Consider the following 72089-nt stretch of genomic DNA (forward strand, 5'->3'; position numbering starts at 1 on the left):
GGCTAAAAGAAACCTATCCAATTGGGCGTGAGTATTATGGGTTCTAGAGTGACAGGTAAACTCCTTACCCTCCGGATGTAACTCCCTCCAACTATCCCATAATACCAACTCACTCATCACATCCGTGAGTGATCTCACCATCTGGGGCTTGCTCCCTAGCTTCGGCGGGAGGCGATCCAACTCCCCATTTAATATACAGTTGTAACCCCCTACCCAAATAATAGGCTTGTCCACACTCTCCCCCAGGGTCTCCGGTATGTTGGTGTAAAAGGAGGGATCATCAATACTGGGTGCATAAGTGTTAAGAATCATGACGGGTGAGCCATCCAGCGTGCCCTCACTTAGAACATACCTCCCCTCAACATCAGCTTCCCTATACGTGTGGGCAAAAGGAACCCCTGGAGCCACCCACACTGTCACACCCCTCGCATAAGAGGAGAAGGAGAAAGAAAACATTTGACCCCCCCATTTCTTAGAGAGCTTTTGTGCCTCCTCCTCCGTCATGTGCGTCTCTTGGAGACAAGCGATGTGCACCTTCTGCCTCTTTAAAAAGGAGTGTACCCTGTATCTTTTGGTGAAGCTCTTCAGCCCCCTGACGTTCCACGTCAACATATTAATCTGGTGACCCGTATTGGTTCTGGATTACCAACTCTTCCACTCTCACACTTCCCTCTATCATTCATCCACCCAAGAAGAGGTGAGAAAGGTATCTCATGCCCGTCACGCCATAATACCTGCACTGTAAAACCAACAACAAAGATTGACAAACTATGCCAATTAAACCACAAAAACAGTCAGCCCCCACCCCGGACATACAGTATAACAACTGAAACAAACCACAATACTGGAGATTCAGTCCGTGTAATGCTGCCAGGACAACAGCCTAATCCCCGCTCCCCCATTCAAAGACCTACCACAAGTGTGGAGTGATCACCCCCCACCCCGGCATCAGTATAGCATTGCCCACCCATGAACCATCATTGCAACATGTTATTAGCGTTGCCCCGCCTATAAAATCCAGCCATACCTATATGACAACAGGGCCCCTCCAGGGCCCGGTACACCATCACACAGCATCACCATCTAGAAGCAGACTGCTCCCAAATGGGGCCAGCCCCCCCCCGGAAGAGGGATTGACAGGTAGAAAGTAAGTCCTGCACGAAGGCCAACAAGGAGTCCAATTCCTACCTTCCAGAGCCATCCACGGACCCGGCATGTACCGCAGCCATTGTCCCATTCTGTTGTATCTCGATCTGGAGGGCACGGTCTTCCACCGACCCTCGAGCCACAGTGTCCTCCACAAGGCCACCCTCACAGATCATCGAGTCAGGGCCGTCAGCCCTAGAAAACCGATGAGCCACTCCGCCATTCCCAGTTGGCCTGCCCGGTGCTGCCTTATCCCACATTTACAGCCATCTCCAAGCCTCCTCTGGTTGCTCGAAGAAATGAGACCTGCCTCCAGAGAGCACCTTTAAGCACGCTGGGTATAAAAGCATGTATCTGACATTCATGTTCCGGAGCTTCGCCTTCACTTCAAGGAAACTCTTCTGTACGTTCTGTAATCAGGATAGATGGAAATCTTCCCATTCTCATACACAGCCTTGTCCGATCACGAGCCACCTGTAGAACACAGTCCATATCCCTGTAATTTAGGAGACGGGCGATAATTGCCCTCGGGGCGCACCAGGTCTCGGGGGCGCCACAAGCGCCCATGTGAGCCCTCTCAACCACAAACATTCTGGAGAGGCCCACCTGCTGCAGCACATCCTTGATCCAATTTTCTGCAAAAGTTTCGGCCGCTGACCCCTCCGCACGTTTCGGGAATCCCAACAGTCTGATATTATTCCGCCGAGAACAGCCTTCAGCATCCTCCAGTTGCGCCTCCAGTCTGCCGACTGTGGAGCTAGCCCGCTCCATCTGCTTACGTAGAGCCCCTCCCTCTGTCTGGAGCTCCACAATAGAGCCCTCTGCCACCTTGACCTTGTCAGACACCTTTCTGAGGTCCGCCCTGAGGAGGTTCACCTCCACCACCACTGTTTCTATCTTGCCTACTAGTGCCACTCTCGAGCCCTGAATAGCGGCAAGAATCTTGGCTTGCGGTGGTTCTTCTGCAGGCGTCATTCCACTCTGGCCTTCATCAGTCCCTCCCAGCCGGGTAGCGTGCTGCATTAAGAGCACAACAGTGGTATATTGTTCCATGGTGTTGCTCTGCGACACATCGGTCCGCCAATGTCGCCCCATCCCAGGGCAGCCGCCGTACAATCCTTATCTTCATCAGCCTGCGCCTTCCTGCGCACAGCTGCAAGCACCTCCTTGGCTCGGATCGGGACGGTCTCAGTGGGCAGCGGCAGTCTGCGACCCCCAAGGTGTCTAGTAGACGCTGCTGGAGGGGTGTAAATGTCAAGGGCACCCCAGGATTATGAAAGGATTTTGCCAGGATGGCGGGAGCTCACTAGGAGCACGTCCCGCCGGCCATCTTGCCTGGCCACGCCCCCTTTAAATGCCAAGTTGATGTGGCAGTGAAACTGTATGCACAGGCCTTGGAATGGCACGCCTGAGACATGGTTAAGGGACTGCTTATGTGGGTGGCACAATCAGTGCTGCAGGCCCACTAAGTAGCATTTAATTTACAGGCCCTGGGCACATGTAGTGCATTTTACTAGGGACTTTCAGGTAACTTAAATATGCCAATTGGGTAGGAACTAATGTTCCCATGTTTAGGGGAGAGAGCATATGCACTTTAGCACTGGTCAGCAGTGGTAAAGTGCCCAAAGTCCTCAAACCAGCAAAAAAGGGTCAGAAAAATGGAGGGAGGCAGGCAAAAAGTTGGGGGATGACCACCCTAAAGCTGTCAGGTCTAACACCAAGACATCTAGATTTTACCAAAACAATTTATGTGTTTGATACTAAACACAAAACCACAAAAATAAAATAAAAAGTATACCGCAACTTGGTGAAACACACAAACAAATGTAGAAAAAGTTTTATCATTTTCAATTTTGCTTCTTTATTAGACTACTTTATTAATAGTTATTTATTAAGGGAAGTGTTAGAAATGGGGTCTTTGGTTGGCAGTCAGGTTACCCCCTGTCCAAGCAAGGACCCTCATTCTAGTCAGGATAAAAGAGAATTACCCTCAGCTCACCCCTGCTTACCCCCTTGGTAGCTTGGCACGAGCAGTAGGCTTAACTTCAGAGTTCTAGGTGTAAAGTATTTGTACCAACACACACAGTAACTTAGTGAAAACACTGCAAAATGACACAACACAGGTTTAGAAAAATAGAGAATATTTATCTAAACAAAAAAAGACCAAAATGACAAAAATCCACAATGCACAAGTCGTTATTACTAAAAATGCAAAAGGATTCTTCATGTAATTTTAAACACACACTAACACTGTTAGTGTGAAAATGTACCTTGCTCGCATCAAAAATGACCCCGCTCGGGCGAGTGTGTGTCAAAAAGGGCTTGCGATGCGTTGATTTCACTCACGAGCGAGACCTTGCGTTGTTTCTCCTTTCATCTGGTTCGCGTGTGTCATTTCTTCTCTCCGCAGGAGGGAGATGCGGCGATCCGGTCAGCACTCTCGGGTCCGGGCAGGCCTTGCATCATTTTTACACGCCCAGCGGTGTTTTGCGTCAGAAATCCAGCCGCACGATGATCCGAAAAACACACAGCGCGGGTTGCGATCTCACCAGCCTCTATCAGTGATGTTGTGCATCGTTTCTCCAGCCCCGGTCATCGATCTTCGGGACGCATTGCAGGTGAGCGTCGATTTTCAGGTGCGAAGCTGGCAATGCATCAATATTCCAGCTGCAGATCGGAGTTGCGTCGATCGTTTCCCCGCACAGCGATCAATGCGTGGATTTCTTCCTCTTAGACTGACAGCTTCTCCTTTCAGGGTCCCAGGAACTGGATGGGCACCACTTGGCAGAGTAGGAGTCTCTCCAGAGACTCCAGGTGCTGGCAGAGAGAAGTCTTTGCTGTCCCTGAGACTTCAACAACAGGAGGCAAGCTCTAAATCAAGCCCTTGGAGAATTCTTCACAAGATGGAAGGCACACAAAGCCCAGTCTTAGCCCTCTTACTCTGGCAGAAGCATCAACTGCAGCATAGCTCTCAAAGCACATTCACAGGCAGGGCAGCTCTTCTCCTCAGCTCTTCAGCTCTTCTCCAGGCAGAGGTTCCTCTTGGTTTCCAGAAGTGTTCTAAAGTCTTTGGTTTTGGGTGCCCTTCTTATACCCATTTTCTCCTTTGAAGTAGGCCTACTTCAAAGCAAAGTCTCTCTTGATTGTGAAATCCTGCCTTGCGCAGGCCAGGCCCCAGGCACTCACCAGAGGATTGGAGGCTGCATTGTGTGAGGGCAGGCACAGCCCTTTCAGGTGTGAGAGCCTACTCCTCCCCTCCCACCTAGCACAGATGGCTCATCAGGAAATGCAGACTACACCCCAGCTCCCTTTGTGTCACTGTCTAGTGTGAGGTGCAACCAGCCCAACTGTCAAACTGACCCAGACAGGAAATCCACAAACAGGCAGAGTCACAGAAATGGTTTAAGAAAGAAAATGCTCACTTTCTAAAAGTGCCATTTTCAAACACACAATCTTAAAATCACCTTTACTAAAAGATGTATTTCTAAATTGTGAGCTCAGAGACCCCAAACTCCACATGTCTATCCGCTCCCAAAGGGAATCTAAACTTTAGTCATATTTAAAGGTAGCCCACATGTTAACCTATGAGAGGGATAGGCCTTGCAACAGTGAAAAACAAATGTAGCAATATTTCACTGTTAGGACATGTAAAACACATTAGTATATGTCCTACCTTAACCATTCACTGCACCCTGTCCTTGGGGCTACCTCAGTCCTACCTTAGGGGTGCCTAACATGTAAGAAAAGGCAAGGTTTAGGCCTTGCAAGTGGGTACACTTGCCAAGCCGGATTTACAGTTGAAAACTGCACACACAGACACTGCAGTGGCAGGTCTGAGACATGATTTCAGAGCTACTTATGGGAGTGGCACAACCAGTGCTGCAGGCCCATTAGCTGTATTTGATTTACAGGCCCTGGGCACCTCTAGTGGGCTTTACTAGGGACTTACTAATAAATCAAATATGCCAATCATGGATAAACCAATTACATATTACAATTACATACACATTTTGTATAAGAGCACGTGCATTTTGGCACTGGTCAGAAGTGGTAAAGTGCCCAGAGTAACAAAAACAGCAAAAACAGATTCCAGCACACATCAACAACCCGGGAAACAGAGGCAAAACGTTAAGATAGACCACGCCAAGGATGAAAAGTCTAACAGGAAGTATTATCCAATTTTTGTAAAACAGTCACAGACCCCCTGAGTAGGCTTCCCGGAAAATAGGTTAAGATTCACTCGTGTATTATACTTACTTAAAGGGGCTCTCAGACAATTCTCATCATCCATTGGTCTGCTGTTGTGTCAATCACATTTTGCTTCAACCTACTATATCACACAGCATGGGGCAGGTTAATAGCATTCAATTTTCTAAGCCAGTCACGGCCCCCTGAGTAGGCCTCCTGGGTCCTTAAGGGTCCTTGAAAAATAAGTTAAGAATCTCTGGCATGCTTACTAAAAGCGGCTGTCGAACACTTCTCAACATCCATTGGCCTGCTGTTGCGTCAATCACATTTTGCTTCTGCCCACTACATAATTAAGTATGAAGCAGTGGGTCAGGTTACATTGATCACTGGCTATCTTCAGTTTGTATTTCAACCTCTTTTGCTCAGACACCAAATCTGCAGCTACCGCTGATGGCTCACCAGACTGAGGCATGATTGTTATCAAAACTCAAGAGTTGCAAAAACAGAAAGAGAAAAACATGATGCTGGTACATAATGTTCTGCGATATGGAAGTAGTGTACAGCAATCAATATATAAATACAAGTCCTTTCCCACCTTTGCCACCAGTGTTAGAAATCGGGGTCTCTAGTTGGCAGTGGATTGCACCTTGTCCAAGTAGGGACCCTCACTCTTGTCCGAGTAAGGGAGTCACAGAGCTAAGGTAACCCCTGCTCACTCCCTGCTCACCTCCTTGGCAGCTTGGCATGAGAGGTCAGGCTCATCTCAGAGGCAATGTCTAAAGTATTTGTATACATACACACACACACACACACACATCAGTCCTTTTTGTTAGGGCAGTCCACTGGCCTTTGAAATGTAAGAGAGAGACCCTCCACTCTTCCTGCCGAGGGAAACCAATTCAGTATGCAGATGCATGCAGATGTGACAGAGGCGCTCATTATGACACTGGCGGTAAATCCCGCTTACTGCCATACTGACGGCCGCCAACATACCGCCGCGGTAGCGGATATCCGTTAACCATATTATGACACACACACACCAATCCACCAGAATACTGCCACAAACACAAATCCGCCAGCCCAAAGGACAGTGCTAAAGTGGCGGTAACAACACCCATACCGTTACGCCAACAAAACAACATCCACCACATTATTACCCACGAATCACCACGGCGGACATTCAATGGCTGTAAACCACTGGTGGTACATACCGCCGTGCTCAGAATGGACACCCACATACAAAAAAACACTACATTGGCCAATACCAAAAACACACACCTGACACCCATACACACACCACACCCACACCACTATAAAACACACACCCACGGTACCCACAACCCTTTGCCAACACCAAAAGACTGCAAGACTAAGCCACCAACATCACAGAGACAACTACAAACATATCACTGAAACCCATATATCCCTCACGCACCCCACATCACACACCCAACACACTCTCACCAACACACAACATACAACACCCATGGCACCCCCGTTTCACTGAGGAGGAGTTAAGGGTCATGGTGGAGAAAATTGTCAGGGTAGAGCCACAGCTGTTTGGAGCACAGATGCAGCAGATTTCCATTGTCCGGAAGATGGAGCTTTGCTGGAGAATCATGGACAGGGTGAATGCCATGGGACAGCACCCAAGAACAAGGGACGACACAAGGAAGAGGTGGAATGACCTACGGGGGATGGTACATTCCATTGCAGCAAGGCACAAGCTCACCATACAGAGAACTGGTGGTGGACCCCCACCTCCTCCCCCACAGCTCACAGCATGGGAGGAGCAAGTAGTGGCATTACTGCATCCTGAGGGACTAACTGGAGTTGCCAGAGGACTGGACACTGGTGAGTCAATATTAACTACTTATCACCCCCCATACCTGCATGCCATCTCAACCCCTCACCCTCACCCTCACTCCCATCACTCCACTCCATCCCACACACTACACCTACACATATGACTAACTACAATGCCAAATCCTGCATGCGATACCAATGCATGGACACCCCTCTCAGCCCCGCATGGACACCCATCACCAAAGCATGCACAGCATAGGGAAACTAACAATCCCACAATACATCACCATACACAAGCAAAAGATGACAGGGCAACACCAACCATAGAGGGGAGGTTTTGTCATACACATGAAGCATAATGCATCACTTATACCTCCACAGGTACCCCAGCCAATGTCAGCGGAGAGGAGGTGCCACGACTATCCATTCCCCCAACAGAAGATGCCCCCAGTGATGACAGTAACTCAGGACTTCTGGATCTGGATGACCTACCTGGCCCATCAGAGTCCACTGGACAGCCGGTCACCCAAGCCCCCTCACAGATCACCACAGAGCCTCTCTCATCAGGATCCAACACCACAGCACCCACCCAGCGTACCCACACCCCTGTCCCCAGGACACATCAATCAGCACTGTGCCCACCTGTACAGAGATCCCAGGTCACACCTCATACCCAAGACAAACAGGGACCGGGGGTCAGTGGCAGTGGGCACACCATTCGGGGACAGGAACACAGGCCAACAGGGACACTGGGAGGACTGCTGTGCGCCAGGCAGAGGACAGGAGCAGGGAAACGACTCTCCAGGAGGCACTCTACGAGATCCTGGGAGCCTACCAACATTCCCAGGACACGATGGGCCAGATCCTAGACAACGTGCAGGAGAACAGGTGGCTGCAGGAGGGACAGTATCAGGGGCTCAGGGAGGACTTGCAGGTCATCAACACCACCCTGATCTCCATAGCAGGGGTGCTGGCAGACATGTCCAACATTATGAGGGAGGCAACAGCACACCAGCGGGCCCCTACCTCTAGCCAGTCCATTGACCAGGCCTCCTCTTCCGCTGTCGCTAGTGGGCAGGAGGCCCCGCCACAGGACCCACAGGCCATCAGCACCCCTCCCCCTGCAGAAGGTGAATCACCCCACAAACATTCCCTGCGACCCAGATAGAAGCCAGAGACATTTGCCAAGACCACCGGCAGGAAATGAAACTCTCCTGATTGTCCTCCTTGTGTCCCCATTGCTCCCCCTCCTATGGCCACTTGGACATTAGACCTGTGCTACAAACAGACTGGAACAATACCCTGGACCTTCCTCCATTATCACCCCATTCCATTGCAGTTCCCCTCATTTTTTAGCACTTCAATAAACACCCTTAGACACAACTCGACTACTTGTATGTCATGTTTTGAAAATGTGTATTCATGGAAACAGTTATATCCATTGCAAATGTACTGTACATTGTGGGAGCACAAAATAATGACCTGTAGCTGGGTGTAGTCAGCACATAAGTACACAGTTGTTATAACACCACCATCTGCAATATGACAAACCATAGGTGACAGTAAGTAAAGTTAAAAGGAAGTGAATGCCATCTTGCCACAGCCACACAGAATACACCAATAGTCATAGAGATGTTAATCTACACTGTCTCACCTGTGTGTCATTGGAAGTACTGATGGATTACTGATGTTCTGTTGTCCTCATCCTCAGCATCTTCATCTTCACTGTCCTCGGGGTCGACTGCTGTCATAGAGGCATCTCCAGTCTCCTCCTCTTGCAGAAAAGGTACATGGCGTCTTAGGGCCAGGCTGGGCAACATGCAGCATGCCACTACTATCTGGCAGACCTTCTCAGGTGAGTAGCACAGGGATCCACCTGTCAGATGGAGGCACCTGAACCTGGCCTTCAGGAGGCCGAAGGTTCTCTTGATGATCCACCTGGTCCTCCCATGTGCCTCATTATAACGTTCCTCACAGGGATCAGCAGCCAAGATAGGTTGGGGTAGCCAGAGTCACCTGCAAGTATTGAGGGACAACATTTAGCCACACACAATCCTGTGGGGTTGACACCAGAGGCATACACTGACATACAGTGGGTGGGGACCCTGGCTCACCTTTTAGCCACATCCTGTGCCTCTGTAGTTAGCCCATTACATTTGGGATGCTGCTATTCCACAGAAAAAGGCATCATGCGCAGACCTAGGATACTTAGCATTGACATGTGAGATGTACTGGTCCGCTAAGCACACCATTTGCACATTCATTGAGTGGAAACTTTTACGATTCCTGAGCACCTGTTCTTTCTGGTGGGGGGGGACAAACGCAACATGTGTACCGTCAATCGCACTGATAATATTGGGGATATGTCCTACTGCATAGAATCTGGCCTTCACTGTGGCCAAATCTTCCACCTGGGTGAAAGAAATGTAGCTGCACATGTGTTTCAGCAGGGCAAACAAAACTCTTGCCAGCGCGATTGAAAACATTGGTTGTGACATTCCTGCTGCCAAGCCCACTGTCACTTGGAAAAAAAACAGTTGCCAGGAAATGGAGCACTGATAGCACTTGCACAGGAGGGGGGACCCCAGTTGGATGACAGATAGGTGATGTCAGATCAGGCTCCAACTGGGCGCACAGCTCTGTGATTGTGGCCCTGTCCAGTCTATAAGTGAGTATTATGTGCCTGTCCTCCAGTGTAGCCAAGTCCACCAGAGGTCTGTACACGGGGTCCTGTCTCCACCTTCTATTCATCTGCAGCGGTAGGTATCTAAGGAACACAAGAGTGAGTAGGCTGTCACAATTGGAACAACAAAACCACAACTGCCATCCACATGGAGCACTTATGTATTGGGACAGTGTAAATGGCGAAGTATGTGCCAATTTAACCTGTGATGCTGTAATTGTAGATAGGCCTGTTTCTCCCCCACTGAAATGGTGACCACTAGTCCTGTATGGAGGGACAGGTGGAAGTGAGGTAATTCCGCCAACGTTGGGCGTTGTGGCGGAAGGCAGTCTTTCACCACCGTCCAATTCCTTATTGGATAATATAGGGCAACATGGGATACAGTGGCCAATGGGGATGTACACCGGCGGTGTCGATGTACACCACCGCGGACGTGACCGCCATTTTCTGCCTGATTCCTCACTTGTTTCCTGACCTTTAACAGGAGAAGACCTACACGGCGTGTGCTGCTGTGACCTGTTTCTGGAACCTACCATGGCCCATGTGTCCAGGGAAAGGGCACCAGCCTTCATTTAAGAGGAGTTGGAGCGACTGGTGAATGGGGTCCTACCCCAGTATGAACAGCTGTATGGGCCTCCAGACCAACAGATGAGTACACTTTGGCCACAATGCATGTGGCATGGATGCATGGAGTTGTGTGTGAAGGCATCGTGTAAGGGTGGGTGGAGGGATTGTATGTTGGCAGTGTACATGTTGTGCCCTGGCCTATGTGCGTGCCAATGGTGATGGCATCGGGTATGGTGGGCCATTTGTGTGACAGGCTGGACTGTTTGTTTAATGGAGTTCTCCTGTCTTTATTACCTATGCAGGTCAGCGGCCATCAAAAGAAGGGATTATGGTGTGCTATCGTCAAGGACGTGCGGACCCTAGGTGTCTATGGCAGACGGAGCACCCACTGTCGGAACGGTGGGAGGACCCTGACCCCCCTGATGGCCTGTATACTGGCGGTGGCCTACCCTGAGCTGGATGGGCACTTGAGGGAATCACAGTAGCCACAATGTGGTGAGTACAGTGGTTTTCATTACATATTTTGGCTGGTGGGGTGGTATGCAGGTGGTGGATGTGTGTTATTGGGTGCCCCTAAGGCCAGGCCAGACATTGCAGTGTGGGTCATATGAAGGGTAATGGTTGCATGGTAAATACAGGTAACCTAGTTTGTTAGCAGTCCATTTCAGCCAGGGCATTGTGGGTCCCAGGAGTGCTGCAGTTGGTGGTGTTTGGTCCTCATCTTGCCTTAGTGACTAGCCATATCACTGGTAGTGCAATGCATAGTGCTTAAGCCTGTTCCCTGTGTGTGACGATGATGTGCATGCCAATGGTGGTGTTGGTGCAGTCATTGACCAAGTGTATCGTTTGTCTCCACTCAACTGAAAAAGACAACATAAGTCCAGAAAACAAGGAATTCTGGTTTTGATATCAAAACACCTTACATATATATATATATATACATATACATATATGAAGTGAAGAAAACCACGGCACATCTTGAGGTCAAAGTCTAAGCCATTTATTCCTTGGTATTGTTACCAAAAAATAGGTGATCTAGGTCCAATGAAGTACACTAGGTAAGTGATTGGTAGGCCAATACAATTTCTTGTGGTTGAAAGAAAACAGCCGACACGTGTTTCGTCCAACTGGACTTTCTCAAGGCTTCAATTATATGGAGGTATTGTGACTCATATGGGATTCCTGTTATTACGGATGGGAGATGAGACTCGATTCTCGAACTAGAAGGCCGGGAGACCGACGGCAGACGTACCATGGTCTCTGGACTCCTGTGTGATTTATTTCAGATCTTGCTTACTTGTTCAACATCCGTAAGGAATAAATGGCTTAGACTTTGACCTCAAGATGTGCCGTGGTTTTCTTCACTTCATAAATGGACTGTGACCTACTTAGGAAACAACCCTCACACCCTGTGGCTGGGTGTCATACCACTGGAGCACTCTTCATCTTAAACTATGATTTTTTCAACATAAACTTTAATCACTGATTGTAGCAGACACTTTGGAAGTGCGCACCATTCGGACACAGCCACAATTGTTGCTTATATACATATACATATATGTTCAACTCCTAAAAAAATAAAGGAAGTTCAGATAACAAACTCAAATATACATAACAGCTCCAGGAGTGAGAAGCAACAAGCACTATATAAACTGAGAACCATTACTAGAAACATTTTCTACAATTCAATATATAACATTAACAGAGCAAGAGAGAGGCACATTGCTCAGAGAACTCAGGGTAAGAAAGTAAAAAAGGCAATAAAACTTTGTAAATATTAAAGAAGGTATTAGGTTTAAAGTGTGTCCTTAGTAATTATATTTGTGATTGTTGCAGATGCTGTCATCCACTTAAGACCAGAATTGAGTGGCAGACTGAAGATTCTCCATCTCAGAGGCAGTCTCTCTAAATCCCATTCCCCTTTCCCCCTCCAGGGTGCTCAAGATGGGAATTCAAATTCTTTGCGAGCAGTCTGGGTTAGGATTGAGGACTTACCTTCTGCTTCTGAGGGAATCGAATCTAGGTAATCTGACACTGGAGGGCATTCACAGTGGATTGGCTGCCCAACAGAGATGGATTCAGGCTCTGGCCTCTTCTTTGATGGCAGCCATTGTCCCTGTTTCTACCGTCCCCCCTCCAACTACCACCATTCTCCTCAAGAGCCATTCTCCTCAACCCATCCCACCCCAGGCACACATACAGACGAGCATGCACACAAGACAACACCCAAGAGTGTCACAGGCAAACACAGGCACCACACTTCTTTCCGCAAGCACTCACACAAACACCATACAGTTGCAGACACGACAACATCCATTGCCTCCACTGTCTCCCCCTCATCCTCCTCCACCACCTCCCCCCCAGTCATGTCCACAATCACTCCTGCATGCACTACACCAGCATCCACTCCCAGCATCACAACACCAAGAAAAACACACACCTCACTGACAGACACCTCCACAACAGCCATGCAGGCATCCCCTCTGTCCTCTCCCACCCTGTCTGCCCCCCTCCTAAGGGACACAAACTCAAGCACTCAGACACCCAACAGCCATTCACCTTACATAAGCACACTGTCCATGCAGCTGCACCCAGGTCCAGCAGACATACACCTCCAACAACCACTCCCTCATCCTCCACTCTCATTACTCCTCCCTCCTCCCACCCTACCATCCCTAAAAAGCTTCTCCTTTCCCAATTTGACCTCTTCCCTACGCCTCCCCACGTCCTGCCCATATGAGCAGGGTACCAAAGACACAGCCCAGCACTTCAGCCAAACAGTCCACTGGGACACTGGTAGCTCACCTAATCATGGTGGTAAGGATACCACACCTCCATCGAAGAAGGAAAAGGAGCCAACGCCACCAGGCAAGAAGGGGAGTGAGCTTGCACCACCAGGAATGAAGTGGAAGGAGCCAGAACCACCAGGAAAGAAGGGGAAGGAGCCTGCACCACCTGGTAAGAAGGGGAAAAAGCCAGCCGCACCAGGAAAGAAGGGGAAGGAGCCAGCACCACCAGGAAAGAAGGGGAAGGAGCCTGCATCACCTGGAAAGAAGAGGAAGGGGCCAGCAGCACCAGGAAAGAAGGGGAAGGAGCCAGCATCACCAGGAAAGAAGGGGAAGGAGCCTGCACCACCAGGTAGAAAGGGGAAGAGCCCATCCACAGCTGCCAGGAAGAGTAAGGGGTCCACGCACCATGTACTGGAAGAGACAAAGCCCTCTACTCAAGCAGAGGCTGTCAGGCTGTCATGGGCCCCCATAGCCAGCTGAGGCAATGCAGCCATCAGAATGGGCAGAGGCTGCCCAGGAGGCTCCTCTATCCACCACCACACTCCAGCCATCACCGCCAGAGGATGCTATGTAGGCCACACTCCAGTGGCTGATGTGCAGGTTTCCCCCTTTAGAACCAGTGGGGTAGTCACCCACTCAAGAGACTGTGGCTTTGCACTCCCCAGGACAGAGCAATGGGCATGGAGCCCCCTCCAGAACCAGTGGGCAAGTCACCCACTCGAGAGAATGTGGCCTTGCACTCCCCAGGACAGAGAGCTGGGCAAGTTGCCCCCTCCAGAACCAGTGGGGTAGTCACCCACCTGAGAGACTGTGGCCTTGCACTCCCCAGGACAGAGCAATGGGCATGGAACCCCCTCCAGAACCAGTGGGCAAGTCACCCACATGAGAGACTTTGGCCTGGCACTCCCCAGGACAAAGAACTGGGCATGGAGCCCCCTCCAGAACCAGTGTGGAAGTTCCTGTATTCGGCTGAGGTGCCCCGCAAACCCATCCCTCTGAGATGCCTTCCCACTTGCAAGATGATGCCCCTACAGTGTCCTCTCCGGATATGTCAGGATACAAGTTGGGCCTTGGACTGTGCCCTGTAGCCTTGTGTGCCCTTATGACTTTGGACTGGGCATTGGCCCTTTATGAACATTTGTATATATTTGCTTCGTGTGGTGGGTTTTGCTATGCTAATACATTGTCAGTACTTAGCAATCTGGTCCGTGTTTTATTATGCCGTGTGTCCTGTTCCATTGGTTTACGTCTGCAGCTGATTGTGTGTATGGTGTGTGTGTGTTGTGCGTGTGTGTGTCACTGACGTTTTCCTCTCTCCCTCCCTTGTGTGCTTGGCGGCTGTACTCACAGTTGTCATCTTTGTCAGCGTTGGTGTTCCAAGTGAAGCATAACATAGAAAATCATCGGGAAGCCTTACAGTTCGGTTTCCATGGCGGTGTAGTTCTTCCCTATATCTCCAGTGGTGAGTGCTTTCACTTCTGAGCCCTGGTTCCGCCAGCCTTTTGCCTTTTGTTGGCGTTGGTACCGCCCCGGAAAAAGGTGGTGGTTGTTTGCAGTGTCTTAATATGGTCGGCGGTACTTTGTCTTCTGCCTGGCTGTTGACGGCTACCCTGCCCTGGCATTTGGTATGGTATATTGGCTGTTTATGGGAGTTATCACCGCCATGGTCATAATTTAGCGGTACTTAACGCCAGCCTGTTGGCGGTATTACCACCACTTTATCACTCACTGCCAGGGTTGTAATGAGGGCCTGAGTGTCCTGTGTTTATGGCTGTCTCGGTGGAATGCACAAGTGGAGCTATCAACCAGCACAGACCAGATGTGGAGCAGGATTTTCTACCATTCTGGCCATACAAAACATGAGAGGGCCTCTCCTTCCAGATCAGAATCTACCACTCAGACGTATGTAAGGGCAGTTCCAATGCTAGTCAATGAGAGAAGCAGGACTCACAGTGGTGGAAAACAAATGTATGGGTTTTTTACTACCAGGACGTGTATAACACATAAATACATGCCCTGCTTTTACCTACATAGCACCCTTCCCTATGGGTTACCTAGGGCTTACCTTAGTGGTGACTCATATGTAGAAAAAGGGGCGTTTAAGGCTTTTTTTAAAGGCAAACAGTTTTAAATGCTAAGTTGATGTGGCAGTGAAACTGCATACACAGCCTTGCAATGGTAGGCCTGAGACATGGTTTAGTGGCTACTTATACGGGTGGCATAATAAGTGCTGCAGGCCACTAAGCAGCATTTACTTACAGGCCCTGGGCACATGTAGTGCATTTTACGAGGGACTTACAGGTAAATTAAATATGTCAATTGGGTAGGAACCAATGTTACCATGTTAGGGGATAGAGCATATGCACTTTGGCACTGGTCAGCAGAGGAAATGTGTAATGTGTTTGTGCACACACACACACACATTAACACAGTGAAAATACCACAAAATTACTCCACACTAGTTTAGAAAAATAGCCAATATTTAGCTGAGTAAAGCAAGCCCAAAACAATAAAAATCCAACATACATAAGCAAAAACACACATTTTTAAAGATTAAGGCGGTCATTACAACCCTGGCGGACGGTGTTAAAGCGGCGGTAAGACCGCCAACAGGCCGGCGGTAAAAAAATTGGAATTACGACCGTGGCGGAAACTGCCAACAAAGACAGCCACTAAAACACTCCGACCGCCACGGCGGTATAGACAAACAGCTTGGCGGTCACCGCCAACAGACAGACGGAAGACAAGGTACCGCCCACAGTATCACAACGTACCAATCCGCCACCTTTTCCGGGGCGGATTCACCACGGACAAAAACACGGCGGAAACCGGACTTCGAAGGGAAACCGCTCACCTCTACACACCCCATGAGGAATCCGGACGCCATGGAACCCGAGCTGAACATCCTGCCAGCCATCATCTTCTTGCTCCTCTACCAGGAGCACGAACGCCGGCGGCGAAGACAGCGGTGAGTACTGCACCTATGACACAGGGGAGGGGGGAGGGAAAAAACAGGTACATACACACGCGACACCCCCACCCCCACCCTCACCCACTACAACACACACACTAATACATATTTATACATTATAGTTACACCCCCCAAACCCCCCCCGGAAGAATGCAAAGACAAAAGGAAATTAGTGTAACCATTGTAATATATTAAAATCAAGTACACAAAAATATAAATATACACCAAACTTAGTAGTCCAGTTAGTGCTCCAATGAAGTCAGTGGAACACTGGGCCCACACAAGATCCCCGACCATGACGGAGAGAACACATCAGGGGCATCAGAGAGCAAGAAAACAGGCACCTCAGGGGCAGGAAAGGGGGGGCACCTCAGCCGGTTGAGTGCACAACGCAAAATCCATGAAGGGGCCACATGCCCACTGTTCAATCCTGGGGAGTGCAAAGCCACAGTCTCTCAAGCCTCTACAGTGGGTGGTTTGCCCACTGTTCAATCCTGGGGAGTGCAAAGCCACAGTCTCTCAAGTCTATACAGTGGGTGGTTTGCCCACTGTTCAATCCTGGGGAGTGCAAAGCCACAGTCTCTCAAGTCTTTACAGTGGGTGGTTTGCCCACTGTTCAATCCTGGGGAGTGCAAAGCCACAGTCTCTCAAGTCTCTACAGTGGGAGGGTTGCCCACTGTGTCATCCTGGGGAGGGCAAAGCCACAGTCTCTCAGGTGGATGACAGTCTCCACTGGTTCTGGAGGGGGCATGGTGCCCAGAGTGCTTCATCCTGCTAAGGACAGAGGTAGTGGATGACAGTTTCCACTGGTTCTGGAGGGGCATGGTGCCTAGAGTGCTTCATCCTGCTTGTGACGGACTCAGTAGCGTCAGTGCCCTTGGCGCTCATGGGCCAGCGGTGCTTGAGGCGGCGGTGCCCTGTTCAGCGGTGCATGAGGCGGCGGTGCCCTGTTCAGCAGTACTTGAGGCGGCGGTGCCTGTTCAGCAGTGCATGAGGCGGCAGTGCCCTGTTCAGCGGTGCTTGTAGCGGCGGTGCCCTGTTCAGCGGTGCTTGTAGCGGCGGTGCCCTGTTCAGCGGTGCTTGAGGCGGCGGGCTCCTTTGCAGTGACTCAGCTGCTGGCGGTCCTCTCTCTCCCAGCGGGGCTTGTGCTGGCGGTCCTCTCTGTCCCAGCGGGGCTTGTGCTGGCGGTCCTCTCTAGCCCAGCGCAGCTTGTGCTGGCGGTCCTCTCTGTCCCAGCGGGGCTTGTGCAGGCGGTGGCCTCCTGGGCAGCAGGACAGGTGCTGGCGGTGGCGTCCTGGGCAGCGGGGATGATGGCTGTGGCCTCCTGGGCAGCGGGGATGATGGTGGTGGCCTCCTGGGCAGCGGGCAGGATGGCGGTCTCCTCCGCCGTGCTGCTCTTCACAGACTTTCCGGGTTTCTTGTGGCCCTTCCCCACCTTGGAAGGTGTCGCAGCTGACTCCACACTCCACCGGGACCCCTGGGAGCGGCTTTGGTGGCCGGAGTCTTCCCCCTCTCCCGCCGGGCACTGGCCAACTTTTGATGCTTCACAGGTGGGGGACTGTCCATGCTGTGGCTCCGTGCCACACTGGCTGCCCTGGTGGCCGGTGCACTCCAGATTCCGGTGACTACAGGCACCACTGGTCCCGGAGATGTTGTGGCTGAGGTGCTAGGTTGTGACCTGGAGAGTCGGGCCCTAGGAGACGGACGGGGTGGGGAGGTGGGGAAAGAGGTCAAGGTTGGACAGGAAAAGTTTTTTGGAGACACTGGGACGGGGAGCTGGAGGGGGTTTGGGAGTGGAAGAAGAGGTTGTGGTTGTAGGAGGTGTTCGTTTGCTGACTTTGGGTGAAGGTGCATGCGCTGGAGGCTGTCGTGAGGTGGATGGCTGTTGGGTGGGTGTGTGCCTGCGTTTGTGTATCTTGGGAGGTGGCGTCACAGACACACTGGGAGAGGACACAGGGGACGTGTGAATGGTAGTGCGGGTGGTGACTGCACGTGAGCGGGGTGTGGTGGTGGGTATGCTGGTGATGGCAGTAGTGGCTGTAGATGTAGTGCATGCAGGTGTGAGTGTAGATGAGGGAGGAGGGGGAGGAGGGGGACACAGTGGAGGCACTGGATGTTGGTGTGTCTGCATGTGTGTGATGCTTGCGTGAGTGCCTGTGGGATGTGTGGTGGTTATGTTTGCCTGAGCTTCCCTTGTGTGTTGACATGTGTGCATGCTGGTCTGAAGGTGTGCTTGGGATAGGCTGGGGTACAGGGGATTGGGTCTGGGTGGAGGAAGTTGGAGGGTGGAGGCTAGAGACAGGGACAATGGCTGCCATCAGTGCTGAGGCCAGAGTCTGAAATGCTCGCTGAAGGGCCGCCTGACCAGAATGAATGCCCTGCAGGAATGCATTGGTTTGTTGCAACTGCCTTTCGACACCCTGGATGGCATTCAAAATGGTAGACTGCCCAACAGTGAGGGACCTGAGGAGGTCAATGGCCTCCTCACTGAGGGCAGCAGGGGTGACTGGGGCAGGGCCTGAGGTGCCTGGGGCGAAGGTGATGCCCACCCTCCTGGGTGAGCGGGCACGGGGCAAAGGCTGAGGGCCTGCTGGGAGGGTGAGCTGGTTGGGGGGTGGTGGCTGTACCTGTAGATGCGGGGGGCACAGATGTTGCCACCACCACTTGGGAGCTCCCATCAGAGGACGAGTCCGTGTCGCTGGTGCCAGCTCTTGTCCCCGCCGTGGAGCTCCCCTCGCCCTCCGTCCCACTGGTGAACTCTGAGTCTGTTGTCTCGCCCTCCAGGGCCATGTGGGATGCAGCTCCCTCGTGCTCCGGTGCCACTGCTCCTCCGCCTGATGATGCTAATGCACACAAGAACAGGGAGACCACAAAAAGGGGGGGGGGGACAGAAGAAAGACATGTTCAGTGCATGCATTACCGCTACCGTTGACGGACACAACAGACACAGAAGCCCCCTGCACTACTCCGCGCTCTTGGGCTCCACTGTTCAATCCCTGGGAAATGGCCTACTAGGCTATGGATGACATTTGCACACATGGATGACACAGGGGCATGACTATGTGTACTTGCCACTCTACAGAGGTGGGGTGGGGTGCCACATGGCCTGCCTTACGGAGGGACCTTGCCTACTAAACTCACCCTGGCCTAGGAAAACCAACAGCCCACCTCCCCCACCCAGACACCTCCACTGCACGCAAAATCAGCAGGATGAGAGTGTACTCACCCCCTTGTGGCTGCTGTGATGCCCTCAAACGCCCATCCAACTCCGGGTACGCCACCGCCAGGATCCTGAACATCAGGGGGGTTATGGTGCGACGGGCACCCCTCCCACGTTGGGAGGCCACCCCCAGCTGAGCCTCTGCCGTCTTCTTGCTCCAGCGGCGAATGTCCTCCCATCTTTTCCGGCAGTGGGTGCTCCGTCTGTGGTAGACCCCCAGGGTCCGGACGTCCTTGGCGATGGCACGCCAAATATCTTTCTTCTGGTGGGCGCTGACCTACATGAATTGTACAGGGAGAAGAGAAACTTATTACCAACTGAACCGTCACAGTCATTGGCCCCCATCCCTACCCTTGCCATTTGCCACATGCACTCACTGTCGTTTTATGCACGCCGCAATCTCACGCCCCCTCCTTACATTCACATCACTCCACACAGGCATAGCCCATACAGCATGCTCCCAGTGTACTTACCTGTTTGTCTGGAGGACCGTAGAGTAGCGTGTACTGGGGGAGGACCCTGTCCAAGAGTTTCTGCAACTCCTCTGATGTGAAGGCAGGGGCCCTTTCCCCATACACTTGTCTCTTCCAGACCGAGGTCACAGCAGCACTTGCAGTGTAGGTCCTCTCCTGTCGAAGATCAGGTATCGAGTGATTGAACAGATAGAAAATGGCGGTCACGTCCGTGGCGGTGCGTACCGTCACCGCCGGCGTACATCGTCATTGGCTCCTGGGACCCATAGGGTCCAATGTTAACCAATGCAGCATTGCACCGCGATCTTCGACCACCTACCGCGACGGTGTAAAACGCCAGCGCAGTCACCTCACATCCCATTGTCCCACTTTAGAGGTCAGGCAGCCGCCATTTCAGGGGCCCACATGGCTTCATTTTTAACTGCATCACACATACCTAGGCCTAGACTCAACACACATACAGGCCACTTTTCGGATTAGGATTCATGTTCTGTGTAAGCTGTGGGTACGTACCTCTGAGTTGTTTGACTCTGTGCTCGCTGTTGTCCTTCATAGGCACCGTCCGTTGGGACATGTGAGGAGATGGCGGCATACTCCGCTGTACAGACCGCTGGTGGACCTGTCGACAATGGAGGAAAGACATGTGATCATCACATACAGGCTTGACAGTGCCACAATCCAGGAACTGTGTACCCAGCTGGAGCCAGACCTGATGTCAGCTATCCGCCATCCCACAGGAATCCCCCCTCAAGAGCAGGTGCTGTCAGTGCTCCATTTCCTTGCAAGTGGGTCATTTCAAACAACAGTGGCCATAGCATCAGGGACTATGTTTTCCAACATCTTGTCCAGAGTGTTGTCTGCCCTGCTGAAACACATGCGGAGCTACATTGTTTTTCCTCAGGTGGAGGATTTGCCTACAGTGAAAGGTGATTTCTATGCCCTGGGACATATCCCCAACATTATAGGTGCCATTGATGGGAAACATGTGGCTTTGGTACCTCCACCCCCCCCCCCGCAGGAGTGAACAGGTGTACAGAAACCAGAAGAGTTATCATTCCATGAATGTGCATATGGTATGTTTGGCAGACCAGTACATCTCCCATGTGAATGCCACGGTCACTGGCTCAGTGCATGACACCTTCATCCTGCGGAATAGCATCATTTCTTATGTGATGGGTCAACTCCAGAGGCACGTTGTGTGGATATTAGGTGAGCACCTGGAAGCAAGTCAGTGGGAATAGTTGTGTGGGTCTGGGGATATCCCTACAGGTTAGTGTGTGTCTAACAGTTGTCCCTCGCCATTTGCAGGTGACTCTGGTTACCCCAACCGGTCATGGCTACTGACCCCAGTGAGGAATCCCAGAACAAGGGCAGAGGAACGCTACAATGAGGCCCATGGGCGAACACGGCGGATAATCGAGCGGACCTTCGGCCTCCTGAAGGCCAGGTTCAGGTGCCTCCATATGACAGGTGGATCCCTATTCTGCTCACCAAAGAAGGTGTGCCAGATCATCGTGGCCTGCTGAATGCTTCACAACTTAGCTTTGTGACGACAGGTGCCTTTTCTGCAGGAGGATGGTCCAGATGGCGGTGTTGTTGCAGCTGTGGAGCCTGTGGACAGTGAAGATGAGGAAGCAGAAGAAGAGGACATGGACAACAGGGACTAGGTGATCCTGCAATATTTCCAGTGAGACACAGGTAAGAAGACAAACCTGCCTACTACATGTACTTTAACACTACTACATCTCTACTGTCTGTCGTTTTCACCCAGTGTATGGTCACTGAGTTGTCACTTTCCCTTACGATTTCACAGATGTGGGTCCCACTGTGTGATCTCCACTTTGATTCCTCATGGACTAGAGCTGTGTGACATAGGTATGTTGACATTACAATTGAAAGTGCTTTTTGCCACAGTAATTGCTAATACACTATTCCGAAATCACAGACTGACTCCAGATTGTTTTGTGCTTCAAGGGTGTTTATTTAAGTGCTCAATATTGGAGGGGGTTACAAAATGTTGAGGGGTGATGGTGGACGAATGTCCATTGCAGAGTCCAGTCTATTAGTCTCACAGGTGCATTGCCCAAATGGGCATAGGAAGTGGAGCTGGGGCAGTTTAAGGATGGACAGGGTGACAAATTGGGACAGAAGGATGACATTCAGGGTGGTCTCATTTCTAGGCGGGGGTCTTGGCATTGTTCTCTGTCTTTGTCCTGGATCTCAGGGACTGTTTGCAGGGTGGTTCTCCCTCTGCAGGGGGTGGGGTGCTGGTGTGGTGGTCCTGTGGCGGTGCCTCCTGTCCACTAGCACCGGCGGAGGTGGTGGGCAGTTCATCGTCCATGCTAGTGTCAGGGGCCCCTGTTGTGCCACAGTGTCCCTCCTGGTGTTGAGTACTTCCTTCAGCACCCCTACGATGGTGCCCAGGGTAGAATTGATGGCTCTGAGTTCCTCCCTGAAGCCCAAATACTGTTCCTCCTGCAGGTGCTGGGTCTCCTGAAACTTGGCCAGTACCGTTGCCATCGTCTCCTGGGAGTGGTGGTAGGCTCCCATGATGTTGGAGAGGGCCTCATGGAGAGTGGGTTCCCTGGGCCTGTCCTCCCCCTGTCACACAGCAGCCCTCCCAGTTCCCCTGTGTTCCTGGGCCTCTGTCCCCTGACCCGTGTGCCCACTGCCACTGCCCCCAGGTCCCTGTTGTTGTTGGGGTGGTTAGCCTGGGTTCCCTGTAGTGGTGGACACACTGCTGATTGACGTGTCCTGGGGACAGAGGTATGGGCCCGCTGGGTGGGTGCTGTGCTGGTGTTTCCAGAGAGGGGAAGCTCCGTAGTGGCCTGTGACTGTGGGATGGGAACTGACTGTCCCGAGGTCCCCGATGGGCCGGGCTGGTCATCTAGATCCAGTTGGACAGCGCTGCTGTCATCACTGTGGGCCTCTTCTGTTGGTGGTGTGGACATGTGTGGACATGTGTGGACCCTCCTGTCCGGTGACGTTGGGTAGTGGTCCTGCAGGGGTATAAAAGGATGTTTATTACATCTGTGTGTGCCATGGTGTGCAATGGGTGGGTGACCATGTACCCCAGTGCTTGCAATCCTGTGTGGGACCTTGTGTGATGATGGTTTAGGGGGGTGTATGGGTTTGTGCAGTGGGTATGCTTTGGTGATGGGTGTCCATGCTTTGTTGTTGCATGCAGGGCTTGGTGTTGGGATGTGTGGTTTGTGATGTTGGGACATTTTTGAGGAGTTGGAGTGATGGTGAGGGTGGGGGTATGTGATGGCATGCAGGTAGGGTGGGGGATGTAATAGTTAAGATTTGACTTACCAGAGTCCATTCCGCCATCTACTCCTGCGAGGCCCTCAGGATGCAGAATCACCAAGACCTGCTCCTCCCATGTTGTTAATTGTGGGGGAGGAGGCGGGGGTCTGCCACCAGTCCGCTGAACCGCAAGGTGGTGTCTTGAGACCACGGAACGCACCTTCCCCTGTAGGTCGTTCCACCTCTTCCTGATGTCATCCTGATTTCTTGGGTGCTGTCCCACTGTGTTGACCCTGTCCACTATTCTTCACCATAGCACCATCTTCCTTGCAATGGAGGTGTGCTGCACCTGTGATCCAAATAGCTGTGGCTCTACCCAGACGATTTCCTCCACCATGACTCTAAGCTCCTCCTCTGAGAACCTGGGGTGTCTTTGCCGTGCCATGGGGTGGTGTGGGTGATGTGTGGGGTGGTGTGTGTGGTGATAAATGTGCTGATATGTAGTGGTGTGTTGTGTGAGGTGTGTGGAAGTTATGTGTGTGATGGTCTGGTGTGCCTGTGGATGCTAGTATTGTTGATGGTGGTGTCTCTCTCTGTGCTTCTTTCTCAATTGTGGTCGTAGGGGTTTGTGGGTGATGTGGGTCTGTGCTTTATATTGTATTGGGTGTGTGGGAGTGGTGTGTGTATGTGTATCAGGTGTGTTTATTTTGAATTGTCTAATGTGGCTGTGTTTTATATGTGTGTGTGTATTTTGAGCGCGGCCACGGTTGAAAGACCGCCGCGTAGATTAGTGTGTCGTGATAGTGTGGGCGTATGTCTGTTGGCGTGACGGTGGAGGTTTTGTTTTCGCCAGTTTATCACTGACCTTTGGTGTGGCACACTTGTGTGGGTGTCTGAATTTTGGCGGATTCCGTGCTGTGGGTCATAATAGCTGTGGCGGATTTCCACAGCCGCGGCGGTGTGTTGACGGTCTTCTGCATGGCGGTAAGCAGCTTTTACCGCCAATGTTGTAATGAGGGCCTAAATCTTAGCAGAGCCTAGAAACACATTAGCTCCAACCGAGGCTATCACGACGTCTTGACGGAGTTCTCTACAACAGTCCGACGCCACTTTCAAGGGAGTGCGGGCCCATCACAGAGTCGCGCGGACCCCAGGTACAGTACCATGGAAAACAATAAGGTAACAAAGACATTGCATGGAGCTGGGAGGTGAGGCTTTGCTGGACCAATGGGGCATCGGTTCCTTACTGCCACCTGGGAGGTTAGGCATCGGTTCCTTACTGCTAGGCAGGGGAGGTGAGGTGTTAGTTCCTTACGGTTGCAGGGGAGATGATGCTGCGCTGGTGGCGGGGTGGCGGTTCCTTATGACAAGGCAGAGTGGATGCATCCAACAGGTCAAGAAGTGAAGCATCGACCTTGTGGTGCCACACCACAGTGCCACAGGTGCTGCAGTGGAGTCAGTGTCAGGTGCCACGGACGTTGTTGGCACAGCCTTCCGGACTCGCACTGTGGTGGGACTTTGGAAGTGATGTGGCAGAGTCGGGCCTGCAGCGTCGGTCACGGTCTTTGCACTCAGTGAGGACCACAGCTCTGGTGCAGGCTGTGGTAGAAGAGCGGGGCCATTTCCAAAATTGTTCTGGAGGTCGATGCACTTGTTTCTTCCTTGATACACCAGAACTCACTCCCCAGGGCCCAGGAACTGGGTTTGGCAGCAATTGGCAAGTCTGGACTCTCAGCAAGAGAGCCCAGGAGCTGGTAGGTGAAGTCTTTGATGTCCCTGAGACTTCTTAACAGGAGGCAAGGTCAGTCCTTGGAGAACCTCTGAAAGCAAGATGTAGAAAACAAAGTCCAGTCCTCTCACTCCGAGGACAGAAGCAGCAAGCAGCAGGCCAGAACAGCAAAGAAACAGGCAGGGTAGCAGTCACTTCTACAGTATCCAGGTCTTCTTCCTGGCAGAGTGTCCTCAGTCCAGAAGGATTCTAACTATGTGGGGTCAGAGGTCCAGTACCTATACTGATTCCTGTTTTTGAAGTCGGCATACTTCAAAAATAAGTCTTTGTCATGCACAAGACCCTGCTTTTCCCTGCCCTGGCCCCGGACGCGCTCCATGGTGTTGGAGACTGCTTTGTGTGAGGACAGGCACAATCCTTTTCAGGTGCAAGTGTCAGCTCCTCCCACCACTCCAGCTCAGGCGGACCCATCAGTGTGGTGATGGGCCTTCAAGATATGCAGAGCACACCTCAGATCCCTTTGTGTGACTGTCTAGAGTGAATGCACAAAGAGACCAACAGACAATGTAGTCAGCAGACAGGCAGAGGCACAAAATGGTTAAGCAACAAAATGCCCACTTTCTAAAAGTGGCATTTTAAAACTTACAATTCAAGAAGCAACTTCACCAAAAGATGTATTTTTAAATGGGAAATTAAACTTTAAAATTATTTCAAGGCAATCCCCATGTTATCCTACGGGGGAGATTGGCCTTACAATAGTGAAAAACGAATTCAGCAGTATTTCACTATTAGGGCATGTGAAACACACCAGTGCATATCCTACTTTTTAAATACACTGCAGCCTGCCCAGTGGGATGCCTGGGTGTACTTTAATGGTGATTTACGTGTAGTAAAAGGGAAGGTTTGGGCCTGGCAAATGGGTGCACTTTTCAGGTCGAAATGACAGTGTAAAACTGCACACACAGACACTGCAGTGGCAGGTCTGAGCCATATGTACAGGGCTACTCATGTGGGTGGCACAATCAATGCCTCAGGTCCACTAGCCTAGTAGCATTTGATTTACAGGCCTTAGTCACACATAGTGCACTTTACTACGGACTTTCTAGTAAATCAAATATGCCAATCATGTATAAATCAAACACCATTACAATTTAAACAGAGAGCATATGCACTTACGCACTGGTTAGCAGTGGTAAAGTGCCCAGAGTCCTAAAGCTAAAAAACACAGGTCAGAAAAAATAGGTGGAAGAAGGCAAAAAGTTTGGGGTTAATCCCGCAAAAGGGCAAGGTCTATCTATCGATCTATCTATCTATCTATCTATCTATCTATCTATCTATCTATCTATCTATCTATCTATCTATCTATCTATCTATCTATCTATCTATCTATTAATTGCAAAAGGAGGAAAGAGCACACTGCTTGGCATAACGGCGCACAATTAGCCCAGATGCATTGTGCTAAATGCAGTGCATGATAACACTCCCTTCAGTTGAGTTCCTTTGGTATTCACCATTGTTGGTACTCCAGTGCTGTGTATCTGTAGACATGTGTTTCATGACTGTTATCCTTCTTGAGTAGAGAGCAACAAGTGAAATCTGGGGTTGCTGGCAATGCTAATCATAGTCTCCTCAGGTTTAGTACCACTGCAGAGCATGGGTGCATCCCCTGGTTCATCAGCCCAATAACTCAGCAAGGATCCAATCAAAAAAGGAGGAGGAAGCACACTGCCATTGAAGGAAATGTAATCATTCACTGCATGTACCTTAAGGTATTAGGGTGAACTGAATGCTGGGATGGGAGGCAGTGCTTTCTCCCTCCTTTGTTTTAAAAGACTACCTTGAGCTAATGAGCTAACAAGCTCTGTTTGATGAACCTGCTCTCAGTTAGTGGTACAGAGATGTGAGAAGACTTCGAGCAGCAGTTCCAGCACCCATTAAAACTTACTTGCTCCTCTCTACTGAAGAAGTACAATTATCCTGAAACACGTCTAGAGATACACAGCAATGGCTGCACCAAGAAGGATGAAAACTAAAGACTGTCACTGAACTAAGGGGCATATTTTATAGCCCCTACCATCACTAAAAGTGACACTCCGGTGGCACTATGCACTGCACAGTATTTACAAGACGGCGTTAAGGCATGTTTTCTGGCTTAACGCCACCTTGTAAATACACCCCCTTCACACAGAGGGAGTGCAATAAGTGTTGCTGTGGGGGTTCTTGTAAACCTGAGGCAGCGCCAAAATCTAACGCCAACCCAGGGGTGGTGTTAGAGTGGCACAACAAGGAGAAATGCTTTCTTTTCTAGTTTTTTACTATCTCTATGTGTGCTGCATTTTGCAGCACACATAGAAGGAGCAAATCACCATTTAAGATTGCTTTTGTGGAGTAAGGTGTCCCTTCCTGCACACAAACAATCTCCCCCCTCAATTCAGCCATCCTTGCACTATGGTGCAAGGGTGGTTGCATTGGCAGGCAGCAGCACATTTTGCACCAGCGCAGGGGGAAACACAGCGTTGCGCCGTATTATTGTAAATGCAGCGCATCCCTGCATTTTGAAAATTACGGTGCATGATGCTGCCAAATTTGACGCAGCAACACGCACCGTCATTTTCACTTAAATCTGGCACTAAGTGCACTGCATTTACCATATTGCATTGGGGCAAACCGAGTGCTGGGATTTGAGGCTGTGTGACACTTCCTGCTTTGTTTGAAAAGGCTCCCTTGAGCTAATGAGCTGCTGAGTTCTGGTTGATGCACCTGTGCTCAGTGAGTGGTGCAGAGACCCAAAAAGACATTGAGCAGCATTTCCAGCACCCACAAAATGACTTGTGTTACACCTGACAGCCTTAGAGCGGCCTTCCTCTCAACTTTTTGCCTACCTCTTTTACTTTTCAGACCTAATTTTACTGGCTTTATGATTATGTGCACTTTACCACTGCTAACTTGTGCTTGCTCCCCTAAACATGCCAATATTGGCATATCCCCAATTGGATTATTTATTTACTTATAAGTCCCTAGTAAAGTGTGCTACATGTGCCCAGTAAATTAAATGCGTCTTTTGGGCCTGCAGCACTGATTGTGCCACCCAGTTATGTAGCCCTTTAACCATGTCTCAGGTCTGCCATTGCAGAGCCTGTGTGTGCAGTTTTGCACTGCCACGTCAACCTGACAAAATAACCATTTTGTCAGACACAAACCTTCCCTTTTTATACATATAAATCACGCTTAAACTAGGCCCTGGACAATGCAGAGGGCAGGGTTCAACATATTTAAAAAGCAGGACATGTACTGTTAAGTCTTACGTCTGGTAGTGAAAAACGTCTAAGGTCGTTTTTTACTACTGCAAGGCCTATTTCTCCCATAGAATAACATTGAGATTACCTTATCACTGTAATTCACAATCTGGAAGAGATAAACCAGTCAAGTTAGGTGTCTCAGGAATAACAATATAAAATCACAATTTATGGTGAAGTTGAATTTTAATATGTAATTCTGAAAATGCCACTATTAGAAAGTTTTCTTACTTTAGCCATTTGGTGCCTACCGCCTGTCTTTGGTCACTCGTCTGGGGTGGGTGACAGCTGGGCTTTGTGTATTCCCCCTAGACAGTCACACATAATGGGAGCTTAGGTGTGACTTTATGGGAGGGAATGCACTTGCCCAGCCTCACACTTACATCTGAATAGGCTGTGTCCTGTCCCCACAGAAAGGGCGGCATAACCCTTATAATGAGTCTAGAGCCAGGGTAAGAAGGGCAGGACGTCTGTGCACTTCAAAGGCCTGTCCTTGAAGTCTCCCCTACTTCAATGGCCAAACTGGGTATATGTACTGGACCTCTAACACCACAAACTGTGCACTCCTGAACCTGTAACTAATATGCCTGGAAGAAGGACTGCTGTCCTGCTACAAGAACTGCCACTCTGTTGGACTACTACTCTGCTGGGGTCCTGGTTCGCTGTGCTGACCTGCTGCCCTCCTGCCTGGGAGTGAGAAGGACTGGACCTGCTTTTCTTCAACCCAGAAACCAGAGTGACTCCAATTGCCTGCTGACTGGTCTTCTGCTCTGAAATCTCAAGAACATAAAAGACTTCCAAGAACCTACATCTGCACCTGGATTATGCCATCTGTGAGTCTGCCCTGCCAAGTGGTCCCACTCTAGTCCTAAAACCTTGGAAGTGGGACCAAGATGGTTTTAACAGCTGAAACAATGCATTGCCACTGCTGCACGAATCAGAGCCAACACATATCCCCTGTTGCATGGATCGGAAACAGCGTATTGCCCCCATTATGTGGATCAGAGTCAATGCATCACCTCTACTATGCAGACCCACATCCATGCATCATCTTTGGAATCACTGCATCTTGTACGCGATACATTGCTGCTATTGTGTGGAGAAAACCAACTCATCTTTGCTACTATGTAGAAAGATTGATGGCTGGCCTCCGCTGCAAATGCATTGCTTCAGCCTGCTCCCAACATATTGGACAACCAGGATTAAGATTCATTTGTTCAGAGAGCATCACTGAGTCCCTGTATCTGGCCCACGCTACATTGTGTTCAGCCTGAAATTTTGACTTTGTCCCAGTCCAGCACGGCCGGATATTCCCAGATGGTGCTTATTGCTTCTAATTGGTATTTTACAGTTTATTTTTTTTAAATGCATATGTCAAGTTCTACGTATTGGATTTTTGTCATTTTGGTCATGTGTTATTTATTAAGTTGTGCTATAATTTTCTAACCTGGTGTGGAATCTTTTTGTGTGATATTTACACTGTGTAAATATTCGAAGTGTTGCACAAATACTTAACACACTGCCTCTAAGTTAAGATTGACAGCTCTGTAACAAGCTACCACAGGGTTAGCAAAGGTTAATTTAGGATTTGCCTGACACCTACTTTGACTATGATTGTGGTTGCTGCTTAACTAAGGTTTACACCTGAGTCATCCAACAACCCAATTCCTAACAACTTGTTACTTGTTACTCTGTACTGAAAAAGGACAATTCTCCTTAAACACATGCATAGAGATACACAGCAATGACTACACTAACAAGGGTGAAACTAAAGACTGTCATTGAAGTAAGTATCACCATGCGCTGCATTTACCATAATGAATTGGGGCAAACTAAGTGCTGGGATGTGACAATATGCGTCCCTTTCACACGTAGCACATCCACAATAAAAGTATTTACCTACTGTACCAAGAGATACTATGTGAATGTGTGCTTTTTAAGGTAAAAAAAAATACTGCTTTTAACCACTATTTCCCCAACAGTAAAGTTCCCCAGCAGTAACGTTTTGCAAAAACCATGGGAGATCAAAACAATAATTGCCAAAGTCAAAAGGCTGGCAGCCAGTGCTAGAACAATTGCCTTTGATAATGCTTGCCTTTTCTTGCGTTTTGACTCATAGAGTCCTTGCTAGGCTACTATTTGATTGAAAGATGCTAATATCATCTTTCAGGACTCTAATAAGTAGAGGTTATTTCGCAACATAGTTACTGGGAGAGGCTCTTGCTCTTTAAAGGGTACTGTTTCTCTTAACATTCCTTTAGAACAATAAAATTCTCATGCTCTATCTCATTCTACTTCTACACTGAAAAATCAGCATGGTGTCTCTCCAGATCTCACTAAAAGTTGACCAGGCCTAGTATCACAGGGAATACTTTAGTTTAGTATTTTATTTTTTTGGCATTTTGAATGTATTATTTGTTTAGTATTTTTTAAAGTCTATTTTAAAACTTTATGGCAGGTTAGATCAAAGCTATGTCTGACATTTCAGGGTTGAAACAGTTTTGTCACATACTGGTCATTTTTGTGCTACAGGTTGCCTAGCCAGTCATGTCCACATTCTAAATCTTACACAAATAGGGGTAGATTTACTGAACAAATAGTGCAAAGCACACGAGCAACCAATCAACGGAGTCTATAGCAGTAAATTTCAGGAGGCATGCATTGGGCCACAGATGAAACTGAAGGGACCACATCCCGGGTAGTTGCCAAGTTTTAGGCCGAGAGCATCTCCTTTATATGGAGCACTCTACAGCACCACTAACACACTAGAGAAGCTCACCTCAAGTGTCTATTTTTCTAGCAGAATATTTATGCTTTGAATAAGCCCAATGCCATCCATGCTGAGTTAGAAAAGTGACAAAGCCTTTTGTAATTTTTAGCAATGTTTTTTAAGCACAGAATCAGCAAATGCCAAATACGCTGATCCAAAATGACAAAGGCCTTTCATTATTCTAGGCAGAGTATTATATCTATGGATTGATAAAATACCATCCATCCAAGAATAAGTAAAAGCAGCTCCTGGTACTTGTGTTTCACACTTTTTAGAGCTCGTCAGAGAAGCATAACTTTATTACTTCAGAATCTTTAGATGTTAGCGTTCAAACACCCAAGCACCACCAATGGAGCTGCGCCTTGACTAAAAGTAGCAGAAAGCAGAGCAAAGTACTGTTTATGCTTCTTTATAGGCAGCTTTCTGTCACAATTATTTGTGAGCTGGAAAGTAAATACTTTATCAACACTTGGCATGACTTTGTGGCAGCCAAAAGTGTTGCTAAACCCCAACTTAAATGCATTGTCCATTTTGTAGAACTTTTTAAAGTTCTGAAAATTTTGTTAGGTTTCTGATTTTTACAGAGCGCCTATTTATTGTGTGCACACTGCCTTTTTCTGTCTCTCCCCCTGTAGGAAAATACCCTCTCTTTTGCATGTTACTCCCAATTTCTACCTGATGTCAGTGTGTTTGACTGTGTCACTGGGATCCTGCTAACCAGGACCCCAGTGCTTATGCTCTCTCTCCTCTAAATGTTGTCACTGCATATTGGTAACCCAGTATTTCATCCCAAATTGGTATACTGGTCACCCCTTATAAATTCCTAGTATATGGTACTTAGGTACCCAGAGCATTGGGGTTCCAGGGGATCTCTATGGGCTGCAGCATTACTTTTGCCACCCAATAGGAGCCCATGCAAGGGCTTCTACAGGACTGCCATTGCAGCCTGTGCGAAATGGTGCATGTACCCTTTCACTGCCATTTACACTACACCAGTCACTTATAAGTCACCCATATGTCAGGCCTTCCAACCCTGAAGGCTGGGTGCAAAGTATCTGTGTGTGAGGGCACCCCTGCATTAGCAGAGGTGCCCCCACGTCGTCAAGGACCATTTTCCCAGGCTTTGTGAGTGCGGGGACGCCATTTTATGTGTGCACTGTACATAGGTCACTACCTATGTACAGCTTCACAATGGTAACTTCAAATATGGCCACGTTTGATATCAAATATGTTGGAATCATACTCTAAGGCTTTTGCAAGCATTGGTTGTATGATTCCATGCACTATGGGGGCTCCTTAGAGGACCCCCAGTACTGCCATTACAGCCTTCTGAGGTTTCAGAGGCAGCCCCAGCTGCTGCCACCTCACAGACAGGTTCCTGCCCTCCTGTTGCTCAAGTAGCTCGAGCCCAGGAAGGCGGACCAAAGCATTTCCTTTGCGAGAGGGTTGTTACACCCTCTCCCTTTGGAAGTAGGTGGTAAAGGCATGGGAGGGATAGCCTCCCAGAGCCTCTGGAAATGCTTTGAAGGGCTCAGATGGTGCCCGCCTTGCATAATCCACTCTACACCGATTCAGGGACCCCCAGTCCCTGCTCTGGCACGAAATAGGACAAAGGAAAGGGGAGTGACCACTCCCCTGTCCATCACCACCCCAGGGGTGGTGCCCAGAGCTCCTCTAGAGTGTCCCTGGGTTTTGCCATCTTGGATTCCAAGATGGTAGGGCACTCTGGGAGTATCTGAGCGGCCAGTGCCAGCAGGTGAAATCAGAGCACTTCCCTGATAGGTGCTTACCTGTGTAGCTGACCAATCCCCCTTTCAAGGCTATTTAGGATCTCTCCTCTGGGTGTTTCCTCTGATTCAGATTGCAAGCCTCCAGCAGGAATCCTCTGCATTATTTGCTTCACCTTCTACCGAAGAAACTGAATCTGGACCCTCCATGAACTCTGCAAACTGCAACAAAGAAGTAAAGATGACTTCTGCAACATTGTATCTTCAGCTCCTGCCAGCTACTGCAACTATTTCCAGGTCGTGCACCCTCCGAGGACTGCCTGTCTTCAGCCTGCACCAGAAGAGCAGAGGAATCTCCCTTGAAGTGAAGGAGTCACTTCCCTGCTTCAGCAGGCACCCCTGTGCAGCGACAACCGGTGACTTGGGCCCCCTCTCCTGATGAAGCGTGTGGAACCAGCATCATGGGTGGTGGACTGAAGTGACGTCCTACTGTCCAACTTGGTGGAGGTAAGAGCTTGCTTCCCCACGCAAGACAGTACCCCCGTGCACTGTGTGTTTTGCAGTTGCCAAGGCTTGTTGGCATCCTTCCATGAAGTTCTTCATGCACAGTGCTGCTCCGACCCCCAGCACTCTATCCTACGATGCACGGCTTCCTGAGTGGTTCTCCTGCGGCGTGGGATCCCTTTGTGTAGTGCTGCGTGGGCCTCCTTTTGCACATTCTTTGTCCACTTTCTGTGGGATCCTGTGCATGCTGCCTGGTCTTCTGATGGCTCTCTGAGTTGCTGAGAGCCCCCTCTGTCTCTCCCTCCTGGGTAGAGGCTACCAGGTCCGCTTGGTCCTGGGAGCACCATTTCCCACTAACCGTGAGTTTTGCGTGTGCCAAGGCTTGTTGGCAGAATCCAGTGACGCAAACCAGATTGCAATCATTCATCCGGCGTGGGACATCATCTGCACCAACCAGGAGCCTGCATCTGTCTTCTTGGGTGCATTACTGACTGTTCGTCTTCACTGGTGGTTCTTCTTTTGCACCTTCATCCAGGTTAGCAGGGGCTCCTGTTCTCCCTGGACTCTTCAGTGCTTCTTGGACTTGGTCCCCTTCTTTCACAGGTCTTCAGGTCAAGGAATCCATCGTTGGTGTCTTGCAGTCGCTTCTGGTTCTTGCATAATCTTCTATCACATGTTCTTGTGTCTTCTAGGAAAGTTACTGTGATTTACTCCTGATTTTCTGGGCTCTGGGGTGGGTTCTATTACTTACCTTTGGTGTTTTCTAACACTCCCAACTTCCCTCTACACAGTACACTTGTCTAGGTGGGAAACCGACTTTCGCATTCCACTGTTTTAGTATATGGTTTGTGTTCCCCCTAAGCCCATTTCTAACTATTGTGATTTTCACTATTTGCACTGTTTTCTAACTGTTTTTACAGCTATTTCTGCAACCTAGTGTATATACTGTGCATTACTTACCTCCTAAGGGAGTATAGTTTCTAAGGGAAATTTGGCATTTGTGTCACAAAAATAAAGTACCTTTATGTTTGTAACACTAAGTATTTTCTTTCATGTGTGTGAGTATAGTGTGATTACAGTGGTATTGCATGAGCTTTGGATGTCTCCTAGTTAGGCCTTGGCTGCTCATCCACACTACCCCGGGAGATCCTGGCTTCTAGACACTGACTACATTTCACTAATAAGGGATAACCGGACCTGGTATAAGGTGTAAGTACCTTTGGTACCCATTACAAACCAGGCTAGCCTCCTACCCCCCCATCTCTCTGAAAGAGAGACAAAGAGAGAGAGAGAGAGAGAGAGATGAAATGATCTGTCTGTGAATCCATTTATATATGACCATTTAGAAAATATTTTCCATTAATAAGTTTGGCCTGGCCTTATAATGCATACATTCATTTGCATAGTGTGGTTCAAGGTGGTCACCTTGCTACAAGATCATTCACCATAATTGTTCCCACTGATATGCAGAGTAAAAATGTATTACTAGTACATCCCAGTTTGTTGAGTTTAAAAAAAGCATGACTCCAGTTTATTTTATACACATTGATATTTCTAGTGGTCTTACGCTCCTAAGAGTTCACCACATCACCAAGATAAGTTCCACAAACATCACCTATCCACTCTTCCTAGGCCATTATTATGAGCGGCCCATAACTCCTGTTACAATCTGCAGCAGGAAATACAAGTGAGTTTTTCACCTATGTTTCCCCCACACAAAGCAGGTGAAAAATCCTGCAGAAAAACAACTTGCAATTGTGAAATTTGAGAAGAAACCTCGATCTTTGGATCTTAGGGGCATATTTATACTTGTCATTACGTGGAACCCTACCTTGCATTCATGAGATGCAAGGTAGGCATTCCCGTGCAGAAAATGACTCTATGGCCTTAGCCCCATATTTATCCCCCCAGGCATGGGGGGAAGAAGGGTCAAATAATGGTGCAAAGCTTGCTTTGCTCCATTGTTTAACGTTTGGGTCATGGCAGGCATTAGGGGACCTGTGGGCCAATTACCATGGTGGAACACCATGGAATAAGCCCACAGGTGCCCTCCCCATGCCCCAGGGACACACCCACCCACACCAGAAGGACAGCCGAGGATGGGGAACCCCATCCCAGGTAAGTATAGGTAAGTACAGGCAAGTATTTTCTTTTGAAGTGCTGTTGGGGGCCCTGAAATGCACCTCCCTACACGGCACTGGGTGCAATGGCCATGTCCAGGGGACCCTGGTCCCCTGTGCTGGTCATTGGGGTGGTGGGAATGACTGCTGTCTTTTCTAAGACAGGAATCATGTGGGATGGTTTTGCGTCAGAAAATGACTCTAAGCAGGTTAGAGTTATATTTTTTTACTCTAACCTGCCTAACGTCATTTTTTGGTGCAAAACCCACTTCTTCGATACCGCCAGCCACACCTGACTAACGTCTTTTTTTTTTATGCTAGCCTACCCTTTGCACCATCTTGCACCATTCCTTAAATATGGTGCCCGACTGGTGCATAGACATGATGCAAGCCGGTGCTAAACTTTTTTAGTGCAAAACTGAGTTAGTGCAGTTTTGCACCAAAAAGTATAAATCAGGGCCTTAATTCTGCACTTCTCAGTGACTATCTTGTTATGGTTTGTAATAGACAATACCCATGGTTTAAATACTTAACTTGCAGAAATACTGACCTGTTATACTGTACTCCTTGCAAATATCTGTACTCTGATTTTGATTAGCATTGTGAGTCTCATTTTCTTTTAAATTATATGGGCCGTATTCACAAAGATAAACTTACACTTTTGGTGTAAGTTTACAATTTTTTTGCTATTCAAAACCTATGAGTGTAGTTTTACGTGTAGTATTTCTACGACTGAGGAGAACTTCGCACATAAAAAGATAGGACCGTTTCTGCAGTTCTAAAGAACATGCACGTAAAACTCCACTCGTAGTTTGTGAATAGCAGTGAAACTGTAAACTTAAACCAAAAGTCTAAGTTTACCTTTCTGGATAAGGCCCTATATTTTTGCTGCATGCATTTTAAAGTTTGCTCTTTCCCCACCGCTTCTTGATTCCTCCTGCATTTTATAATTTCCTTGGTGGGATATTTTCTGCAAGAGACACCCTGATCTCTCTTCATGTACACTGAGGACCTGATTCACAAATACATGGTGCTATGATCAGGGATTTTCCCTCCTGCACGAGCACGGTGTCCTGCATTTTCGGTCTTCACAAATTTATCCCATATTATGTGTTGGGCACTGAGCCAGACGTAGCTAACCAGTCCTAATCCCAGGAAAGTCATATGAATTCCCTTTTTAGGGTTGAGCACGTGCGAGGGCCCTGGGCCATGTTGTAATCTCTGTGTGGGCTTCTAAACACGCCCATGTCAGGCCCCTCACTTTCATTAGCTCGTGTGCTTGCCTTTTAAAAATCAATTGATTCCATTTGTGAAAGGCATGTATACTTCATGCCTTTTCTGTTGTTTAGCCATCCTCGAGTGCACCAGTAAACTACTGCAAACATAGAAGGCTCTGTGTTTTCAGCTGGTTTCTGGACCACTTTATCTTTTCATTTCCTGCGCAGCGCAATCTCGCTGGGCAGAAGTCAAGCGATTTGCATATCAGGGCGACCATTGGCTCACATATGTGAAACTGTTTTACTTTTCATTATTAGTGTATGTGGCAAGAAAAATCCGGTTAGGAGTTTACAACTATATTAGCGCTAACGTGAGCAAACGTGACACCCTTTGCATTGCAAATGCTTGTTATGTTTGTCCTGACAGGGCAAAAGCTTGTCAGAACTTTTGTCACTACTTGCCAGAAAGCAATGTCATTGTACCCTGGATCACACAGGAGAAACTCATGTTTTTGCATCTCTCCAATCCGTAGCCAACCACGCTCGAGAGCGATGTTTTAACCTGTTGAAAGGGGAATGGGATAAGTAGAATACAGAAACTCTGGACACCGCCACTCTGACACATTACTCAACTGGTCATTGACATCTACCCACCCATAGCAGATATCAAAAGAAATTATTAAGCTCTGTAGTATCTTACTATGTGCTGCAGCATTTAATACCTTCTATTTCAAAATGGTATACCTTCAGGGTATCTCTCTGTTTCTGACTTTGTATGTTCTGATGGAACTCTCAGATTCCTGAAAACTAAAAGGTATTACCATCTAAAAAGTAATATCATAAACATTTGAAATTCTATTTATTTTTTACTGATAAGTAAGTACCCCTATTATATTAGAATACACTTTCTTATTTCAGATTATGTTCAGGGTTGTTGCTTCAACTACAACAGACATTCATCACACTGATGTAGATTCAAATGGATATCAAATAGCCACATCCCTAACTTTTATGCCTACCTTAGTACAATATGGGCATCATGATAAAATTATCAAAGTCTTTGAAAGTGATAAAGATGTTCCCTTTCCTCATGTAGATAAGCAAGATGGTCAAAGTAAATATGAGTTTAGGCTTCATAAAGGATGGCTATAAATTGTACCTAAACAATTCAATTTGTTTCACAAATACTGTTGGATTCAAGTAAACACTTCCCTGTATTCATTCGAACTTCTGTTGTTTCCAAAAACATTCACAAGAAATCTCCACGGTTTTCCATGAACTCTGGCGAGAAGGTCCCAGCTGCAGCTATGGTGTACATTGATTGCCTAGCAAGGATTCTCTGGCCCACGATTAACCTCTGTGGCTTCCTGGAAAGTGTAGTTCCCTTTATTATTATCTCGTAGGCTTAGTGCATCCTTCAAAGATCTCCTCCCAAGTAGGACGCAGACTGCAAACCTATTTTGATTGTACTCTGCCCTACCCTTCTGAAACTACATATATACAGTGGGCTCCTGAGGAGTTATCATCTCTCAGACTATTGGCTTTTTGGCGTATCGTTCTACAGCCTAGAGATTGCTTCCTTCGGAATATATGAGGTCTATTTTTTAGAAACTATTTGTTACATACACAAGCCATCTTTGAAAGATGTCTCACTAACAGAAACTTATTGTATAATCGAGGCGAACACTTACTTGAAGGATGACTTAGGTAAATATTTTACTTTGAGGTGTTTCTTTCTCTAAAAAAAATATTTTTTTGTGTGAAAAAAATACTTACAAATAAAAATAAATGTATTGAAACAGTCAAGTAGTATGAAATATAGTATAATTACATTCATACCTAGCTTGTACTTCATGTAGACATATGTATTCATATGTAGTTTGTATTGGTTTCACTAGGGAAAGCCCTCTCTTTGAGATAGCTTTTGTGTTTCTTTTTTCAGTAATTCTATTTTCTTGTTCATCTCCACGCTCCTGGCGGGAGTTCCCATTAAAATATTAACTTCCAGCTGTGTTTATCTGCCTCTGTTTGTGTTACAGCTTTTGTGCAACAGCAGGGCCGCCAGTAGGACACACACATAAGACAGAGGCAGACTGAAGGACACCGAAGCTCAGAACACTGTCATGCGAAGGCACGACAACAGCATACTATCTACATACAATTAATAACGAAACAATTCAAGACCGTTAATTGAGGGCCTAACACATGGGCACGCTACCTGCAGAGGTGGCATAGCGAAGATGCCATGGGCCCGAATGTGAACTAGAGACTTGCACCCGACCACCATCCCTTGGTTTTGTAGCAATAAAACAGGCACAAATTGGGACGACGTGGGCCCATAACGCCCCAGGGACCTGGTGCCACTGCACCTACTGCACCATGGATCGCTACGTGTCTGTTTGCACCGTAAACAGAGCACTTGACATTTTTATTTAGACATTTATTTGCTAAGGTGAAACCGCTGAAGCAACCGTCTCGTCTTTTACAAACGTCTTAACACACTGCAGCAGGTTTGCACAATCAATCACGAGGAGCTTTAGAGATGATGCATTGATTGAACATACTTGTCATTGTCACTTGCTCCTTCCATCTTGCTTCAAGCTGGCCCTGCTCAGGTCTCATTTCCGCCAGCAGCACTGCATATTTTCTCCTCAGGCCACCAAAGCCAGTCCAGAGGCACTGAAGTGCCGGAGTCTCATCTTGAATTCCTCGCAGATGCCGCGCATCAATCAGGTTACGTCAGTGCGTTCAATTAGGTGGCCTAACAGTGAATCCAGGCAAGTCTGCTTTGTTTATATTTTTCATTAGTAATTTACTTCAGGCCAGTGAACTACAGCATGATGCAATTATGTGGGATAATCTACTGTAGCCTGCATTCATACCACGGTCTCCGCTTGAAGAGGAGTTAAGAGTGAACGTCGTAGTTTAATCAATTTCTTTTTTAGAGGGATTAATATAGCAGAATATGACAGGGAACAACCCGCCCCAATGCTGGGAATCTTTGTTCTAGCACAAGGTTTAAACCCCAGGAATGATAATACAGTAAAGGGTGGAACCCAGAAGACATCCATAAACCTCCCATGCTGCACTCCAAGCAAACCTGAGCTGCTGTAAGCGAAAAACATTTTTAAACCCCCCAAAGTATGCTTGAATTAACCTCAGCAACTGGTAATTACTTGGCCGCATAACAGTCCATCACTGTTAGGTCTTGCCCACAGACAGTTTTAGCTGCATCAAGAGCGCTATTGTTATCACACATACTGCACCCCCCAATACACAACATACACAAAGGAGCCCCTTTCAGCAATAGGCTACTGAGGGTCAGCTGGCTTTAGGCACTGGCCAAAAGGGCTGTCCATCAGTCTTGGTTTCATCCCACAACATTTTGCTGATGGAAATGCCATGAAAACAGTTCACCACGCTCTTTTTTTTAAACTGCACCCTGGGTCTCCACTCCACTCCACCCCAGCCCCTGCATCGTATGTTAACAGTGCCTGCCCTTTTTTGCTTCTATTTTTTGGGGGAGCTGATAGCTAGAAAGTGCTGCCAAGCTCTTAGCTTCAGGTTTTGTGCTCCCACACACTGGTTTTGCCAATGCTGGTTGTTAATTTCTTCTTTATCTCCAGGCAGAAAATATTTTCCCCATGGAGAAACTCTTCCCACGCACACTATTCTTGAAATCAACTTGCTCCTGCATTTCACAGAAGTAAATATCTGACCATTTCCAGGGTGTGAAAGTGTGAGAGACATGTTTGTGAATAGCTAAATACCTCCAAATTCATGGGCATTCATAAGCATTCAAGGCTAGCCGTACCGTGAAATGATCACTCCCCACCCCCAAAGTATGAACTTTTTCTGCATAATATTATGCAATCCCAAGATAATATAACATATGTGTAAATGCAATTATGACTGTAAGGCACTTTTGTCCATTTCTTGGATTTGTGCATTCAGCCATTCGTGCTGGTAAACTGAATTAACAATTTAAATGGCTTTGTAAATAGACCCTCACTATTTCTAAAGTATGAAAAGTCATTTGTAGACAAGCTGTTTTAGGGGTCCTGCTCCATGTACAGCTGGTGTTGCTACACAGCAATTGAAAAGGACAAGACTGCCTAACAGTGGTCGGACTACTGTTCTTGAAAAAAACTGACCAGGCTAGTCTCTCACCAAATCAAAGTCAAAACATACCCCTCTCATTTATTTGACAAATCATACAGCAGAAAGAAACCCTATACCTTTTTCAGTGAAAATAGACAAAATCCCTGGAAAATTTGCCATACATCTCTTTCACACGTGCCTGCCAGTTACACATCTGGGCATAAATTTACACTGCAGAAAAGAAGACGGTGCCAGACAAGAACACATTCTCTGATGCCAACTGCACGTATACACACAAGTAATCTAAATTGTAGTTTGCTTACTTTGGGATGTACCAGTTTGAAATAATCTAAAGTATAAAAAAAAAAGTGATGGGTTGAATACTTCAGTTAATTTTAACCACTGGTAATAAATCGGCCATGTACCATTTCCTTATTTTGCACACTATGTTTTAAAGCTGGCATCCTTAGGGTAGTCTTGCCCCAGACTTTTTGCCTTCACTCCTGTTTTGCTGCTGCATCTTTTTGTTGGCCTTAGGACTCAGAACACTTTACCACTGCTGACCAGTGCTAAAGTGCATGTGCTTTTCCTCTAAACATGGTAACATTGGTGTATCCACAACTGGCACATTTAATTTACCTGTAAGTCCCTTGTAAAATGGTATACCATATAACCAGGGCCTCTGAATTAAATGCTACGAGTGGGCTTGCAGCACAGATTGTGCCACCCACTTAAGTAGATCTGTAAACATGTCTCAGACCTGCCACTGCAGAGCCTATGTATGCAGTCTCACTGCCACCCCGACTTCGCATCTAAAACCTCTTTTCAAGCCCCAAACTCCCATTCACCTCTAAGGTAGACCTTATGTAGCCCAAAGGACAGGGTGCCATGTAAGCAAAGGCAGGGCATGTACCTTTAGGGTTTTCATGCCCTAGTAATGAAAGTCATTTTTCATTACTGTGAGGTGTGCCCCTCTCATAGGCCAGAATTCCTTATAATATCTTTAAGATATAATTCCTGATCTGAGAGGAGTCACTGCATCATGTTTAGTACCACTGAAATTGTAACAATACATCCTCTTTGCTGGTAAAGTTGGGATTATGGTTACTATTTTAGAAATGCTTCTTTTAGAAAATGGACATTTCTCTGCACTCTACTCTGTGTGCCTACAGCCTATTTCCAATACAAGTCTGGCTAGGGTTAGGTGACAGGCACACCTGTGCATTCCCTTAAGACACCCACAACACAGGATACTCAGCTACATCTGCAATCATCTGCATACTGATGGGCCTTCCTGGGGAGGAGGTTGGGAAGGGCTCACACTTACATCTCAAAGGGGCTGATCGCCCCCCGCTGATAGTCTGGAGCCGAGACAGAGCTGAAAGGGGGACCTGTGCACTACACAGAAATCCTTTGAAGTCCTCCCTCACGTCAAATGCACTTATGTACTGGGCCTCTTGACACACAAATGGTACACTACTGGACCTGGAAGAAACAACACTGGAGTAAAGGATGCTGCACTGGAGGATTGCCATCTTGTGGTGCTGACTGTTCTGAGAGACCTCAGCCTCCAGAGAGTCTCCCAGGGTAGCTGGCTTGCCCACTCTGGGCACAAGAACCCCGTAACTTGCTGGAGTGAAGCTGCCCGCACACTCCACACCGCAACATGCCCTGTGGTGCGGGTGTTTATCTTAGTGGCAGCTGGTGTTGTGGCATGACACTCTGCAGCCCTCGGGGGGGATACCAGCAGTGACCACAAGCAGTACTGCTACAACTGGGAGTGCTTAAGAGATGCCCATGAGGACTCCGACAGTCACCACAAGCGGTGTTGCTGCAGCTGCAAGCACACAGACCCCCGTAACCTTCTCGTGTTGGATGCCTTCTGTTGCGGGACCGGTTGTGGTTTGCTCCATAACCTCCACCAAACTTAACTGCAGCATGGCTCCCTCGTCCAATGACTACAGAGTTAAGGGCAAGGTACTGTGAAATGGGGATAACACACCTTACAACTTTATTTCTGCCCTGGGTGGTCCCCACACTTGATCTGGTGCTTCAAACTCACCGTACTTTACGAACCTGCTACAATCCTGGAGCAGCTGGCTGCTCTACTAAGAAGAGCCCCGCTGATTATATTACCATAATCCATACAAAGGAAGTGTACGGGCCCTCCCAGAACCTCAATGCAACACGCACGCTTGGAACACTGGTTCCTTTACATAGCTACTCGAAACAACTACCGTGTACCTCGTAGAACAAGCCCTGCAGATTATTGCTAAATCACATTACTTTAATATATGAAATCTTGAATATCTCAACTTCTGATGCATGTTGTTTAAGTCTACTTTTAAACCTACAAATATTGTCTACTTTTCTATCCTGGTTTGGAATCTTTTTGTGGTGCCTTTTACTGTGTTACTGTAATTAAGTGTTGCACAAATACTTTCAACATTGCCTTCCAAGTTAAGCTTGCCTGCTCTGAGGGTGAGCATAGGTTAATTTAGGTTGTGCACATGTCTTGCCCTGACTGGAGTGATGGTCCCTACTTGGACAGGGTGCAAACCTCTACCAACTAGACACCCCATTTCTAACACAGTACCACCTCATTCTGGACCCAGCCACATGCAAATCAGTCTTGACCCCGCTCCAATGGGAAACATCCAGAACTGCCAGGACAGGTCATCCCTGAACCGGAATACAAGCAAACTGAGGTCCAAACTGTAGAGGTATGGTGGGCAAAGAACGATGGGTTGAAATGCTACCCAAAGCAATTGCCTGTGGTTAGACTTATCGCAAACATTCTCTCATCACCTTTTGTGAGTTTTAAATAACCAGAATGATTTTAAAGATTTGATACACAAGGGGTAGCTAACATCAAACAATGTCACTATTGCAGAAACTAGAAATATGATTAGAATACCAGCCAGTGTAATGTGATTCTCAAACCACATAGTCCTTCTGTTTACTGTTGGTTGTCGATTGTATTAGCGAAGAGGCCACAAAACAACTACGATACCTAATGTATGTACACCGTTGAAACATCAGAAAATTTTAAAGGGGTTATAAAGGAAGCTTTGTTGTTAAGCGGGGGGAGGTTTCAGAGCTATAGGAAGGAGGAGGTATAGCTGCCTACTTTGTCTCCATGGCTTTCTGTGTCATCAGCTTTGGGGACAAGTGGAGAAGATGCACATGGGTAACTATGAAATACTATAAAATAGAAGCACATCTGGTACATCAATAGTAATGAATGGACTTCATTGTGGAAACTAGGAATAAAAAGATACAAGATCACACCAATCAAATTTAGTTCAAAATGGTTGGGAAAGAGTTAGGTCTAGTTTTCTACCTCTCATCAAAAGTGCACAATCAGGGGGAGCTTAGAACAGCGGCATTAGAGAAAATGTAGTGTAAAAGGTGTAAGAATAAAAAATAAAACTGGACTCTAGTGGCAGAATACCTTACACTTAGAGCCTTGTCTATAAAGGATAGATAACAGCAACGGGCAGTCTTGGCACATCTGAAAAACCCACAGCGATGGATTAAACACTATGGAAGCCACTAGTCAAAATCCTTGCAAATGATCTCCTAACACGTTTTTTATTTTACCAACCAACAATTTTAATAAACCAGATCGACGCATCGCTCTCTGACGGGAGAGAAAAAATGACGCATGTCGACCCGACTGGAAGAGGATCGACGCACGGTCTTGATTGCGAGTGAGAAATTGACACATCACTGGCCTTTTTCGAAGGCACACTCACTTGTGTGGCTTTATTTTGACTCTACCCAGGTACGTTTGTGAAATAACAGCATTCTTATCTGTTTTCTAAGGATTATGACTCTTATCCTTTTTAAAAATTCATATCTTGAATTGTGTAAGTTGGATTTTTGTTATTTTGGTCTTGTTTTGTTTAGATAAATATTACCTATTTTTCTAAACCTGTGTTGTGTCATTTCGTAGTGTTTTCACTGAGCTACTGTGTGTGTTGGTACAAATACTTTACACATTGCTTCTGAAGTTAAGTCTGCCTGCTTGTGCCAAGCTACCAAGGTGGACGGCCGGATCAAAGGTGGTCAATCTTCGGCCAGGTCATACCCCCCTGGTGGTACAGGTGGTGAAATGGCTGCAATACAGCGGGTGGGCCTGTTATGTCCAGGGAGACAGTCTCCAGGGCAGGTAGCAGTGTGTCATCCAAGGGTCTGACTCTTGAAGAGTTACAGGACAGACAGGCAGAGAGGGATCACCAGCTGGAGTTGGAAACATTTAGGATGCAAAGGGAGATGGAAGAGAGGAGGATGGCTATAGAGGAGAAGAAGATACTACTGGCTCATGAGCTTAGCTTGAGGGGGCTGGATCAGAGGAGCCAGTCCAGCAGTGATGGTGGCAGCAATATCACAGTGCAGCCTGAGAGGAGGGTGCACATTCCTAAGGGCCTTGTGAAGGATTACAAAAGGGAGGATGACATATTCTTGTAGTTCGAGATGTATGAGTCTGCTCTCCATGTGAATCTGGTCCCTGAAGCTCATTGGGGGTGGGTCTGTGGAAGCACTTTGAGGAAGAGGCAAGGGATACTCTGACATCCCTAGGGGAACCTCAGGGGCTCACCTACTCTATCATGAACGATGCCCTACTCACAAGGTATAGTCTCACCCCTGATCAGCATAAGGACACATTCAGGTCCTATAAGAATAAGGAATCCCAAACATGGTTGGAATGAGTTGATTCTTTTTGCACATCACTGGATGGTTGGGTGAAGGGCAGTAAGGTGACAACGTATGAGGGGCTTTACAATTTAATTGCTTAGGAGCACTTGAACAGTTTATGTTTTCCAGAGCTGCGCCAGCACTTAATTGACAGCAAGCTGACTGACCCCAGGAAGCTTGCGCAGGAAGCGGACCCTTAGGAGAGCACCAGGGTGAAGAGGTATGGGGGAGACCATGCCGAGGGTGGGCAGGGCCCTTCTCAGAAGAAAGAGGGAGGTAAGGGTAAACAGGGGGAGTTCTCTAAAGCGCCCCAACCTAGTTCCCAGGGAAAGCATTCCCAGCCCCCACGTTAAAAGAAGCCATGGTTCTCCAAAGGGAAATCTGTAGAAGGAGGTCCTCATGTACGTGTTATGCATGTGACCAGCTGGGTCATGTGAGGGGTGACCCCAAATGCCCCAAGAGTGCACCGGCACCCACTGGTACTCAGGACCAGGGTCTGGCTATTGTAGCACTTGGGGAGTGTGGGAAAGTACCTTCTTGTCCCTGCTAACCAACGTCTGCTTCACCGGTCCTCTAGGTCCCCTCTCATCTTGACCAGCGCAGTCCCTGGAACACAGGAACTGGATCCAAGTGACCCCGACAGTCCAGTGGTCCATCTGTCCAAATTTGGTGGAGGTATGTCCTTGCCTTCCCACGCCAGACAGTAATCCTGTGTACTGCGTGATCTGCAGCTGCTATGGCTTCTGTGCACTTTTGTAAGGAATCCTTCGTGCACAGCATAGCCCAGGTCCCCAGCACTCTGTCCTGCATTGCTCAACTCGCTGCATTGACCACCAGCTTCATGGGACTCTCCTTTGTAGTGTTGACAACCGCCGTGCTTAGTTTTCTTGAACCCCTGTTCAAGTGCTTCTGCGGGTGCTGCCTGCTTCTGCATGGGCTCTTTGTGCGGCTGAGTGCCCCCTCTGTCTCCTCCTCCAAGGAGCGCCCTCCTGGGCCCAGGCAGCACCCATTTTCTTCACCCGCAACCTTTGCAGCTAGCAAGGTCTGTTTGTGGTCTCTCTGCGTTGAAAGAACTCTGCATCCTCCAGCATGCCGTGGGACATTTTCTGTGCAAAGGAGAAGTTCCTGGCATCTTCCGTTATTGCAGAATCTTCAGCTTCTTCCACCCAGAGGCAGCCATTCTGCACCTTCATCCGGGGTTTAGTGGGATTCTGCCCCCCTGGACACTTTTGTGACTCTTGGACTTGGTCCCCTTCCTTTGCACGTCCTCAGGTCCAGGAACCCGTCTTCAGTGCTTTGCAGTCAGTTGCTGTGTTTGCAGAATCCCCTATCACGACTTTAGTGTGTTTCTGGGGAAGTAGGGTAACTTTACTCCTACTTTTCAGGGTCTTGGGGTGGGGTTTCTTGGACACGCTTAGTGTTTACTTACACTCCCAGTGACCCTCTAAACACTACACTAGGCCTGAGGTCCCTAAGTGGTTTGTATTCCAGTTTATTAGTATATGGTATATGTTGCCCCCAGGGCCTATTGCATCCTATTGTATTCTACAGTGTTTGCAATACTTTTCTAACTGTTTACTTACCTGATTTTGGTTTGTGTGTATATTTAGTGTATTTTACTACAGAGTTTATCCTCTGAGATATTTCTGACACATTGCCACTAAAATAAAATACTTTTATTTTTAGTACCACTGAGTATTGTGATTCTTATGATATAGTGCTATATGATATAAGTGGTATAGTAGGAGTTCTGCATGTCTCCTAGTTCAGGCTAAGCTGCTCTGCTATAGCTACCTCTATCAGCCTAAGCTGCTAGAACACTACTAATCTACTAATAAGGGATAACTGGACCTGGCACAAGGTGTAAGTACCATCAGATACCCACTATAAGCCAGGCCAGCCTCCTACAGGGAGGAGTTGGTTCCAGGTGGGTGGGAGCCAGCTGAGATGACCCTTGTCTCACTAGGGGACAGTGAGAAGGTCCAGAGAACCCTGTTGCCTGAGAACACTAAAAAGTACAGGCTGTGGGTGACCATTAATGGACAGAGGGTGGAGGCTCTGAGAGACACAGGAGCCAGTGTGACTATAGTGAGAAGTCACCTGGTTTCTGAAGAGCAGATAGATCCCTGTGTACTTCACCAAGTAGTTGCAGTGGACAACTCAGAGCACCTGTGCAGAGTGGCACAGGTCCCCTTTGAATGAGGGGGTCTTAGGTGCCTTGAAGGTAGCTGCGAGTCCAACCATGCCTGTGGATTCTTTGCTTTTGGCAATGACGTGGAGAATTCCCCTTGGAAGGAGGTGGAAAACAGGACACACTTGGAGATGTTAGGTCTGCCTGGGTGGATATGCGTATCCACCAGGTCAATGGCAGCTCGGCAGGGTGGTCAGGAGACACTGGAGCCTGAAACAGTGGCCCGGGGGACCGCAAAAAGAGGAAGGGCAGGGGGCATGGTAAACCAGCCCCAGATGTTCCCATGGTCAGGGAGGACGCAGAGCCTGAGGGTGATGCCCTGGAGGCTAGAGGGGAACAGGTGGCTGAGCTGGGGGAGGTCCCTGAGCTGTCACAGTGGCAGCAGGAAGGGGACCCACCATGGAGGCATTCTGTGAGGCTAGTGGGTTTGCGGCAGCAGGCTGCAGACCAAGCGGCTGGCAAAGAGACAGGATCTCACCTGATTTATTGGGAGGATGGCCTCCAGTATAGTGCGCCCAAGGTTGCTGAACCTGGGTCAGCCCGTGTGCTGGTGGAACCCCAGTGCTTCAGAACCTTCCTACTGAGTCTGGCTCATGATGTGCCTTTAGCTGGACATTTGGGGCAGGACAAGACCTTTGAAAGGCTGTCACCAACCTTTAGTGGCCCCTAATGGGCATTCACTCAGATGCTCATTACAGATCATTACAAATGGCAAGAGTGGTGGAAATGTAAGGCTCCCCTCCAACCTTTTCCAGTGGTTAGCACCCCCTTTAAAATGGTCAGTATTGACATTGTGGGGCCTCTGGATCCCAAGAAAGCCCTAGGCTACAGATTCATCCTGATGTTGGTGGACCATGCCACCCTGTACCCAGAAGCCATTCCTCTGAGGTCAATCAATTTCCCTATGGTGGGTTGTGCATTGATGGGGGGTTTTACCCGCATGGGGTTCCCCAAGGAAGTGGTATCTGATATGGGTACCAACTTCATATCTACTTATATGAAGTCTCTGTGGCAGGAGTGTGGGGTAACGTATAAGTTCATCACTCCTTACCACCCCCACAGCAATGGTCTGGTTGAAAGATTCAACCGCACCTTAAGAGGCATGACCATGGGCCTGTCAGAGCCCTTGAGGTGAAAGTGGAACATACTCTTGCCATGCCTTCTGTTCACCTACAGAGAGGTGCCTCAGAAAGGGCTTGGATTTAGTCCTTTTGAGTTACTGTATGGCCACCTTATCAGGGGACCTTTGAGTCTGGTGAAGGAGGCTTAAAGAAAGCCCCCAGTAAACCTCCCCAGGATGTATTTAGTTACATGCTGGCCTTCAGAAACAGGACTGCCCGCTTCAGAGCTCTTGCACAAGAGAACCTGGAAGCAAGCCAGGCAGACATGAAACGGTGGTCGAGTTTGAGCCTGGGCAAAAAGTGTGGGTAATGGCACCAGTGGGGCCCAGGGCACTCCAGAACAAGTGGACTGGGCATTTGAGGTGGTGGAGGGCAAGAGCAAAGTCAACTACCTGGTGGGCTTCCAAACTCCCAGGAACCCCTCAAGGGTCCTGCACGAACCGTCTCAAACCACACTTTGAGCGGACTGAATTGTCCATGCTCCTAGCAACAGATGATGGGGTGGAGGTAGAGAGCAAGCCTCTTCCTGACCTCCTGTCTGCTGGAGAGAAAGATGGGTCTGTGGAGGGAATGAACCTCTCCTCCTTCCTGACCTCAGAACAACAGAGGGACTGTTGGGTCAGTGTGACTCCCTGTTCTCCCTGATCCCAGGGGTCACACACTGGTGTACACATGATGTGGACACTGGGAACAGTCCACCCATTAAACAGAAAGTTTACAGGGTGACTGATAAAATCAGGGTCAGCATCAAAGATGAGGTGTCTAAGATGTTAGCCCTAGGAGTGATTGAGTTTTCTACCAGTCCTTGGGCCAGCCCTGTGGTCTTGGTCCCAAAAGCAGATTCTCCTCTCCTAGTGCCACCCCAGAACTCTGGTTCTGTATGGACTACCGGGGTCTCAATGCAGTCACTAAAACTGACGTGCACCCCATCCCCGAGCTGATGAGCTCATAGATTGTGTGTGAGCTGCCTAATACCTCAGCACGTTTGATTTGACATCTGGGTATTGGCAGATTGCCTTAACTGAGGGGGCAAAGGAGAGGTCAGCATTTTCTACCCCAGATGGACACTTTAAGTTTAAAGTGATGCCATTTGGGATGAAAAATGCCCCTGCCACATTCCAGAAGTAGGTCAACCAGGTGTTGACTGGACTGGATGACTTCAGTGCCGCATACCTGGATGACATTGCAGTGCTCAGTTCCACTTGGTAGGAACACTTGCAGCACCTCTGCAAAGTGTTGGAGACCCTGCAAAAGGAAGGCCTCACTATTAAGGAAAGCAAGTGCCAAACAGGGCAGGGCTCAGTGGTATACTTGGGACACCAGGTAGGGAGTGGCAAGGTGGCACCCCTACAGCCAAATATTGACACAATTCTGGCTTGGGAGCCTCCCAAGACCCAGACTGAGGTGAGGGCCTTTTTAGGCCTCACCGGCTATTACAGGAGGTTTGTCAAGGGATATGGCACCATTGTTGCCCCCTTGAATGAGTTGACATCCAAGAAGCAACCAAAGAAGGTGATCTGGACAGAGGCTTGCCAGACCGCTTTTGATGCCCTGAAGGCTGCCATGTCAGCACAGCACCTGTGCTGAAGGCACCTTACTATTCCAAGGAGTTTCTTGTGCAAACAGATGCATCAGAGCATGGTATAGGAGAAGTACTCTCACAGCTTAATGAAGAGGTCCTAGATCAACCTGTAGCCTTCATTAACAGGAGGTTACTTCCCAGGGAACGTAGGTGGAGTGCCATACAGCGAGAGGCTTTTGCTGAGGTCTGGGTGTTGAAGAAGCTAAGACCCTACTTGTTTGGGACTCCCTTCTGGGTTCAGACCGACCACAGGCCCCTCAGATGGTTAGTGCAGATGAGGGGTGGGAATCCAAAACTGTTGAGGTGGTCCATTTCCCTACAGGGGATGGACTTTACAGTGGAACACTGCCCTGGTACAGAACACGCCAAAGCTGATGGTCTGTCCAGATTATTCACCCTTAGTGATGAGAACTCCCATGAGGTTGGGTAGTTGCTCCGCTCTTTCAGCTGGGGGGGTCACGTGTCAGACCTGGCATCCTTGGTGTGGTCTCCCCTAACTTTTTGCCTCTGTTTCCCAGGTTGTTGATGTGTGCTGGACTCTGTTTTTGCTGTTTTTGTTACTCTGGGCACTTTACCACTGCTATCCATTGCTAAAGTGCAAGACTCCTATGTAAAATGCATGTGTAATTGGCTTTCCATGATTGGCATATTTGATTTACTAGTAAGTCCCTAGTACAGTGCACTAGTGGTGCCCAGGGCCTGTAAATCAAATGCTACTAGTGGGTCTGCAGCACTGGTTTTGCCACCCACATGGCTCAGACCTGCCACTGCAGTGTCTGTGTGTGCAGTTTTAAACTGCCAATTCGACTTGGCAAGTGTACCCACTTGCCAGGCCTAAACCTTACCTTTTTATACATTGTAAGGCACCCCTAAGGTAGGTCCTAGGTAGCCCCATGGGCAGGGTGCAGTGTATGTAGAAGGTGGGACATGTACTTATGTGGTTCACATGTCCTAACAGTGAAATACTGCCAAATTCAGTTTTCACTGTTGCAATGCCTAGCTCTCTCATAAGTTAACATGGGGCTGCCTTTAAATACTATTAAAGCACAGATTCCCTTTGGGAGAAGATAGACATGTGGAGTTTGGGGTCTCTGAACTCACAATTTAAAAATACATCTTTTAGTGAGGTTGGTTTTTAGATTGTGTTTTTAAAAATGCCACTTTAGAAATTAGGCATTTTCTTGCTTAAACCATTCTGTGACTCTGCTTGTTTGTGGATTCCCTGTCTGGGTCAGTTTGACAGTTGGGCTGTTTGCACCTCTCTCTAGACAGTGACACAAAGGGAGCTGGGGTGTAGCCTACATATCCTGATGAGCCATCTGTGCTAGGAGTGAGGGGAAGAGTGGTCACTCATACCTGAAAGGACTGTGCCTGCCCTCACACAATACAGTCTCCAACCCCCTGGTGTGTGTCTGGGGCCTGGCCTGGGCAAGGCAGGATCTTGAAAACAGAGACTTCTCTTTGAAGTAGGCCTATTTCAAAGGCAGAAAGGGGTATAAGAAGAGCTCCCAAAACCTGTGAAAATGAGATAATTTCTGGAATCAAGAAGAACCTCTGCCAAGGAGAAGAGCTGAAGAGCTGAGGAGAAGTGCTGCCCATGCCTGTTACTGTGCCTTGTTGGGCTAACCTGCAGTTGATGCTTCTGCCTGTGAAAGGTGACAAAGACTGGACTTTGTTGTGCATTCCTGCTTGAAAAGAATCTCCAAGCGCTTGAAATTAGCTTTCCTCCTGTTGTTGAAGTCTCAGGGCCATCAAAGACTTCCCCTGCCAGCACCTGGACTCTCTCCTGAGACTCCTGCCCTGCCAAGTGGTGCCCTATCCAGTTCCTAAGCCCTTGAAAGGTGAAGTTGGCAGACAAGAACTGAAAATCCACGCACAGACCGACGTGCGTGGAAATGTTTGACACACCTTCCTTGACGCAGCTGATAAATGATGCAACGCCAGCTTTGCGGCTGAAATCAACGCAACACCTGCTTCGCAGCTGGAAAATTGACACAACGTGGTTAGAGAAATGACATGCAACACCCGCTAACCAAGGCTGATAACGACGCAAACCCCTTGGAGGATGGTTTTGTAATACCCTGCTACCAGATTTTCCACGCAACATCGCTGGGCACAGACAATCAATGCAAAGTCTGACTGGACGCGAGGTGCCTGTCCGGATCGATGCATTGTTCTCTTGCGGGAGAGAAGAAATGGCACACGCCAACCCGAATGGAGGAGGAATGACACACGGTCTCACTTGCGAGTGAGAAATCGACACATTGCTGGCCTTTTTCGATGCACACTCACCTGTATGGCTTTATTTTGAAGCTAACCAGGTCCTTTTGTGAAGTAAGAGCATTCTCACTGTTTTCTAAGGATTAAGGCCCTCATTATGACTTCGGCGGTCCACAACGTAGCCCGCTGAAGTCCCGACAGCCACAAGACCGCCAGTGATGGTGGTCATCAGACCGCCATATTATGACTGCTGGCGGCTCTCCCTCAGCTCAGCTCAGCAGTACTGGCGGTTGGTGGTGCAGTGGAGGTTGCTCTGCTGGCACCGCCAAGTCACCACAACACCGCCATGCCTATAACGACTTAGTAATAGGTGTGGCAGTGTTGTGTTGGCGGGGTGCTGGCGGTGGAGCAAGCGCTATGGACCCCGTTCACTCCTGAACGACCACCGCGACCACCAGGTCAGGTGATTGACCAACAGGGGAGGAGGAGGGGGGGTTTGAGTGTTGTGTGCGTGCATGAGGTTGTGTCTTTGTGTGAATTTAGTGGGGTAGGGGGGTGTCATATGTATTTGTGTGCGTGTGTATGCAAGTGTATGTGTGTGTGTGAATGCATGTATGTGGAGGGTGTCATGTTCATATGTGTGTGAATGAGTGTGCGTGTATGTATGTGTGATGTGTGCCTGAGTGGATATATGGGGGGTTCAGAATGGGGATCGGAGAGAGGAGGGTTCCAAATGGGGATCAGGGAGAGGTGGGTGCCACTGCTTTAGGGGGTGGGGGGATTCTGATGGGGCCATGGTGGGGCGAGGATCCTACATGGAGGGGGGTCGAGGAGTCCCGAAATGGCAACAGGAAAGAGTATTCCTGTTGCCAGTATCGTTACCGCCAGGGATTCCATGGCGGGGCTGCCCCCACGGAATACCTGGCAGTAAGGATGTTCACAGTACCGCGGGCGGTGTCAGGTGGACCGCTGGGTCAAAGGTGGTCAACCTTCGGCCAGGCGGTCATACTCCCCTGGTGGCACAGATGGTGAAATGGCTGCAATACAGCCAGTTCACTTCCATTGTCATAATTTGGCGGGCCTGCACCGTCATGCTGTTGGTGGTCTGGCCGCCACGGCCGGCATGGTGGTGCAGGACCACCAGGGTCATAATGACCCCCTAAGACTCTTATTCTTTTTAAAAATTCATATCTTGACTTGTGTATGTTGGATTTTTGTCATTTTGGTCTTGTTTTGTTTAGATAAATATTACCTATTTTTCTAAACCTGTGTTGTGTCATTTTGTAGTGTTTTCACTGAGTTACTGTGTGTGTTGGTACAAATACTTTACACATTGCTTCTGAAGTTAAGTCTGCCTGCTCGTGCCAAGCTACCAAGGGGGTGAGTGGGGGTTAACTGACTGTGATTCTCCTTTACCCTGACTAGAGTGAGGGTCCTTGCTTGGATAGGGGGTAACCTGACTGCCAACCAAAGACCACATTCATAACAAATATTTTCTCTATAGAGTCTTCAATGTAAAGTTTTCATTTTTTTGAGTTGATTCATTTTTTTCCTATCTTTTGGAAATAATTTAAGAAAGCTTGATTGTAGTTTTCTTTCAAGATAAAATCAATATTAGTTTGATCAATTTTCGTGTGCCCCTAAAAGACGGGGGCCCACAGACTGGTGCCTACTTTGCCTATTTGGTAATCCGGTACCAAAAATCCATAATAATGGGTGGAGTCTTCAGTGCTGTAAATGAGCATCATTGGGACGAATAGTGGCCATTTTAGGAAGAAAAGGACTGTTTGTCATACACAAAAACACAGGACTAATCTGTCTACACATTTCACAGGCCACACCTCTGTAGAAGAATGCACCACAGTTCCTCAAGTCAACAGGAATTTAAGGGGTAAACAGGCAAGGATGGCAGCTTGTACAGCCTTGTAAGTACATGTCCATGTAATCACAAGAGACTGAGAATAAGCCAAAGACCTACAGAAGAGTTATTCAGCAGCTACCCAATACCCCCTCAGATAGCACGTGAACCCACAGAGGAAGGTCAGCTGGCTTATGGGTACTGAGCTAATTATACAGAGCACATTTCAATCACATGGAGTGTCTTGTGATGTCAGAAGGATGGACGTAAATGAAAACAGCATTTCTAAAGCTCAGGTGACACCAAGTAGGGACCCTTGTGCCAGTAGGGGAAAGGGTGAGATGCCAAGAAAGAGAGAGGAAAGAAAACAAAAAAACACACTTGTCATTGTGGGAGTCGGTCATCAGAACAGACGTTTATATAGCTTTCCAGAAAGCCAGGATTAAAAGAGGAATAAATTAGGGAATATACACGTATTCCATTTTTGTATCCACATATGAAAGGTTGAAGCTGACCACGATCTGATTAGGATCCGAATTAGAGGCGCGGCCCACCAAGATTATATTTGGCATTAGCACTTCCACCAAAGAATGGAGGCTGGAGCCCCATTTCAACCATGATGAAACCATGGCAGCATCTCAGCTGATGAAGATGAGCAGTGTTTGAGGTCTGAAAAGTTCCACTGCTCCCAGAAAGTGTATTCCACCAGCACGGAAACAGTGGGAGTCCAGAGGATTCTGGAAACAATGGATCTAGAGGAGGTATTTGTGGCTTCTCCTCACAAAATTTTAGATTTGTTTCAACCCAAACACCCATAGCCCATGCAAAATATATCTCACAAGGGTTCTTGGAGAGAGGTTGTAGTAGAATATAATTCTCTTGGAGAGATTGTAGGCAGGCAAATACATCAAGGAGTTGATTGAAGAGGAACAGTTAGAAATGCAATCTTAAAGGGATGAGAGAAAAGGAAAGAAAAAAATGAATTACAGAGATGAATATCCCCAGATTAGTATTGATATAGCAGATCAAAAAAGAAAATGACACTCAACAGAGGTGAGGTATAAATGAGAAGAGGAGGCCCAAGATTAGACCAAGTAAATGAAGACAACTGACTAAAAAGGTAGAGAAAGATAGATAGATAGATAGATAGATAGATAGATAGATAGATAGATAGATAGATAGATAGATAGATAGATAGATAGATTGAAGGTTATTTAAGAGTGATTGACAACGGGGAAGCCAAGAAGAATCGGAAATGAATCGGGTGATATGACATGTTTCTATGATGTCTGTTAATATGTGAGGATTGCACTTTGAGTGAGATGAATGGTAGCCAGATTAAAACAGACGAAGAAGAGACTACAGACAGAAAGTGGCAGAAATATAGAAGTGGATTGCTCATTGCATCAGTTTAGACATGAAAATAATGAGGAAAAGTACATGGCAATGAGCATAGGTGGAAGAAAAGAGAGATTTGTCATGAATAAGGAGAAATAGCATTGGAAAGAGGACTCAGGCAGGCAGGCTTCTCCTTTTCAGTTATAAATTCCTGGTCATGATCATTCACATGAGAATATATAACATCCTTGAAATAGGCAGCCAGGAGTGAGTCAAAGACTACATCTACCGGAATTCGTCCTTTATATTCATGCTGTGGCACCTACCTGTTGTATTGGTACTTTCCATAAAGGAACAAGCTGGGTATCACACCAAAGAAGATTTTTCAAGTATCTTCCCAAATTATATTCATATGATACCTCACCGCGTGAAAATGAACCATTAGCTAAGCCTGCTAACGGGTCCCGGCATGAGAACATCAACACGCCCAATGCATTGCTATTCTAGGCACCAATGATTGAATGGACATTGATTTCTTTTACAGGAGATGTGCATCAGATAGGTGAAGATTTCATGGCTGAGCTGTCAACGAGAGAAGGTTGAATCTTTTATTACTGTATAAATTTTGCAGGGACATTCTTTGTTTTTAACGTGAGGGGAAGAATTCATACTGTATACTCTAACAAAAATCAGTAATTCAGTACCTCTTTGGGTGACTACTTTTTAAATGAGAAAACCTTGATTTTGTCCCTGGTTGAAATGCCCAAAAGCAATAGGTTTTTTCTCAGAGAAATGCAAATAAAGTTTTCTAACAGCATTAAAGCAACAGGAAAGCTAAGAAACCAATCAGAAAAAATCCCACATTTATGGAACTGAGAAAGACTTTAACAATTTAAACAAGACCACTCAGCATATATGATTTTGTGAAGAATATGTAACAAGTGGTTTTTGTAAACAATGGGGGCATAAAAATGGATCTTAGTCCACAGTGCTTCTAACCTTCCCTCTGCAGCTCCTCTCTTTGTACACAGTGGAGTTCCGGCCTGGGGGTCAGTCAAGTTTCATGAAAACACTCTATTTTCGTTGCTCCTGGAGGGAGTCATTATGGGCCATATGTACGAACACATTTTCCCATTGACACAGAATGGGAAAAACCCTTTGATACATCTGGTTCTATGTTCTTGTGACAATCGGCCTTTTCTTTAATTTTTATGAAAATACCTTCATTGAGTTAAGGAATATATATGATCTTAATTCAGCTGTTCTACAAGCTGGTGTTGTGCTAAGAACTGTACAATTGTTGATTACTTATGGATGAGGATGCTCACAGGGAAATAGGAATCCCTCGGATTCCTTTGACTGGTACCAGGTCCTCGAAGACTTTTGCTAAGGCACTCTCACACCAGAGTACTTTTTAAAGTAAATATTACATTGTTAGGCCCGTGCCTGTTTTATGATCTTGGTGTCTTCCCTATTCTTCCAATCTTAGACGGCTAGGGGTAATGTCGTTGTAATTAACTTACCCTGCCTTCTTTCAAGAGTTCAACCCGGTTGTATGCTACCAGAAAAATGTTGTTTTTCCTTGAGGTCCACTTCGCACTTTTTGAGCAGAGCTGGGGAATATAATTATGGTCACTGTTTGAAAGCAAGCAACTTGTGTACAAACCAGCAAACATGGTTTCTTTGGCCTTTTCCTAAGTCAGTCTACCTAAGTGACTTGTAATCTAAACAGGCCTTGGTAAAAATGGAAAGGCTGCTCAGCCTGAAGCAGTAAGGAGCACATTTGAGTTTTATTATTCCAGAGACGTGTATCTTCCTTATTTGCATGGCTCAGCCTTGGACCTTATGCCCACACGTTTATTTTGGCTTAAAGACAGCACTTATGTTAAAAGTAGGTTTTTCTACAAGTTGAAAATAGTTTACTTGACTGCAGCATCTGCGGTTTGGGATTACAGAGGCAATACTGATGCCATGATTTCGGAGTCACGTGTGTGGGTGGTCCCAGCAGCCCACGTGCTCTCTGACAGTCTAACACCAATGTCTTTTTGCTCCATGTTACCATGTCTTTACTAAAGAAGCTGGCGTGCCAATTAGAAATAACCAGTGTCGCCATGTTTAAAGTGGCATAGTACATGCGCTGGGAGGTGTTTAGCAGCCTCCAGTACCCATCCTATACCCAAAAAGTCCAGAAGAGCCCATGTAGAAGGGTACATCTCTCTAAAGACCCTTTCCTGATTTGCGGAAAATTCACTCATAGGTTACTTCTGCATTTTAAATTCACTAAGACATCAAGAAGTATTCCTATGAAGCAGTGACTGTTGTAGCCTTTCTCGAGACCGCTCACCTAGAAGCACTTGTAAATTTGTAAATTTAACAGGTATACATTTACAAATAGGAAAATGCTGCAGTAGGAAATTATTTAAAACATAATACTCTGCACCCGCCAATTCGAGGGATGTTCCCTCAATTTTCTTTATACTTTACAAAACATTATAAAATAAATTTGCAGTTGTGGGGAAATTTAATCAAATACCATCATGTTGGTGTCAATTTAAGTTTTAGAAAGTGTACATTCACATTTTGGCATTACCAAAGTTGAATTTGCGCTCTAAATGCTGCTACTTAGGTATACATCTGGTGTATATTGAGGGAATCTGGGGACTGTATAGTAAGAATTGAAAGGAGTTGAAGGGTGAAAGGGTAAGGTGATGGAGGAAGTGGTCAGGTGTTTCAGTGCTTCAGGTACCCCTCAGCTTCTAGGGACTGTGTCCGTGAAAGGCAAAGTAACCTGCAACGGATTTGATTTCCCCGAGTTTCTAACATTGACTTTCCAATCTATAAAGTGTTGCAGTAGACACTTTAATGGAGTCACTTATCCCCCTTGATACTTTGCACTATTCTCCCGTTTCTGAACTCTTGTTCCGGGAAAGCAGATGAAAGAATCGCTCTATTAGTCGCAACGAGTTTAGCCAACAAAGCAAAACACTCTTTGGAGCTCTAAAGCACACAGTTAATTTTTATTAAACTTTTTATATCTGACCTCTGTGGATCCCAATTTCTCTGCTACACGTTGTCGGTAATTATTTAATTCCAGTTTCTCACAAGATTGGGCACACGATTACAGATTGTGTTTACAGGCGCCGATATTCTTTTTATCTTGGCTTTTGGACATTTTTTCCAATGATTTGTTTGGCAGCGGATATGATGCTGAGTGACTGAAATATGTTTGCAGCTTAACGGAGGCTGTGAAATAAGTCAGTTCAATTAACCCTTCTGGAAGTACCAAGGCAGCTCATTCTGCTTGGATGAAGGCGTTGCTGGCTGTTACTCTGTCTCTTTGACAGCGAGTTGTATTGTACAAATATGCAATTAAGCATCAAAAGATTGTAAAATTAGATACACGTCACACCCTAATTTGAATTTATGCATTCTCACTTTTAGAACATTCTGGCTTTCATTATGGGAGAGTAAGGAATACAAATGCGGTAATTCCACTATGGAAATTACTGTCACTGCAAGTATCAGTAGTTTCTGGGCGCAAACATTTGACGGCATTCTAATTTGTACCCAGAGGGTGCCCTGAGAAAAATCACAGCAACAGTAATTCTTCATTTTTTGGCCATTTAACACTTAGGGATCTATCCAGTATTTAATTGGTGAAATGTCTGTGTGGAGGCATACAACCAGGGGTAATCAGAAGAATTCATGGTAAAATGTCTGGGAAAGGGGGAAGTTCCAGGAATTTTTGGTTAAATGTCTGGAAGGAGATGTGAGGAATTTATTACTGTTACCCCATTTGTTGTTCTTGATTTCTTTGGAAACTCTGTTCCTGGAATTACCAAAAGCGACCATGATGCCCTTCACCCACTTCCCTATCTGTGTTCAACATCCTATTGCTTGAAAACATTTTATTCCTTTCTGCTTTCATTTTAATTTAGGTGTAGAAATAAAATTGGGCCCTTTAGTTCATCGTCGCACCTGGCCAGGTGTCAGCAGCATTGTAGCCAATATTTCTGCGTGGGCTTCAGGCTTCGATCATTGGATGTATTGTTTGTCAGTTTCAATCTTCTGAATCTACCAATTCTGTGTTTGTCCCGCCTCTGGACATAGCTGTGTCAAAACGTCATTTGATCTGATGTGTTGTATCCCTGACACTTTTCCTCATTCTTTTCTTGGTGTCTGTCTACCGAAAGCTAATATTTCTATTGAAATTATAAAAAAATATGTTGCCGGTTTTGTGCATGTTTATCCAAAACTGGCAGCATATTTAGTAATATCTATATAGATGGCATATTATATGCCTCATTGGTTGCACAAGATGTTTAAAATAATCCTATCAATGTTTTCGCTATCGATATAATGAGCCAGGGGACTGGTTATATATTTTTAACATTTTCGGCACTCTACCAATTTTGGAATAAACTTTTCCAAGAACTGAGCAACTGCATTCAATTTGGGATGGTACCCGGAGCCACTTTAGTAATTTTCGGAGTAAGGCCAATAAAAGTGTCCAATATTTTATCTCCATTGCTATAGCAGTGGCTCGTAGTCTGATGTTACAAATCTGGAGAAAGGAAAATATTCAATTTTTTGAACAATGGTATGCTAAAATGGTGAGGACTAGATAATCTCAGGAGGCATATCTCCGACGTATTGGAAATCTACCTAGATTATTAGCTACTTCGGTATTCTTGGAACTTTGTGATCATACCCTATAGCCTGGAAGAATTTTTGATCTGCATTTTCGTAGTTTTGAGGGGATTTATAACTACATTCATTTCTGGGACACCAGAAGATCAGGATTTAGGAGACAGTCTTATACAGATCTACGTGAAGGGGCAATTTTGTACTTAGAAGTGAACTTTATATTAAGCATTTATGTACTTTTTCCTATGAATCACGACTTAAAGATCCAAATCTTTAAATGTTGGTGCTACTCCTGCAGAGTATACAGGGGCCCATTGTATTCAATGGCATGCCCCCTTATAACGCCTGCTCTGAGCAGGCTTTAAAAGTGCTGAAAAAAATGGCATTTTTTCAGCCCCCCCCAAACATGAGAACGCCCCCATTGCATACATTATGCCTTGTGAAGGCATAATGTGCTGCAAGGGTTTACAAAGTGGTGCAATGCATGCATTGCGCCACTTTGTAAATATGGTGTGTGTTGAAAGCCACGTTAGCACCCCCCTTAGGATAAAAACAATTACTCTATGGTGGTGCTAAGGTGGCGCTAGCGCCTCTTCAATCAGTCCTTAAGTATGAAGAATACCTATGTAGATACTGAGGGACATATTAATGGGGAATTGATGTAGGGCAGTGCTGCGAGTCTTCTTTCTGCGGTACAACAGTGTGAAAGAGCAGGAATGCACTTTCCCCTGCGCTGTTGCACAAGTGGCTGCCTAACACCAACGCAGACACCCTTGCATTATTGTGTAAGGGTGCCTGCCCTGCATGCAGGATTGCTTTTGTGCAGGAAGGGACAACTTCCTGCCTGAAAACAATCTCAAGAGCTGTTTTCCTCTTTCTATGTGCTGCAGAATGCGGCACACATGGAAGGAGGGAAAAAAAGGAGAAATTAAAATACTTCTGTTTGTTACGCATGTTCTGGAGAGGCATAAGGTTTTGGCGCTGCCCCAGGTTTACGTGGGAAAGTAAATCTGGGGCAGCATCAAAATCCATAGGTGCTACAGGGGAAAACCCACTCCAATGGCCATGGAACACCTTCTGGGCACAGAGTAAGGCAAGGCAGAGATTTGCGCTGCTTTGTCTTACTCCACATCTATGAGGTCATTCAAAGCCACGCAAAGTGGAACTTCACTTGCGTGACAAGGTCTAGCTCCCGCAAAACAAAATGCATCAAAACATGACCTGGAGACATCACTTTTCAACCACCAAAATCAATACATTTTTTACAATGTAGATAGGTGCAGATGTTGGGCCCTAACTTAGCGCCCACACAAGAAAACATACCACACCCAGATATTCCTGAAAACTAGACACCTGCGGAAGTCCAGGGTGGTTTGACTTGTGTGGTTCTCACAAGGTTTTGTTAACAAGGAACACTTTCAATCCTCAAACTTTGAGTAAAAACACACATTTTTTCACATTTCTGTGAAGGGAAGTTGTGGAATCTGCAGGGATCCACATATTTTTTTTTACCAGCCAGCATTTCCATACATTTTCTGATAAAAAATATCCATACTCCTGTGGGTGGGTCTTGCATCTGCAATAAGGAAATAAAGGTCCAAAACACTAAATGAACAAATTAAATCTTGCCACTCAAAATGGATCCTTTTTAAAATAAATTTGGTATCTGTAGATTTTGGACCCTAGCTCATCTGGCTCCTAGGGAAACCTACCAAACCCAGGAAATAATTAAAACTAGACACCTGGATGTGCCTAGAGTGATGTGACTTCTTGTGATCTCACAAGGGTTTCTCACACAGAAGCCTTTGCAAACCTCAAACTTTGGCTACAAACAATAATATTTCCACATATTTCTGTGAAGGAAGCTTCCAGAATCTGAAGGGATTCACAAATTCCATTCATCCCAGAGTTCCCACAAGTCTCTTGATAAAACTGGTACAGCACTTGTATACGTGGGCCTAGCTCCTGTGATAGGGAAGAACCCACAACACAGAATGGACACATCTAATTTTTCCATCAAAAACCGACCCATTTAGTTTGCAATTTGGGTAGCTGTATGTTTTGGATGCTAGCAGATTAGACACCGAAGGATTCCTACCAAACCCAGAAATTTCAGAAAACTAGACACCCATGAGAGTCCAGTATCATGTGACATGTATGAATCTCACAGGGTTTTCTTACACACAAGCCCTTGTAAACCTCCTTTTTTGGCTAAAACATTTTCCATTTTCTGTGAAAGAAAGTTCCATAATCTGCAGTGATCCACACATGTCCTTCAGAACATTGTCCCCACATGTCTCTGCGCCCAGAACGGTGATAGGAAAGGGCCCAAAACACAACATGGATGCATCAAATGTTTCCACTGAAAAGTGACCTTTTGTTTGCAATTTTGTTAGCTGCAGGTTTTGGGCCCCAGCACATCAGACACCCAGGGAAACCTACAAAATGCAGACATTTCTGAAAACTAGGTAATGCGGAGAGTCTAGGTTGGTGTGACTTGTATGGATCTGACAAAGGTTTCCTACACAGAAGCCATTATAAACCTCAAACGTTGCTTAAAAACAAATGTTTCCACACATTTCTATGAAGGGAAGTTCCAGAATCTGCAGGGATTCACTAATTTCCTTCCACCCAGAGTTCCCACATGACTCGCGACTTTTTCCATACTTGTATAAGTGGGCCCAGCGCCCACAATAGGAAATTCAAACCAAGTTGTTTTACAGGCTGCTGATACTCATCATAGTTGTCTTTATCCTGGTTATGATCTAATACTATAGGAGGTAGGTGTACAGTCTGTGATCTTCTTTGCCAAGACAATGTTTCAAAATGGCAAGTTTTCTCCTGCCTGTAAAGATGTCACCAGTAATGGCCTTAACATATTCCTCAAATCCCTCTCTCCACTAATCGCATTCTAGTTCTGGCTCCCACAGCTGTCCAAAATACATTTGTTACTGGTACCCTATTGATGGATATAAAATTCTGTTGCAGAATGTCCATACAATGCTTGGCTCACATACACAAAAGATTTGACAAAACTGTGATGCCTATTACAGCCACCTCTTCTATGTGAACCAAAATTCTTTTTCATTGAAATCTTCAATGCTTTGCTCAAATAAATATATTTCTAGGAGCATTTGATCTTGATCCCTGCTCTACTGCATACAGGTGCACTAAGTTATAATATACTCTCACCCAAACACATTTCATATCCAGTAGTATTCCACAGTACATTTCCAATTTATCCTTTGCCCGCTGAAAATGCTGCAATAAATGTACTTGAGCCTCACTGTGCACTCACCTTAAGACACTGGGGGCCAGATTTATGGAAAAGTGGTGAAGCGCGGTGCTGCACCAAAATTGGCAGCGGTGTGCTGCGCCGCTTTAGAAATGCAGGGATGCTCCGTATTTAAGTGAATAGGATGCATCCCTGTGTTGTCCCGTGCGCTGGCGTTAAATTAAGCTGTCAGCACCAATGCAGGCATCTTTGCACCATCGTGCAAGGATGTCTGGGTTGAGGGGTGTGATTAGTTATGTGCGGGAAGGTGTCCCTTCCTGCACATAAACAATCACTAATGGCACTTTGGCACTTCTGTGTGTGCTGCCCAATGCAGCACACCCAGAAGTGCCAAAGCGTCATTTTCAAATGATTGTTTATGTGCAGGAAGGGACACCTTCCCACACATAAATCATCATTTCTGGCATTTTGCTCTTTCAGAATGCAGCACGAATAGGACAAGCAAAAAAATGAGGAGGAATAAAATAATTCCTCCTCTTTATGCCTTGGGTGGCATTAGATTTTGGCGTTGCCTCAGGTTTACGAAATGTCATAAATCTGAGGCAGTGTCAAAATGCAATGGCTGTTGCTGTGGCACGCCCACTCCAACACCTATTGCACTCCCCTTCCATGCACAGTGCTGCGTGGGAAGGGGCCGTATTTACAAGGTGACGTTAAGCCACAAAAAGTGGCTTAACGCCACCTTGTAAATATGGCAGTCACTAAAAATGACGCTCCTGTCGCACTAGGGGTCTATAAATATGCCCCTGTGTCGCAACACCAAACCTCCATCCTGACATGCTGCAAATAACCACACCCACTAAGCTGTTGCAACTGCGAGCACTATCGTTGTTGAATAAAAAAGCATTGGCAAAGCCACTAGGTCTTGGCAATGGGCAAGCACCAAGTTTTTGGCAACGTCAATGTGAATTATTTTTAGCCGTATGTTTATGAGATTGTGGATGTGTCATGCGTGCCTGTGTATAATGTGTGTGTGTTACTACTTTTAAGGGGGTGCCTGTGTGTTATGTGTGCACATTTTGTGAGAACAATGCCATGCTCAATACAGTGACACACTGTATCCGATGAGCAAGTAAAAGTAGATGGCACTTAGGGACCATCTTAAATGGAGAGAATACATTGTCTTCATTAGCTTTTTCTCATATGAACAGCTGATACTAGGTCTGCACACCCAAGGAAATGAAAGATGAGCAATTAACCTATGAGAGGGGCCTTCCAAAGCGTGCAAACATATTGCAGTGTTTATGATCCATTACAGGTACAAATATCTTCAAATTGAACAATACACTTTCACAACAGCTCACCTCTGTGTTCACCAGTGCTCAGAAGTGTATTCACAGGTGCGCAGAAGTGCCCTTTGATGCTCCGTGCTCTATCGTTCATTTGCCAATGGATTACAAAGATTGATCCCGGCTGAAGTTTTCAAAGACGTTTCACAAGAGTTCACAGCTGGGAAATAGATACCATGTCTGGATGGGGATTGCTAGACCAACAGCTTTTGGCTTGGTTTCCCTGTACTTTTTGTTTGCTTCTGACCTCCTGTTTTCTCTGATAGGAACATTTGATTTACTGGTATGTCCCTAGTATAGTGCACTATGTGTGCCCAGGGCCTGTAAATCAAATGGCAATAGTGAAAACGCAGCACTGATTTTACCACCCACATAAGTAGCCCTGTAAACATGTCTCAGACCTTCTGCACCAGTGAGTATATTTGAAGTTTTGCACTGCCAATTCAACCTGGCAAGTGTACCCACCTGCCAGGCCCAAGTCTCTTTTACTACATGTACGTCACCCCTAATATAGGCCCCTGGTAGCCCCATGGGCAGGGTGCAGTGTATTTAAAAGGTAGGACGTGTACTAGTGTGTTTTACATGTCCTGATAGTGAAATACTGCCAAATTTGATTTTCAGTATTGCAAGGCCTATCTCTCCCATAGTTTAACATGGGGACTGCCTTTAGGTATCTTTTAAGTGAAGATTCCCACTAGGAACAGATGGAGATATGAAGTTTAGGGCCTTTGAACTCACAATTTAAAAATACATCTTTTGGTAAAGTTGGTTTTTAGACTGTCTGTTTGAGAATGCCACTTTTAGAAAGCAGGCATTTTCTTGCTTAACCATTCTTTGCCTCTGATTGGCTGCTGAATGCATGTCTGGGTCAGACTGACATTTGGGCTGTTTGTGAATTCACTCTAGACAGTGACACAAAGGGAGCTGAGGTGTGTCCTGCCTATCCTGATGAGTCTTCTTGGGCTAGAGTGGAAGGGAGTAACTGACACCTGCAATTTAAAGAGCTGTGCCTGCCTTCACACAATATAGTCTCCAACCCCCTAGTGATGTCTGGGGCAGGGTTTTGTGCACTACAAAGACTTTCGTTTGAAGTTTGCCTACTTCAAAGGCAGACATGAGTATAAGTAGTGCACCCAAAATCCCAGACTTTTAGATTACTTCTGGATGAAGAGGAACCTCTGCCAAGGACAAGAGCTTGATGCTCGAGGAGGACCTGCCACTCTGTCTGTTGCTTTGCTGCTGGCCTGCTGCTGCTGCTTCTGCCTAAAGAGGGAAAGGACTGGAATTTGCTTTCTGAGATCCTACTTGTGAAGTTTCTCCAAGGGCTTGGACTGAACTTGTCCCCTGTTCTGAAGCCTCAGGGCCATCAAAGACTTCAACTGCTAGCAACTGGGTACTCCTGCAGAGGACCCTGACTTGCCAAGGGGTGCCAATCCAGTTCCTGGGTGCTTGGGAGTGAAAGATGGCCTGAAATGAAGAAAAAACAGGCACACCAAATCCAGATGACTCCAGAACCGGCACTGTTGCACAACTCCGCGCTGCTGCCTGCAACTCAAAGCTGTGGTCCCTGCTGGAGTGCAATGACCACCGACTGACGCCACAGTCTTGACGCCACCACAGCCTCACTGAAGTATTGTAACATCATGAGTCCCGAGTGCTGTGTCACTGATGTCTGTGATACCCGAATCTGCTGCATGCCTGTAGCTCCATGGCGTGACCATGACCCCAGAGGTCACCCCACCACATCTTGACCCGCTTGTTTCATCGACCCCACTGGATCATAAGGAACAAACGCCTCACACTGATGTCACATCACCTCCCCTGCTCTGCAGTAAGGAGCCGACACTGCACCAGGTCCAATGACACCTCACCTCCCCAACTCCATGCACTGGCTTGTTTTCGTCGTTACCAAGGATACTATACCTGGGGGTCCGTGCGACTTCATGACCAGTGACACCCTCCCGCTAGTGGCGTCCGACCTCTGGGAACAACTCCATCAACAAGGTTGTGATAGCTCCAGTTGGATCTATTGTGTTTCTAAGTGTTTTTGTTGGGATTTAATCTTTTAAAATTCATATTTCAGCTTGTGTATGTTGGTTTTTTGGATTTTTGGTCTTGTTTGATTTACATAAATATCGGCTATTTTTCAAAATTGGTGTGGAGTCCATTTGTGGTGTTTTTACAGTGTTACTGTGTGTGTTTGTACTAATACTTTACACATTGCCTTTGAGATAAGTCTGACTGTATGTGTCAAGATACCAAGGGGGTGAGCAGGGGTTATCTGAGCTGTGTATCTCCCTTACCCTGACCAGAGTGAGGGTCCCTATTTGGACAGGGTACAAACCACTGCCATCTAGAGACCCCATTTCTAACAGGGACCAACCTTGTCCTGCTGAAAAAATACCTGGTTATGCCACTGATGGGGCCTAATGTATGAAGCAGAATAATACGAATTAATAAAATCCAAAATTCTTAATGCTGTAGCTAGAAAGGTTTATATGCTATGTCAGGCCCGGAGGCTTTGGATTATGCTACTTTATAGTTGATCCACCACATTTGATGACCCACCTACAATTTGTTTGTGCTATACCACCTTAAATGTTGAATCAGAGGACTAGTCCGCCGTGGCCCTAATATCTTCCAGCCGTGTGCCAACAGAAAAGGTTTTGGATGCCATTGCACCACAAACAGAAGGAGCCCCAAATAGGCTTGTATCAGTGGCAGCTTTCCCTAGCATCCATTTAACCCAGTGGGCCAAAGTTGCAGAGGTGACTAGGTGGAAAGGTTTTGGTTAAGAAATGAGTAATTGACCTGAGGTATCAGGTCTATGTTCTCTAGTACAATCTCCATAAGCTTTTAAACATTGTACAACACACAATTCCTGGTTGTGAGGAAATGCAGGATAAGAAGCACAATGTGAAGCAGTCTTTGTACACCTAGAAATAGTAAAGGAAACTGTTGAAGGGGTCAATACTCTACCCACAATATCCACAGCTTTTAGATCTGAAACTCATCTGTGGGATATTAAGCATGATAGTAATGTCAGTTTTGCAGACAACTGCTTGCAAGATAGCCCTTCGTTCAAAGGCCATGATCTAAGGAATCGTCGGGATACATTAACATCCCATAAAACTGAATACTTAGGCTGAGGGGGACGGACCATTCTAATGCCCCTTGGCAGGCTACACACTAAAGGGTGCTCTCCCACCTGCTTGTCATCATTATGAGGATGCCCTGCTAAAAGTGCAGATCTGAAATTATTTACTGTTCTGTAAGCTAAATCTTGGTTACCAATAGTTAAATGCTAACCTCCAAGGGAGCCACACTTCGCTCACCACACCAATAAACCCATTGTCGCCAAGCTGTTTTGTATCTTTTGTGAGTAGAGGGAGCCCAAGATTCCGAGAGGAAAAACATTGCATCCTCCAAAACTCCTGGCATTCACAATTGTTTCCAGAAAGTCACCACACCATGATGTTGTAGTTTAGCAGCAATTAGATTAAGCATTAGCAGAAGACATCTTGTATTTAGTAACTATTGAGAGCATTTCGCGGAATCCATTTTGTATTCATGGCAGCCATTTTCTTTGCCACATGCTGCCATGTGCTCAGCATGTGCTCTGTCCTACCTTTCTGTTAACTACTCTTGAAAATCTGCCTAGTGACAAGTTATATTTAGCATCTCCCACTTTCGCACATGCTCAGTAAGATCTGCAGCTGTTAGTCCTTGAAAACTGTCAGCCCCTCCTACCTGTCGACTGTGCATTTCCACATGACCTTTCATGTATACAAGTCTTGCTTCTATAATTGTAACATCTCCTTTTAGCCCCTGCATGGGTATAAAAGGACCATGCTCTCTCAGTTCAGTGTGCTACTTCAAACATTACCAAAGGGTGCTGTTTGAACTGTAGTACCACCTCATGAGGTTTAATAAACTTTGTCTTTTAATTCAGTTTCTGTGCCAATTTCTTCCTACATGGTCTGAGGACTTTGTGCAGAGAAAGGTGAACCCCTTGCACTAGTAGGCCTTGCTGAGGCTTACTTCAACAAATTGGCGCCCGAACAGGGACTCATCGGCGACTCGTATGCCCAACGGATTGGTCGCGACGAAGGATTGGGATCTCGCTGCAGACGATCAATGCCTGAGGAGACCCGAGTCTTGGCAACCACAGCGTTTTTCCCTTCTTTCCGATTTGACCATCCAGGTGGCGCCGGTCCTCGACTGAGATCCTTTTTGTTCATTTGTCATGCAGTGACCATTTGGTCGATTTTAGAACTTGGCAGGTGGAACCTGGACACCCTGTGATTGGTAAGAGCCATTTTACGGCACTTGCTGTGGGTTTTGATGCCTTTGTTTGGTAATGTAGTTTAGCACTACTTACTGTGGCTCTCGTGTTTTGGGTGACTAGTCAATTTGTGTCCTTTGAATTGATATATAAATTGCAATTTATATAGGCAGGTAATGAGGAGAATTTTCTCCAATTTAATTTTGATTTGAACGGCACCTTAAGTGCTACTTTGATTATAATATTGCATATTCTGCACTATTTTTGGCATGCCTGTTTTTAGCGCACTTCGTAGGATGTGTTGCTTTTGTAATGGTACCAATTTGAGACTGGAAGAATCGCAACCGGCACCCCCAGAGGGGACGCCCAATAGAGATATGTATGTTAAATATGGTCTTTCTTCTATAATGTACAGCACATTATGGAATAAATAGACTCGTGCGGATCCTGAGTTACGTTGGCCTATGCATGGGTCATTTGATTTGCAAAAGATTGAGTATGTGGAACAATGTATGTGTAAGCGAAAGTCTAGGCAAGATATGTTTGACTGTGTACGAATGTGGGAGAAAGAAGTTTGTGGACGAGTGAAGCGTGAGCAAGCCTTGCTTGAGAAAGAGCAGCGGAAGAATGTATATGTGAAAGCATTGGAAATGAGAAAGAAATAAATAAATGACTTAAAGGAGCTAGAAGAGAAAGAACGTAAATTACAGGTAACTGGCCAATACACCGTTAGGCAACCTCTCTATCCTATCCTTAATAAACCACATGATGATTTATTGTTATTAGATCGCCCTCCACCTCCGTATGTCGTTCCTTCTGCCCCTCATGAGTTAGCTAAGGTCTCCAGTTCGGAGCAACAGAAGATGCGAGACGGTCGCTCTATGTTGCCTGCTGACCGTGCGCCTGAGCTTAGATCTATTGCTCGTAAAACAATTTGTAGCGTTGTCTCTGCTTCTGAACTTTTAGACAACATGAAAGGGTGGACGGAAAAGGAGCAGCTATATTCTACTGAGGCATTTGGCTCAGAAGTTATTGAACTATATCGGAAATATTCCAATGAGTTAGAGCCCGATGATGTAGCAGCTGATCATAAGCAAATGCGTGATGGTCTTTTTGTTTTCTCCCAGGTGGCTGATGCAATCAGGCGTTTAGTGAAATTATGTGTTGTGTCAGTCCGTTTGCAAGAGGAGAAAAGGACTGTGGACGTAGTTGAATGGACATCTCAGACCGGTGGGGTGCAAGCTTCCATCTTCAGAACAGATAAGACTATGATAGTTCACGCGAAACCAATGAGGGAGGCCGCGCCTTTGTATGTTCCTCCTGAAGGATTGGGCACAAGTGATGATAAAACTTCTGTTGATGCTAAGGGTTATTTTATTTATAGTTGGGTGTATAGTCCTTGGAATAGGGCAGATGTAATGGCACTTAAAAGAGCATTACCTGACCCGCGGAAAAATCCAGCCGCCTTTTATGAGGAAGTTGAGGGAGCAATTAGTTCTTGTACTATGACTTTGGCTGACATTGATTTATTTTTCGGATTTATATTACCGCCAGATATGTGGAGAACTGTTTGTAAAATTGATGATCGTGCAGTTTTTGGGGCGTCATGGAAAGAATTAGAACAGATGGACGGGGATAGGGAACCTGCGAAAAGCCATATCAGTTGATTCTAGATCTTCCTGCAGCCATATTAGTTAAGTTAAAAACGATTATTCCCCCTAAAAAGATAGATTGGACTGTTTTAGCGTCTTGTAAGCAAAAGACAGATGAATCGGTCTCTGATTTCTTTACACGCTTTGAAGAAGCATTTCATGATTTTAGCGGTCAGTTATTGTCAGATGATACGGGCAGACATTTGTTTGTTGATAAATATGTCGCAAATCTGTTACCAGGAATAGCTAGTCGTCTAAAAGCTAGTGAAAGTTCATGGACTACCTCTACTCCGGTTTCTCTTTTGACTATAGCTCAGGATTATGAACGTCAGGAATTAGAAGCAAAAGGTAGCGAGGATAAAAAGATTAAAGAATTAAAGACGAAGGTTATGTTGGCTCAAGCTTATGCCTGCCTTTTAGAGGTAGTGATAGAGTTGGACGTGGATCTTATGGTTCTTCTTATACTCGTTCGAATTTGTCTGTTGATCAGTGTGCGTATTGTAAGAAATTTGGGCATTGGGCTGCCGATTGTCCAGCACTACGTGTTCAGCAGTGTTCACGTGGTCGGGGACAAATTAGATATTCAGGACCTAGAAGAAGCACGAATGATCATGCTAGGGTTGATGTTAATGTACGAGGGCAGGATGGGTTTAACACTTTTGATAGACGGAACCAATACCAGATGTCTAACCATGTGCAGCCTGATTTCCAAGATTCTGCTTATGTATAGGATTGCCTAGGATGGGGTAAGGAATCAGTTGAAGTTCCAGTAGATCAGAGGGGTCCCTATGTTACAGCACATGTTTTGGGTTCTACTGATCAGTTTCTGGTTGATACAGGAGCTACTCTTAGCGCCTTGTCTAAACAATTGATTCCAAGGACTCCCCTGTCTGGCTTAACCATTACATCGATAGGTTTCGATGGAACACCTTCCCCTAGCCCATTGTCACAACCACTTGCATTCCATGTGGATAAATTTACTGCTCCAGGTCCATTTTTGCTTTCTCCAAATACAACAGACAATATTGTGGGTCTTGATATGCTCAAGTATTTCAGGGCTACAATACGATGCTCTCCTGAAGGGGTGCGTGCTATTTTAAATGATAATCATCCTGTGATGGAAAGAGTTTGTCTTGTTAAAGAGGACATTGCATTAGCTTCACTCCCTAGTACTTTGTGGGCTACTTCAGATACTGATGTGGGACAAATGATTATTCCACCGATACATATTAGTGTCAAGAAGGGAGCTGTATTGCCACGTTTGCCTCAATACAATTGTTCACAGAAGGGCGAAGAAGCACTCACACGAATTGTGCATGATCTTATTGCAGTTGGAGTTGTTGAGGAAGTTCTG

The sequence above is a fragment of the Pleurodeles waltl genome, chromosome 7 (assembly GCF_031143425.1).
Source record: "Pleurodeles waltl isolate 20211129_DDA chromosome 7, aPleWal1.hap1.20221129, whole genome shotgun sequence".
Classification (NCBI taxonomy): Eukaryota; Metazoa; Chordata; class Amphibia; order Caudata; family Salamandridae; genus Pleurodeles; species Pleurodeles waltl.